Source organism: Erithacus rubecula, assembly GCF_903797595.1.
Source record: "Erithacus rubecula genome assembly, chromosome: 8".
In the NCBI taxonomy this organism is placed as follows: Eukaryota; Metazoa; Chordata; class Aves; order Passeriformes; family Muscicapidae; genus Erithacus; species Erithacus rubecula.
The window spans coordinates 36,097,232-36,169,320 of NC_136659.1; the positions used below are offsets into that span (position 1 = coordinate 36,097,232).

Below are 72,089 nucleotides of genomic sequence, written 5' to 3' on the forward strand. Positions count from 1 at the left end.
TGCCAAACAAGCCCCAGCTCCAGGGGTTTGCAGAACACATCAGGACATGGGTTCCTCCCTCCTTCTCCAAAAATCCCCACCCAACCAAACCCAGCAGTGAGGGAAAGCACAAGGAATTAAATTAGGGATTTTTTTTTTGCTGAGCTGGGCTCTGCCCAGGCAGCCCAGGGTTATTCCCTGGGGAAAAGTGCTTGGGGACATTGCTGCCACCTCTGTGTCCCCACCCTGCCCCCACAGCTCCAGGCCCTCAGAATTCCACGGATTTTTCTACTTTTGACTGGACTGAAGTGGTAAAAAACTAAAAGCCACCCTTGTTGTGGCCATGGGCCACCAGCCACGGGCCCCAGGGCCTCACCCACACAAGGCTGGGTTTTATTTTGCCACCTGTAAACATTTTTGGTATCAAGGATCTCCTCACTGGTCTTCATCCAGCTGCTCCAGGAGAGTTCTCCTCTGCTTCTCCAGCTCCCCCTCGCTCAGCTCGCTGCCAGAGGTGTCCCAGTTCCCCTGTGGGCACAGGGGACAGTGGCCAGTGTGGCATTTTCCAGGGAGGTTCACTCAGAAACCCCCCAAAATCCCAGTTTGGGATTGGCAAGAGCCCCAGGATGATCCAGCCCAGCCCTGGCCAGAGCCCAGGAGAAGGGACAGAGCTTACAGAATCCTTCCCAGGCCGTTTCTTGGTGGGGGATTTGTGCTTGGACTCAGATCTCTGTCGGGCTCTCTCCTTCTCACTGTCCCTCTCTCTTTCTTTCTTGTCCTTCTCTCGTTCCACATCAGATTCTGGTGAGTCCTGAAGGGGAAAAAATGGCAATGTTAATGTTGAGTATTTTAAAGTCCAACTTTGATTGAAAGAATTGGAGACTCATGGAATGATTTGGGTTGGAAGGATCTTAAATCTCATCCCATTCCAGCCCTGTAGGGCAGGGACACCTTCCCTGTCCCAGGGATCCTTCCCAGGGGAACTCTTGGATTTGCAGGATAAACAGCAAATCCCAGGTTACTCATGGAGTCCAACCCCCCAAATTCAGCAGGTTTAAGTGGTTGAATATTAAGAATATAGAACAGAAAGTTGTTGTTTTGGCAGTACCCTCCTCCAGCTTGATTCCAGTTTTTCCCCAGGAAAATCCAGCTGGGATTACCAGGGTGCCCACACCCCAATTTAAAACAGCTCCACTTACAGACTTGTGCCTCCTCTTCTTGCTCTTCTTCTTGTGTTTTTTGGACTTCTTGTAGCTCCTCTCTGCAGCCACAGGGGAAGGAAAAACCCCAGGAATGAAAGGATAAATCCCAAAGGATAAAAGCACTGCTGCTTTCAATCCCATCCCATGGATCCTGTTCTATTGATCACATGGACCCCATCCCATGGATCCCATTGATCCAATTGGTCTCATTGATCCCATGGATCCTGTCCCATCCCATAGATCCCATGGATCCCACTGATTCAATCCCATTGATCCAACTGACCTCATTGATCCTATCCCATCCCACAGATCCCACGGATCCCATCCCATGCCATCCCACTGATTCTATTCCATTGATCCCATGGATCCAACTAATCTAATTGATCCCATCCCATGGATCCTCTCCCATGGATTTAATGGATTCTGTCCCATGGACCCCACAGATCCCATCCCATCCCATGGATCCCACTGATTCCATCCCATGGATCCCATCTCATTCCATTCCATCCTATGGATCCCACTGATCCCATCCCATGGATCCCACTGATTCCATTCCACTGATCCCATCCCACGGATCCCATGTACCTACAGCTCCCATTGATCCCATCCCATGGATCCCATGGCCCCACAGCTCCCATTGATCCCATCCCATGGATCCCATGGCCCCACAGCTCCCATTGATCCCATCCCATGGATCCCATGGCCCCACACCTCCCATTGATCCCATCCCATGGATCCCATGGCCCCACAGCTCCCATTGATCCCATCCCATGGATCCCATGGATCCCATGGCCCCACAGCTCCCATTGATCCCATCCCATGGATCCCATGGCCCCACAGCTCCCATTGATCCCATCCCATGGATCCCATGGCCCCACAGCTCCCACTGATCCCATCCCATGGATCCCATGGCCCCACAGCTCCCATTGATCCCATCCCATGGATCCCATGGCCCCACAGCTCCCATTGATCCCATCCCATGGATCCCATGGCCCCACAGCTCCCATTGATCCCATCCCATGGATCCCATGGCCCCACAGCTCCCATTGATCCCATCCCATGGATCCCATGGCCCCACAGCTCCCATTGATCCCATCCCATGGATCCCATGGATCCCATGGCCCCACAGCTCCCGTTGATCCCATCCCATGGATCCCATGGCCCCACAGCTCCCATTGATCCCATCCCATGGATCCCATGGATCCCATGGCCCCACAGCTCCCATTGATCCCATCCCATGGATCCCATGGCCCCACACCTCCCATTGATCCCATCCCATGGATCTCATGGCCCCACAGCTCCCGTTGATCCCATCCCATGGATCCCATGGATCCCATGGCCCCACAGCTCCCGTTGATCCCATCCCATGGATCCCATGGATCCCATGGCCCCATAGCTCCCATTGATCCCAGCCCATGGATCCCATGGCCCCACAGCTCCCATCCCATGGATCCCATGGATCCCATGGCCCCACAGCTCCCATTGATCCCATCCCATGGATCCCATGGCCCCACAGCTCCCATTGATCCCATCCCATGGATCCCATGGCCCCACAGCTCCCATCCCATGGATCCCATGGCCCCACAGCTCCCACTGATCCCATCCCATGGATCCCATGGATCCCATGGCCCCACAGCTCCCACTGATCCCATCCCATGGCCCCACAGCTCCCACTGATCCCATCCCATGGATCCCATGGCCCCACAGCTCCCACTGATCCCATCCCATGGATCCCATGGCCCCATAGCTCCCATTGATCCCATCCCATGGATCCCATGGCCCCACAGCTCCCATTGATCCCATCCCATGGATCCCATGGATCCCATGGCCCCACAGCTCCTATTGATCCCATCCCATGGATCCCATGGCCCCACAGCTCCCACTGATCCCATCCCATGGATCCCATTGATCCCATCCCATGGATCCCATGGATCCCATGGCCCCACAGCTCCCGTTGATCCCATCCCATGGATCCCATGGATCCCATGGCCCCACAGCTCCCGTTGATCCCACCCCATGGATCCCATGGCCCCACAGCTCCCATTGACCCCATCCCATGGATCCCATGGCCCCACAGCTCCCGTTGATCCCATCCCATGGATCCCATGGATCCCATGGATCCCATGGCCCCACAGCTCCCATCCCATGGATCCCATGGCCCCACAGCTCCTATTGATCCCATCCCATGGATCCCATGGCCCCACAGCTCCCGTTGATCCCATCCCATGGATCCCATGGCCCCACAGCTCCCACTGATCCCATCCCATGGATCCCATGGCCCCACAGCTCCCATTGATCCCATCCCATGGATCCCATGGATCCCATGGCCCCACAGCTCCCATTGATCCCATCCCATGGATCCCATGGCCCCACAGCTCCCATTGATCCCATCCCATGGCCCCACAGCTCCCATTGATCCCATTCCATGGCCCCACAGCTCCCACTGATCCCATCCCATGGATCCCATGGCCCCACAGCTCCCATTGATCCCATCCCATGGCCCCACAGCTCCCATTGATCCCATCCCATGGATCCCATGGCCCCACAGCTCCCGTTGATCCCATCCCATGGATCCCATGGCCCCACAGCTCCCACTGATCCCATCCCATGGATCCCATGGCCCCACAGCTCCCATTGATCCCATCCCATGGATCCCATGGCCCCACAGCTCCCATTGATCCCATCCCATGGATCCCATGGCCCCACAGCTCCCATTGATCCCATCCCATGGATCCCATGGCCCCACAGCTCCCATTGATCCCATCCCATGGATCTCATGGCCCCACAGCTCCCGTTGATCCCATCCCATGGATCCCATGGATCCCATGGCCCCACAGCTCCCATTGATCCCATCCCATGGATCCCATGGCCCCACAGCTCCCATTGATCCCATCCCATGGATCCCATGGATCCCATGGCCCCACAGCTCCCATTGATCCCATCCCATGGATCCCATGGATCCCATGGCCCCACAGCTCCCACTGATCCCATCCCATGGATCCCATGGCCCCACAGCTCCCATTGATCCCATCCCATGGATCCCATGGATCCCATGGCCCCACAGCTCCCATTGATCCCATCCCATGGATCCCATGGATCCCATGGCCCCATAGCTCCCACTGATCCCATCCCATGGATCCCATGGCCCCATAGCTCCCATTGATCCCATCCCATGGATCCCATGGCCCCACAGCTCCCATTGATCCCATCCCATGGATCCCATGGATCCCATGGCCCCACAGCTCCCGTTGATCCCATCCCATGGATCCCATGGCCCCACAGCTCCCGTTGATCCCACCCCATGGATCCCATGGCCCCACAGCTCCCGTTGATCCCACCCCATGGATCCCATGGCCCCACAGCTCCCATTGATCCCATCCCATGGATCCCATGGATCTCATGGCCCCACAGCTCCCATTGATCCCATCCCATGGATCCCATGGCCCCACAGCTCCCGTTGATCCCATCCCATGGATCCCATGGATCCCATGGCCCCACAGCTCCCATCCCATGGATCCCATGGCCCCACAGCTCCTATTGATCCCATCCCATGGATCCCATGGCCCCACAGCTCCCGTTGATCCCATCCCATGGATCCCATGGCCCCACAGCTCCCGTTGATCCCATCCCATGGATCCCATGGCCCCACAGCTCCCATTGATCCCATCCCATGGATCCCATGGATCCCATGGCCCCACAGCTCCCATTGATCCCATCCCATGGATCCCATGGCCCCACAGCTCCCGTTGATCCCATCCCATGGATCCCATGGCCCCACAGCTCCCACTGATCCCATCCCATGGATCCCATGGCCCCACAGCTCCCATCCCATGGATCCCATGGCCCCACAGCTCCCATTGATCCCATCCCATGGATCCCATGGCCCCACAGCTCCCATTGATCCCATCCCATGGATCCCATGGCCCCACAGCTCCCATCCCATGGATCCCATGGCCCCACAGCTCCCGTTGATCCCATCCCATGGATCCCATGGCCCCACAGCTCCCGTTGATCCCATCCCATGGATCCCATGGATCCCATGGCCCCACAGCTCCCATCCCATGGATCCCATGGCCCCACAGCTCCCATTGATCCCATCCCATGGATCCCATGGCCCCACAGCTCCCATTGATCCCATCCCATGGATCCCATGGATCCCATGGCCCCACAGCTCCCATTGATCCCATCCCATGGCCCCACAGCTCCCATTGATCCCATCCCATGGATCCCATGGATTCCATGGCCCCACAGCTCCCGTTGATCCCATCCCATGGATCCCATGGCCCCACAGCTCCCGTTGATCCCAGCCCTGCCCGTACCCGACTCGGCGCTGGACGATCGCTCCGAGGCCGAGCGCGACTCCGAGCGCTGCCGCTTCTTCTTGGAGTGGCTGTCATCATCCTCTGACTCTGAGCCCTGCACACACAGGGACACTCAGGGGACACTCAGGGACACCCAGGGGACACACAGGGACACCCAGGGACACCCAGGGGACACTCAGGGCACAGTCAGGGACACTCAGGGACACTCAGGGACACTCACGGAGCGCGAGCGCGAGCGTTTCCGGTGATGCTTCTTGGATTTCTTCGAATGCTTCTTGGTTTTGGAGTGGTGGTGCTGGCACTCGTGCTGTGGGCAAGGCAAGGGGGGACAGATGGGAATTCCAGCAGGGAATGACCCTGGAAAAGCCCTAAAATGCCACCATGGGGCAGGACAACCTCCCTGCAGCAGGGAGCTCCAAGCTGGAATTGGAGAATTCCAGGGACGGGGCAGTGAAACCTCATCAGCTCCTACAGACACCCCAAAAACTGCTGGGACCTTTAGCAAAGCTGGGAAAGGTTCCAAATTCCATAAAATCATCCCAAAAACTGCTGGGACCTTTAGCAAAGCTGGGAAAACTCCAAAATTCCATAAAATCATCCCAAAAACTGCTGGGACCTTTAGCAAAGCAGGGAAAGGCTCCAAATTCCATAAAATCATCCCAAAAACTGCTGGGATCTTTACCAAAGCTGGGAAAACTCCAAAATTCCATAAAATCATCCCAAAAACTGCTGGGACCTTTAGCAAAGCTGGGAAAACTCCAAAATTCCATAAAATCATCCCAAAAACTGCTGGGACCTTTAGCAAAGCTGGGAAAACTCCAAAATTCCATAAAATCATCCCAAAAACTGCTGGGACCTTTAGCAAAGCTGGGAAAACTCCAAAATTCCATAAAATCATCCCAAAAACTGCTGGGACCTTTAGCAAAGCTGGGAAAGGTTCCAAATTCCATAAAACCATCCCAAAAACTGCTGGGATCTTTATCTACCACAGCTGGGAAAGGTTCAAAATTCCATAAAGTCATCTCCAAAAATTTATGGGATATTTATCTGTCAAAGCTGGGAAAACTTCAAAATTCCCTAAAACCATCCTAAAAAACTGGTGGGATCTTTTTCTACAAAAGCTGGGAAAGGTTCAAAATTCCATAAAATCAGATTTAATGGGAGAACCACATCATCTCCTACAGGACATCCCAAAAAAACCTGATGGGATGTTTTTTCCCTGACAGCCAGGAAAAACCTGGATTGCCATGGATCTGCTCTTGGATCTAAGTTAAGCCTGGCTTAAACCCAGCCCTGGCTCTGCCTAATTGGAAATGATCAAATTAAAGCAAAATTGAAAATTAAAATTCCTCCAAACTGCAGGAAATGGAGGAAAACCCCAAAGTGTGATAGTGAAAAATCTAATTAGTTAATTAAAAATAATAAATTTATGGAAAAAATTCCATTAAATGCTTTCTCTTCTCACTCAGTTTAAAAGGGATTTTTCTTCTCTGTTGGCTAATGATTAAAAAAAAAAAAAAAAAAAAGGAATAATTACCTCAAGTACATGAAGGAAATCCTTAAATATTCTTTTCCTTTCAGATTCCAGGGTGATGTCTTCAAATGCTGGTTCCTTCACAAATCTGTCTCTGATCTATCAGGAAAATTAATTCTATTAATAATATTCAAAGTAATTAAATTATAAATTCAAATATTAGGATACAATAAATCAAAGAAAAGAATAAAAAATAATATGGTCACGATAATGGTAATAAAAATGATAAAAGCAGTAAATAGGAATAAAAATGATAAAAATCACAATGAATATTAAAAAGGAAAAATAAAAATAATGAGGCAGAAGACAAATAATAAGGCATAAAAAAATTGTAAGTAAAATAAGAAGGAAAATAAGAAAATTAAAAACCTGAAGGTATAAAAATAAGAAAAATAAAAGTACATAACAGAAATATGAAGAAATAATATAAATAATGTAAGAATTAAATAATAAAAAATAAGAGATAATAAGAATAGAAAAAAATAATAAGGACAATGAAAAAATAAAGATGATAATTTTAAAAAAAATTAAAATAATAATAAAAAATATATTTAATTTCAGATTAAAAAGCCCCTGAAGCTGTGCAAGGTCAATCCCAGATTTCCAAGCAAATCCCAAATTTCCAGGGTTCAGGGAAGCTCTAACTCCTGGAAACCTGGGGAATCTCACTGCTTCACCTGCAGATTCCATCTCACCTTAAAACCCCAAATTTTCATAGAAATGATCCCTGGAAAAGAAAACTTTTCCAGGGTATTTTACAGAATTTATATTTTTACATCAATTCCATTAATTCTGAGGGGATTTTTTGGGGGAGGTTATTTTTGGGATTTTTTTTCCCCATTTCTTTTAGGATTTTTCCATTTCTCAAATCTCAGCATGAAACTCCCAATTTTCCTGAGGAAATCCCAGATTTTATCATTTGCTGGGATTCCAGGTCCCAGCGGCAGAACCACGACGAGCTCGGCGCGCGCGGGGATTTTTCGGGATTAACGGGGTTGGGAATTTGGGAATTTTGGAATTTTTGGGATTTCTCCCCAAGGACTCTCATCCTTACATCCTCCCAGACTGCATCCAGCTCGATGGGAGGGGTGGCCTGTTTCAGCATGCTCTTGAAGGCAGATTCCTTCCTCTTCATCTTCCGCGCCTCCTCCTTCTCCCGCTCGCGCTCCCGCGCCTCCGCCTTCTCCAGCAGCTGGGGGGGAAAAATCCCAGAGCTGGGGGTTAGTAACTCCAATAACAGTTATAGAATTAATGATTCCATTAATTGGGAGTTAATAATTCCATTAACTGAGATTTCCCAATTTCATTAACTGGGATTTCCCAATTCCTCCTTCTCCCGCTCGCGCTCCCGCGCCTCCGCCTTCTCCAGCAGCTGGGGGGGAAAAATCCCAGAGCTGGGGGTTAGTAACTCCAATAACAGTTATAGAATTAATAATTCCATTAATTGGGAGTTAATAATTCCATTAACTGAGATTTCCCAATTCCATTTATTGGGATTTTCTAATTTCTCCTTCTCCCGCGCCTCCGCCTTCTCCAGCAGCTGGGGAGGAAAAATCCCAGAGCTGGGGGTTAGTAACTCCAATAACAGTTATAGAATTAATAATTCCATTATTGGGAGTTAATAATTCCATTAATTGATATTTCTTAATTCCATTAACTGAGATTTCCCAATTCCATTTATTGGAATTTCCTCATTCCATTAACTGGGATTTCATAATTCCGTTTCTTTGGAATTTAACAATTCCATTGCTTGGGATTTGTTAATTTAGTTTCTTGGGATTTTTGGACAGCTCACTCTTGTGTCAGAGTCATTTGGAAATGAAAAGGAAATTAATTATTTTTTCTGTATTTAATTAATAGATTTAATGAAATTATATAATGTATTATAAAATCATATTCTATAAAATTAAAATGATACAATATTATACTACATTAATATTTGATCACTATTAATATATATCAATATGATATTGTTATATGTTGTAACATAAAAAAATATATATCATTATACAGCAAATATAATACATATTAAGTCAGAAAATAAATCCAAATTCCTGTTTGGAGAAGGGATTTGCCATCCTAATTATCCAGATATCCCAATGAATCAATGAAGGTATCGATTAAAGAATGCATCAATTAAAGAATTAATGATTAATGAATGTAACAATTAAAGTCTGTATCAACGAATGAATTTATCAATTAATGACTGCATCAATTAAGGCATTTATCAATTAATGAATGTATTAATTAAACTTACACTGTTGAAAGCCAGCTTGATATTCCCAGCATCCAAGGTGGTGGCTCTTTTGGTGGAGCTGATGACAGTGACAAAATCCTCAAAGGAAGTGTTCACCTCCACCACGAACCCTTTATCCTGGAACAAACAGAACCCTTTATCCTGGAACAAACAGAACCCTTTATCCTGGAACAAACAGAACCCTTTATCCTGGAACAAACAGAACCCTTTATCCTGGAACAAACAGAACCCTTTATCCTGGAACAAACAGAACCCTTTATCCTGGAACAAACCTTTATCTGGAATCCTTTGGCACCAGGGAAATGAGCAATTCCCTCCATCCCCAAGCAATCCCAGCTCCCCTGGATGGGAAATTGTCTTGGGGTGCAGCACAGGATGTGGCCAGCAATGTGAATTCTGTCCCCATCTGTTAACCCAGCTGGGGCAGTGCCCCTGATCTCCTGGCACACATTCTCTGCTAATGGGATCTTTAAACCAGCTGGGCAATCATCTTTACCTTTCCCATGACCCACCCTTCATCCAGGAGGTGTCACCTGTTAATGGGCCATTGTTAAAAACTGGGTGTGGCAGCGATTCTTATCCCTGTGGGAGATATCTCCTGTTAATGGGCCATTGTTACAAACTGGGTGTGGCAGTGCCCCTGATCTCCTGGCACATATTCTCTGCTCATGGGCATCTTTAAACCAGCTGGGCAATCATCTTTATCTTCCCACAGCCCATCCTCCCTCCAGGAGATATCTCCTGTTCATGGCCACTGAGTCCCAGGGCATGGCTGATAAAATTCCATCATCCCACTGGGAGATGCTCCAGCCAGGGCAGGAGCCAAGCCTTTCCTACCCTGAGAAAAACTGAGATTTGGAACACCAGAGCACCTTTCCACTGGATCCCAGAGGAAAACCAGACCCTCCCACATCATCCCTGGAGCTTCAGAGGAAACTGCACCTTCTCCAGGAGCACTGCTCCAGCTGAGCCACATCTGCCCCTGCAGGAGGATGCAGCACCATGGAATGGGACTGTGCCACCACTCTGACTGACTGACTGTGCCAGCTTGGATTCTGACTCTGGCAGGGTTGGGATTGTTCTGTGTAATACTGCATTGCTATTTTAATTTTCTTAGTAAAGAACTGTTATTCCTAATTCCTATGTCTTTGCCTGAGAGCTCCTTAATTTCAAAATCATTATAATAATTTGGAGGAAGAGGGTTTTCACTCTCCACTTCAAAAAGAAGCTTCTGTCTTTATTGGCAGACACCTGTCCTTCAAGCCAGGACAGAAATGAAGTTCCAGGAGCAATCCTCACCTTTAGGATGTCTTTAATTATCTTCTTCTCATCGTGGTAACGAGCTTTTAAATCCTCCACGTAGAACTTGAACAGGTCAAGAGCAGTTGATCCTGAGGGAGGGTTTGGTTAAGCCACAGGTCAGGTTTATCCCAAGATATGTTACAAACTAGGATAATGGTTGTGGCCTGCCCTAAATGACAGGATTAACCCTTACCAGGCTGGCCCAGCATGCTGGTGAATCTGATGTCAGAGCTGATGGCTGGGTACAATTCCATCCAGGAGGACATGGAGTGCAACTGCCCGTGCTCGTGCAGCTCATCCAGAAACAGCTGCCAGAAACAAGGGAATTAATTACATTAATTAATTAATTAATTAAACTATTCCAACCTCCCTTCCACCAGCAGGGACATCTTCAAAATCATCAGATGGGAAACCTCAGTTTCCACAAACCCAAGTCCCAAAGGTGACTGTATTTTTTCAGCACAGTCTAATGATTAAGACAAAATTAATTGCAGCAGAACTTATCAGAACTAAATAAAAGGAGTTACAGCAACATTTAGAAATACCAACAGCTGTTAGGTCCTGGGACAAATCACATGGTTACACTTCTGGGTACCAAAATTTGCGAATCTGGTGTCATTCCTCAAGCTTCTCCTGGTTACCAGCTGGGATGGATTGGAATTCCATTTTTGTTCCAACAGCATTGAAAAAAATCACTTTTTATGTTTTTCCTTCTGCTTTTCTGAATCTCATAATCTGAGTGCAATCCTCACACAGGGCACCACTACATTACTTTTATTTATTTTGTTTTTTTTAGTCAGAGTTAGGATTAAAGGATGAGAGACAAAATTTGTGTTCAGACTTAGTTGCTAATTAATTTTTATTTATAGTATAATATATATTAATAAATATATGTTTGTAAGTAAGTATATATGTACAAGCATATACCTACATATAAGCATATATAGTATATATTTATAGTGAGTGCTACAGTACTTTCAGCTAATAAATTAAAAACAAAGAAATGGTGATGTATTTTGCACATTACAAGGTTAAGGCTTAACCGTCTAATTAAAAACTGATACTTAAATTATTTTTATTTCTGACTTAATGACTACACACTCATGTTTTGCAGTGTAGCATTTTTAATTGAATTAAAATGTACTCCTCAGACTCAAGAAGAAGGTGAAGAAAGAAACCTCTGCTTTAAAATCTTCATTTTGCTTTATGTTTATCATTTTATTTTAAAGCTTCAAATTTTAATTATTTTATTGCAGGACATCACATGTTTCTATTTAAGCTACACACCAGTGACTTTAGCTCTATTATTGAATTTTGGAAGCTTTCTCCATGGCCTCAGGTCAAAGGAAGTGATTTTTTGGGGGTCAGTGCCTGACAGCACAGAAAGTTCAAAATTCTCTGGTTTTAGGTTTCCAATAATCTACAAAGTTCCAACTGCATCTCTTTCCCATTCAGGCCTATTCCCTTGGATTTTTCCCTTTTTTTTTCCAGCTTTCTGGCCTAACACAGCAGAGAAAATACCACAAACAACCCCTTGAATCAACCCTCAGAAATAAATAAAACCCCACATGGAATATCCCATGATACTTTTAGGAACCCCAAATTCCACCAACCTGGAAAGATTCTCTGTTTTTCCGCTGCCTCCTCCTTTCCCTCAGCAAACTCTTCTGCTTCTCTTCCTCCTCCTCTTTCTCCAAAGCCCTGATATGTTCCTCAAAACAGATCAGGGCATCCTCCTTATCCATATCTGACAAGAAAGCAGATTAAAAAAAAAACAAAAAATAAAATCAGATGATTCCTTCCAAGGGGAGCAGAATCCTCGTTGCCAAGGAATTGCAGACGCACTCTGGAGCTCCTCATCCTCAGCAAAGGTGGGGTTGTCCATCAGGTACTGCTGTGCCTCTGACCATGTGGTGCAGTAGGTGACATTGGCCATGTTGTCCAAAATGTTCTTCAGAGCTTCCCAGTTCCTCTTCCTCAGCTGCTTGGCTTGTTCCTGAGGGGAAATGTTTTGATTTCGGGCTTAGTTTGGTTAGAAATGGGAGGAAATGTGGGATTCATCTCTAATTTATATCAAATCGTGGGATTCTGGAGTGGTTTGGGCTCATCCCATCCCAAGCTTCTGGCTGGACAGGGACCAAGCCCCATCCACCCTGGCCTAGCACATAAAACACAATTTTCCCATATTATTATTATTATTAATATTTCACAGATTCAGAATAAAATCCATCACGTGATTGTTGAAAATCCTCCAAAAACTCAACACAAGATAAAAACCAAGCAGAAATAAACCCCAAAAAACCCAAAACCCTTCCCTAAAATCTGCTGTAGATCTGCCACAAAGCCTGAAGCAGAGGTTGGAAGTGGTTTAGGAAGAAGTGAGGAGATGCTGGAGGATCTGGAGGGAATTTACCTTTTCCTTCTTGGACAGGAAGAACAGAACATCCTCGTAGATCTCCAGGCGGTCCCGCTCGGATATGGCATTCCACACCTCCATCTCCCCAAACATCTGCTCAGCTTTTCTGCCCAAAACACATCCCAAACACACCATTACTGATTGATTAATTGCTGACTCAATGATCCATCAATCCCCCAGAGCTCTGGTTCCAGCAGGAGTATTTTTATAGGAATCCTCCTTGATTTTTCTCTCTTGGGAATTAATTTTTTAAAAATAATTTTTATAAAAAAAAGGAAAAAGCTTAAACTGGAAATGGATTTCACTCCAGCAGGATTTTTATCCCAGATTCCAATCCCAAGTCTCCTCACTTGTATCTGGTGGTGGATGTCATCTTCTCATGGTTTTCCAGGAAACGTTGGAAGGATTCCTTGGCTTCCTTGTACTTGGATCTGGCTTCTTCCTTCTCCTCCTTCTCTGTCTGAACTTTGTAAGCATTGAAAGCTTGTTTCTTTTCACTCAGTTTTGCTAAAGCACTTCCCAGGAAAAAAAAAGAAAGAATGATTTATTTATAAATAAAATATAAAAAAAAATCAGAAAGAGAAAACGAAGAAAATCAGAAAAACCAGAAAAGGAAAATGAGGGGGAAAAAAGAAAATAAAGAAAAGGAAAAGAGAATCAGAGAAAAAAGAATAAAGAAAGAAAGGAAGAGAAGATCAAGAAAATGAGGAGAATATAAAGGAAATCAGAAAAGAAGAAAAGGAAAATCAGATGGAAAATGAAAATCGGAAGGGAAAAGAAAAAAGTCAGAAAAAAGAAAGAACATCAGGAAAAAAGAAAAAAAGAAAACCAGGAAATCAAAACCAGAAAGCAAAATATGACAAGTTTGAATAATCCAGATTTGAGATAAAACTTAACTGAACATTTTAATGCCCAAATCAGCATAAAATACCAATTCCCACACTTCTTCCCAATGAAAACTCAGCTGTTGGAAGCATTTCCTCCAGGAGGAAAGGAAGAAAATTCCCTGCAATTGCACAAGGGCAGGAATATCTGTTGCTGGCAGAACTTTGGATTTTTTGGAGGTAAATTCCTTAAAAAAATAATATAAATATTTGTGTGGAATGCTCAGTACCTGTATCTGGGGTCATTAATGATCATTTTCATGGCCTGCTCCCAGGAAGCATTGGATGGAACTCGCTGTGAAAAGAGGGAATTATGGATTAATCAGACCTGGAATTAACATCAAACAAGGAATAATTCATTAAAAACTTTAACATAATTCCTTAAAATTATAGGGAGACAAAAAAAACCAAAATTTATTTTCAAGTTAAAGTAACATTTCACTGCAATGTTTTCCTTCATTTCCTCAAGAGTGAGGAATTCTGCTCCAAAATAGCAATTAAAACCTGGCAAATAAAATAGAAATAAAACCAGGTTTTGTACTTTAATAAAACATTAATAATTAGTTAAAAAAATTATTAATATTGGCTTTAATACCTTTTCTTTTAATAGCTCTTTAAATGCTTGTTTGGCCTCTTCCTTTGTGTTCCATGTGTAGGTTTTTTTCACTGGTTGGGCATCCTCATCCTCCTTCTTTGCAGCAGCACTAAAAAAAAAAATAATTCCAGTAATTCACATTTTTTTCTAAGTTAGAGGCACTGAAGAGTCAAAAACCACCACAAAAATTAGTTTATTTAGTACCAACTCAAAGTAAAAAAAAAAAATTCTACTAATTCATACAAGAGAAATTCCTAATTAAGGAGAAGAAGCTCATTTTTATGTTTTGCTGTCTAAAATCCCCCACAGTCTTTAAATTTTTTTTTTGAATGACAAAAATCCTAAATTATCATTTTCTACATAACAGATTTTTAATTTTTTATAAAAAAGGGGAATTATGGCTGGAACAGATAAAAACCCCTTTAGTGTTTTATTTTCTTGCAGTGATAGCCAATGGCACAGATCCATGGAAAGGAGAATAAATATAGAAGTGTTTTATGGCACCCTGGGAAATTCTTATAGATGTTGGAAATTGTTATAGATATTGGAAATTCTTACAGATATTGGAAATTCTTACAGATATTGGAAATTGTTACAGATATTAGAATTTCTTACAGATATTGGAAATTGTTACAGATATTGGAAATTCTTACAGATATTGGAAATTGTTACAGATATTGGGAAATCCATGGAATGTTCTTGTCACTGATGCTGCTGAGGGATGGAAAATGGCAGCAAGGCCACGAGGCTTCAGAAATTATCATGGAATTATGGAATGGGCTGGGTGGGGAGGGAACTTAAATCCCATCCAATTACATGGCAGGGACACCTTCTTCCATTTCTTCATCCATCATCCATCCACCCATCCATCATCCATCCAACCACCATTCGTCCACCATCCACCTATGCATCCATCATCCATCCACTATCCATCATCCATTCATCATCTATCCAATCGTCATCCATCCACCATTCAACCATCATCCACCATCCATCCATCCATCCACCCAACCATCATCCATCCAACCATCATCCATCCATCCACCATTCGTCCACCATCCACCTATCCATCCATCATTCATCCACTATCCATCATCCATCCATCATCTATCCATTCGTCATCCATCCACCATTCAACCATCATCCGTCCACCATCCATCATCCTCCATCTGTCCATCCATCCATCATCCATCCATCCAATCATCATCCATCCATCCATCATCCATCCATCCATCATCCATCCATCATTCATCCACCATCCATCTGTCCAACAACCATCCCTCTATCCAACCATCATCTACTATCCACCATCCACCCAACCATCCATCATCCATCATCCGTCCATCATTCACCATCTGTTTGTCTATCCATCCATCATCTATCCAATCATCCATCCATCCATCCATCATTCATCCAACCATCATCCACCATCCAAACATCCATCATTCATCCACCATCCGTCCAACAACCATCCCTCCATCCAACCATCATCTGTTCATCATCCATCCAACCAACCAACCATCATCTACCATCCACCATCCACCCAACCATCCATCATCCATCATCCATCCACCCATCCATCCACCCAACCATCCACCATCCCTCCATCCACCATCCCTCCATCCCACCCACCCTCCATCCCTGCCCCACTCACTCTGCAGTCCCCTCCTGCTTGCCCGTCTCCTCCCCGGCTCCCGCGGCGCTGTCGGTGCCGCCGTCCTGTGCGCCGCTGCCGGCGCTGGGCTGGCCCTGCTCCTCACCGGTGCCGGTGCCGGCGCTCTCGGTGTCCCCGGTGGTGCCACCAGCAGCAGCAGCAGCAGCAGCAGCAGCAGCAGGAGCAGCAGGGTCCCCCTCAGCCCCCGCCGTGGCCGTGCCGCTCTCGGTGCCCGGTGCCGCGCTCGCCCCCTCGGTGGTCGCGGCCGGGGCGGCGCCGGCCTCGTCCGGCTTGGAGCTGGGGACAGAAACACAACTGTCACCTGCAGGGAGCAGAGGGACAGGCAGGGAAAGGGGGGAAAGACCTGGAGAAGGTTTGTGGGTAACTCAGGGAAACAGGGGTTGAAGAACCTCAGGAAAAGAAGGGTTGGAGAACCTTGGGGAAAATGTTTGTTAGAAGTTCGGGGAAAAAAGGGTTTGAAAAAAAGGGATGGAAAACCTGAGGAAAAAAGGGATGAAAAACCTCAGGAAAAAAGGGATGGAAAACCTGAGGAAAAAGGGATGGAAAACCTCAGGAAAAAAGGGATGGAAAACCTCAGGAAAAAAGGGATGGAAAACCTGAGGAAAAAAGGGATGAAAAAGCTCAGAAAAAAGGGATGGAAAACCTCAGGAAAAAGGGATGGAAAACCTGAGGAAAAAAGGGATGAAAAAGCTCAGAAAAAAGGGATGGAAAACCTCAGGAAAAAGGGATGAAAAACTTCAGGAAAAAGGGATGGAAAACCTCAGGAAAAAAAGGGATGGAAAACCTCAGGAAAAAGGGATGAAAAAGCTCAGGAAAAAGGGATGGAAAACCTCAGGAAAAAAGGGTTGAAAAAACTCAGGAAAAAAGGGATGGAAAACCTCAGGAAAAAAGGGATGGAAAACCTCAGGAAAAAAGGGAAAAGAGTTTGAAGAGATTCAGGAAAAAAGATCAAAAGGCTCTCAGAAAAAAAGAAGAACCTCAGGAAAAAAATAAAGGTTGAAGGTTCCCAGGAAAAAAGGTTTAAAGAGCTTCAGGAAAAAAAAAAAAAAATTGGAATAATCTCAGGTAAAAGGGTGGAAGAACATCAGGGAAAAGGGTTTGAAGATGCCCAGGAAAGGCTTGAAGGATCCCAGGAAAAAATCAGCATAATATTAAAAAAGTACCTGGTTTCTTCAGCTTTTATCATTGCTAGAGGAAAAAAGAGAAAAACAATTTAAATATAGATTTAAAATAGTTCATGTACACAGGGAATTCCAATAATTTTTGATTTAATATGAGGAAAGCTTTAAATATTTTTGTTACTATCAAAAATTTTCATGTTTGTGCACTCCAAAGACTGAAACCAATCAAGATTAAAATAAAATTTAGAAATGACACTACAGGAAGAAAAAAATGACTTTTCAGTTTAAAATAATTAATTTTAATTTGCAAAAAAAAAATATTTCAAAGACCCAGAAAGAATTATTAAACAGAATTTAAAGAAAACATATTTAAATTATTGTTGCCTACTCCTTTTTATTTTTACACTTATTATTTTTGCTCAGTGGTTTTTGCTGATTAAATGATGTCATTAATTAATATATATTTATAAAAATTAAAAGTCCAGGAGTTTTTTACCTTCAAGATCCTCCAGCTCTTTGGGTTTTGCCCAACGGGATTCCTTGGTTTGGGAATTGTAATAATAAGGTTTCCCAGAATCTGATTTATATTCCTTCCAGGGACACTTGGATAACAATTGCTGATGGAGAAAAATACAATTATTACCAAGTAATTAATGAAATCAAAATTCCTGTGCCTTAAATAATTAATTAGCAACATCATTAAGTGGGGTAATTATAGAGCAAAAAGGTTTTGGGTGTATTAAAGTTGAATTTCTGAAGTTTTTGCTAATTAAGGAAAAAATAAATCATCAAAATTCCAAGTTTTTCCAATTTTTTTTTTTTTTTCCATGGGGATTTAGATTTGTTTAAGGTTTGAGTTCTCAGCTACAAATTTCAAATATTCCTCAAGAAAAAAAAGAAAAATGGGTTAAAAAGTGAAAATAAATTACATTGGATCAGTTTGATTTGATATTATCCAACAGGAATAAACCAGGAAATTCTCAGGAATTTGTATTTTCAGAGCAATAATTTGAGCCAACTAGTTTAATTTGATATAAATAATTAATTTCAACAAAATTTTTAGATTTTTTTTTTCTTCTCTAGATATTTCCCTAAATTATTTCCTCTATTATTTGTCTCAATAATAAAAAAGGCACATTTTTAATAAAAAAAAAAAAACTATAAAATGAGGGAATGGAGGAATTTTGGCCACTTTGCACCCTCATAAGGAGAATAATCCAAATATTTCAGGAATATTTCTTACTGGAAGAATTTGCTGCTAATGCAAAATAAATAATAATAAAAATACATTCTAAATAAAAATAATTAACTGAAAATTAGGGAAATGGAGGAATTTTGGCCACTTTGCATCCTCATCAGGAGAATAATCCAAATATTTCAGGAATATTTCTTACTGGAAGAGTTTGCTGCCATTGCAAGATAAATAATAATAAAAATACATTCTAAATAAAAATAATTAACTGAAAATGAGGGAAATGGAGGAATTTTGGCCACTTTACAGCCTCAGGCTCTCCCAAGACAAGGAGAATAATCCAAATATTTCAGGATAATTTCTCATTGGAAGAGTTTGTTGTCATTGCAAGATAATTAAAAATACATTTTTAATAAAAATAATTAACTAAAAATGAGGGAAATGGAGGAATTTTGGCCACTTTGCACCCTCAGATTCTCCCAATATTAAGAGAATAATCCAAATATTTCAGGATAATTTCTCATTGGAAGAGTTTGCTGCCATTGCAAGATAAATAATAATAAAAATACATTTTTAATAAAAATATTTAACTGAAAATGAGGGAAATGGAGGAATTTTGGCCACTTTGCACCCTCAGATTCTCCCAATATTAAGAGAATAATCCAAATATTTCAGGATAATTTCTCATTGGAAGAGTTTGTTGTCATTGCAAGATAATTAAAAATATATTTTTAATAAAAATAATTAACTAAAAACGAGGGAAATGGAGGAATTTTGGCCACTTTGCACCCTCATAAGGAGAATAATCCAAATATTTCAGGATAATTTCTCATTGGAAAAGTTTGCTGCCATTGCAAGATAAATAATAATAAAAATACATTTTTAATAAAAATAACTAACTATAAATGAGGGATATGGAGGAATTTTGGCCACTTTACACCCTCAGGCTCTCCCAACACAAGGAGAATAATCCAAATATTTCAGGAATATTTCTCACAGGAACAGTTTGCTGCCATTTTTTGCAGCAATACTCTCCCTGCTGCAGGTGTAAGGCATGGAAATATTGATTATCCCAGAATTAATTAGGGATTTAATTACCTCAGCAGGAGTTTTGAGGTCATCTGGCTTCTCCCAGGTGGATTGCTTGGTCTCAGTGTTGTAGTAATAAGTTCTTCCATCTGGGGATTTGTGCTCTGTCCAGGTGGATTTCTGGGGAAATTCCCAAAGGGTTGATGATGGAATGGATTAATTAATTGAAGGGAAATTAATGAAGGGATTAAAAAATTCCAGATCCAAACCTGTTTGGAGTGGTCCTCAGTGGCAGAGCTGCTGCTGCTGGAGCTTGGCTGGACTGTGGAGACAACAGGGTGGCTTGGCTGAGGAGAGAAAAAACAGGAAAATTCTCACTTTTTGGTGGTTTTCAGCTGAATTCTTCAGAGTTAATAATTATTTATAATGATTATAATCATATATATATAATTTATAATAACTTATAATGGTTACAATAAAATATATATATGATATATCTAATTTATAATAATTTATAATGATTACAATAATATATATCATATATAATATATGTAATTTATAATAATTTATAATGATTACAATAAAATATATATCATATATATGTAATTTATAATAATTTATAATGATTACAATAATATATATCATATATAATATATGTAATTTATAATAATTTATAATGATTACAATAATATATATATCATATTATATATGTAATTTATAATAATTTATAATGATTACAATAATATATATATCATATATAATATATGTAATTTATAATAAATTATAATTATTACAATAATATATGTATCATATATGATAGATGTAATTTATAATAATTTATAATGATTACAATAATATATATATCATATATGATATATATAACTTAAAATGATTTACAATAATTTATAATAATGGTGATAATAATAATGATGATGATAGTAATTGATAATAATAATAATAAAATAATAATAATAATAAAAATAATAATAAAAAAAAATAATAATAAATAAACCAAGGAGGTAAAATCACACCTGAAATTAATAATAATAATAGTAGTAATGATAATAATAATACTAATGATGATAATAATAATAATAATAAATAATCCAAGGAGGTAAAATCACACCTGAAATCAATATTTTCCCCCAAAAAAACTTTTTATTTTATTTATTCAATATTTGAGGGTCCAATACCCATAATAATAATAATAATAATAATAATAATAATAATAATAATAATAATAGTAATGAATCCAGGGAGGTAAAATCACACCTGAAATCAATTTTTTTCCCCCAAAAAACTTTTTATTTATTCAATATTTGAGGGTCCAATACCAATAATAATAATAATAATAATAATAATAATAAATCCAGGGAGGTAAAATCTCACCTGAAATCAATTTTTTTCCCCAAAAAACCTTTTTATTTATTCAATATTTGAGGGTCCAATACCAATAATAATAGTAATAATAATAATAGTAATAATAATAATAAATAATCCAGGGAGGTAAAATCACACCTGAAATCAATATTTTCCCCCAAAAAAACTTTTTATTTTATTTATTCAGTATTTAAGGGTCCAATACCAATAATAATAATAATAATAATAATAATAATAATAAATAATCCAGGGAGGTAAAATCTCACCTGAAATCAATATTTTCCCAAAAAAAAACTTTTTTATTTTATTAATTCCATATCTGAGGGTCCAATACCAATAATAATAATAATAATAATATAATCCAGGGAGGTAAAATCACACCTGAAATCAATATTTTGCCTCTCAAAAAAACCTTTTTATTTTATTTATTCCATATCTGAGGGTCTAATACCCATAATGATAATAATAATAATAATAACAACAATAACAATAATAATAATAAAGAGTCCAGAGTCCAGGGAGGTAAAATCACACCTGAAATCAATATTTTCCCCCCAAAAATACCTTTTTATTTTATTTATTCCACATTTGAGGGTCCAACTCCCATAATAATGATAAAAATAATAATAATAGTAGTAGTAATAATAACAATAATAATAATAAACAATCCAGAGAGGTAAAATCACACCTGAAATCAATATTTTCCCTCTCAAAAAAACCTTTTTATTTTATTTATTCCACATTTGAGGGTCCAATTCCCACCAGGAATTGAAGGGGTCAGACCACAACAACCCCAAGTTAAAATTCCAGCAGCACTCCCTTGTTCCTAAAATTGGAGGAGTTTGGAACAAATTCCCCAAATTTTTTCAGGAAAATTTTGAGTTTGTCCCAATTCCTGCTGCTTTCCATGGAGTTTTCCCAAGAATTCCCTGGAATCAGGAATTCAGCTCCTGTGGAGCAGAGATTGGATATGGCCAAAAAAAATTGGATTTTTTTGCCAGTTCAGGATGGAAATCATGTGGATAATCATTTATATTTATTAATTAAATTGGGAAAAAACATAAGAGATTTTAAGGAATAACAAAAAAAAAAAAAATTGGAGAAAAGAGGGGAGTAAATAAATAGAATTAATGTTTTTGTTTGAATCAAGTTTGTCCCACACTGGAATTGTGTTTTCCACATACCTGAGTACCAGGAGGGGTCACACCTGTAAAAAAAAATTAATTAAAAATTAATAAATGATATGATGGATTAATTATTCTAAAAATTCCTCCATGTGTGCAAGAAAAAAAAAAAAAAATCCAAGGTACCAATGGAGATTCCAGGACTGGAATGCTCAATTCAGTTTTAGGGAAAAGTGGAATTTTTTAATGTTTCAGCTGGTTTTGGTTAATTATTTTGAAATTATAACAAGTTGTTGACTCACCTACTTGTGCATCCATGCTGTTCACTCCTGGCTGTAAAAATAATCAAATTCAAACAATTAAACTTTTAAATAATTGCATTGAAATGATTAATTATAGAGGAATTAAATAAAAAAAAAAAAAATCTAAACAAGATCTTTCTGCCACAAAATACTTTAATTTTAATAAAGAAAGATTTCTGTTTCCTTCTTAATTATTCCTGCTCTTTAAATAAGTAATTAGCAACATCATTAAGTGGGATAATTATGGGGTAAAAGATTTTGGGAGCATTAAAGTTGAATTTCTGAAATTTCTTCCAATTAAGGGAAAAAATCAACAAAATTCCAAGTTTTCCCATTTTTTTTTTTCCATGAGGATTGAGATTTGCTTAAGGTTTATTTTCAGTTCTCAGCTGTAAACTTCAAATATTCCTCAAGAAAAAAGAGAAAAATTGGTTAAAAAAGTGAAAATAAATCACATTGGATTAATTTGATTTGATATTATCCAACAGGAATAAACCAGGGGAATTTTCAGGAATTTCTTGTGTATTTTCAGAGCAATAATTTGACCAAAATAATAATTTTTTAGGATTTTTTTTAATGTATTTTAAGAGCATTTATCTGACCAGAGGAATTTAGGGATTTAAATCTGAATGGGAAGAAAAATAAAAATAAAATTAAAATTTAAAAAAAAAAAAAAAATTATTTCTACACTGCAATGTTTTAAGTGGATTTCTTAGGCTTGGATTACATTTATTTAATTCAAATTTTTTCCTCTCAGAGATTTCATCTGTATTTTAACTTTTTTCTCTCCATTTCCACCCAAAGAATTCTTCATTCTTTGAGTTATTCCAGCAATTTTTATATTCAACTGAATTTCAGGAGGTTTTAATAAAAAAAGCTGTTTGTAATGGATTAAAATATCTTTAATATTGAATTAAAACTCTTTAAAAAAATTACAATTTAAGAGAGAATTAAGAATCCCTTGGTCAGATAATTTAATAATTGAAGGTCACAAACTCCAGGAAGTGAAGAAAGAATAAAAAGAAAACTAAAAGGAATTTAAAGAGTGATAAAAATCCCCCAAAATCTTATTTTTCTAATCACTCAAGAGCCACATAAAACTGCACTGCAATGCAAAACACATTGGAAATTGAAATATTTATTTTCTAATGAAAGGAAAGACAGAGTAAACAACAAGAAGTGCTAAAAAGAGGTTTTAAAAAATGAAAAGAAATGGAATTAAAACTCACAGGAACTGTGGGTTGCATGGCAGCCTGGGACATGTGGGACATCATCATCCCAGGCATCACTGACTGCATCATTCCTGGCATCTGAAATCCAACAATATTTGTATTTATTTCATAAATAAATACAGTATTTTTATTGAAAAGTCTTTAGCTGATACTCCTTTTTAAATAAAAAATAAAAATAAGCAACTCCAACATCCCTCTCAAGTAAGGATAAATTAAATTGATTGGTGGGATTGTGATTTTCTTTATAAATTCCCAATAAATAAATACAGTATTTTTATTGAAAAGTCTTTAGCTGATACTCCTTTTTAAATAAAAAATATAAAATAAGCAACTCCAACATCCCTCTCAAGTAAGGATAAATTAAATTGATTGGTGGGATTGTGATTTTCTTTATAAATTCCCAATAAATTGGGATAATCCTATTAGGAATGAGAATTCCAGATTCCAAAGTTGGATAGGAAATAAGAAAAAAAAACCAAAATAAAATCAATTTAAACTCCAAAGGAACAATATCAAATACTGAGGGATCTGATAATTCAAATTACAGGTATATTAATAAACCCCAAATTATGGCTTTAAAGTCAGAGACATATTTTATTTTAAATTAATTACCTGTTCTCATTCCAAAAAACTTGAATAAATCCCAAATTATGGATTGACAATTCAAATTAGAGGTGCATTATATAAATCTCAAATTATTAATTGATAATTCAGGTTAGAGGTGCATTAATAAATTCCAAATTATGAATTTCATTAATGAATCCCAGATTCAGGATTTATAATTAGAGACATTAATTACCTGTTCTCACCCCAATTTTAATTAAAAGTATTTGTCCTTTTCCCAGGGAGCTGGCAATAAAATAATCCTGGAATAAAAGAATTGCTGCAATCAAATAATCCTGGAATAAAAGAATTGCTGCAATCAAATAATTCTGGAATAAAAGAATTGCTGGCAATCAAACAATCCTGGAATAAAAGAATTGCTGCAATCAAATAATTCTGGAATAAAAGAATTGCTGGTAATGAAATAATCCTGGAATAAAAGAATTGCTGCCATCAAATAATCCTGGAATAAAAGAATTTCTGGCAATGAAATAATCCTGGAATAAAAGAATTGCTGGCAATGAAATAATCCTGGAATAAAAGAATTTCTGGGAATGAAATAATCCTGGAATAAAAGAATTGCTGCAATCAAATAATCCTGGAATAAAAGAATTGCTGCCATCAAATAATACTGGAATAAAAGAATTTCTGGGAATGAAATAATCCTGGAATAAAAGAATTGCTGGCAATGAAATAATCCTGGAATAAAAGAATTGCTGGCAATGAAATAATCCTGGAATAAAAGAATTTCTGGCAATCAAATAATCCTGGAATAAAAGAATTGCTGCCATCAAATAATCCTGGAATAAAAGAATTTCTGGCAATGAAATAATCCTGGAATAAAAGAATTGCTGGCAATGAAATAATCCTGGAATAAAAGAATTTCTGGCAATCAAATAATCCTGGAATAAAAGAATTGCTGCAATCAAATAATCCTGGAATAAAATAATTGCTGCAATCAAATAATCCTGGAATAAAATAATTGCTGCCATCAAACAATCCTGGAATAAAATAATTTCTGGCAATGAAATAATCCTGGAATAAAAGAATTTCTGGCAATGAAATAATCCTGGAATAAAAGAATTGCTGGCAATGAAATAATCCTGGAATAAAAGAATTGCTGGCAATGAAATAATCCTGGAATAAAAGAATTTCTGGCAATGAAATAATCCTGGAATAAAAGAATTTTTGGCAAGAAATGAATTTTGGGATTCCTTACCTGCCCCATGGGGGGTCCTCCCATGGGGGGCATCATCTGGGGCATCATCCCGTGGGGCACTGGGGGCATGTTGGGGGGTCTCTGCCCCATGGGGTGCATGCCCATGGGGGGGTAGTGGGGCATTCCTGGGTGTCCCATCTGCAAAACAACAACAAAAAAATCAAAATAAAAATCACCAAACATTCATCAAAGGCAATAATAATTCCTTTCCTGGCTTTTTTATTATTTGAATTATTCGACCACTTTAAGAATTTGTTGTTCCTGTGAGAAGTAAGATAAACTTTGGTAGAATTTTCCTTTGGAAAAGAGGAAAAAAAATGCAATTAATGATCACAGAATCCCAGAGTGGTTTGGGTAGGAAGGATCTTAAATCTCCTTCAGTTCCACTCCCTGGGACACCTTCCCTACCCTGAGCTGGGCACTCCCAGGAATTCCATCCCACCCTCCCACAGCAGCATTTCTCCCAAACTTCCCCTACTTTCAGTCCAAAAGGATTTTTCCAATGATTTTTCTTGTCCCAGAAAACTCCCAGGGCTGGGGGGTCACACAAAGAAACCAAGAGCAATCAAAGGTTTGGATCTCCAGGATGGGACATTTGGCTTTTCTCAGTCACATCCTCTCACAGCCCAGGCAGTGACAGCTCCTGTTTCCCAAATCCCAAATCCCAAATTCCTCACCTGAGCCTTTCTGCAGGGTTTTCTTTACTTTCAGAGGGACCTGCCACCTGCTGCTGTCACTTGTGCAGAGTGACAAGGTCCCACTGAGCCCCTTTGCCACCCCCTGAGCCTCCCCTGCTGCTGCAGCCCCGGGAGCTGGTCCTGTCCCCCTGATGCACATCTGGGGTGTCCCTGTCCCTCTGAGGCACATCTGGAGTGATCCTGTCCCTCTGAGGCACATCTGCAATGATCCTGTCCCTCTGAGGCACATCTGGAATGATCCTGTCCCTCTGAGGCACATCTGGAATGATCCTGTCCCTCTGAGGCACATCTGGAGTGACCCTGTCCCTCTGACATCTGGGGTGATCCTGTCCCCCTGAGGCACATCTGGGGTGATCCTGTCCTTCTGCAATGATCCTGTCCCCCTGAGGCACATCTGGGGTGATCCTGTCCCTCTGAGCACATCTGGAATGATCCTGTCCCTCTGAGGCACATCTGGAGTGACCCTGTCCCGCTGAGGCACATCTGGAACGATCCTGTCCCTCTGAGGCACATCTGGAGTGACCCTGTCCCTCTGAGGCACATCTGGAATGACCCTGCTCCTCTGAGGCACATCTGGAATGACCCTGTCCCTCTGAGCACATCTGGAGTGACCCTGTCCCTCTGAGGCACATCTGGAGTGTCCCTGTCCCTCTGAGGCACATCTGGAGTGTCCCTGTCCCTCTGAGGCACATCTGGAGAGACCCTGTCCCTCTGAGGCACATCTGGAGTGACCCTGCCCCTCTGAGGCACATCTGGAGTGACCCTGCTCCTCTGAGGCACATCTGGAATGACCCTGCCCCTCTGAGGCACATCTGGAATGACCCTGCCCCTCTGAGGCACATCTGGAGTGACCCTGTCCCTCTGAGGCACATCTGGAGTGTCCCTGCCCCTCTGAGCACATCTGGCTGCTGTGCCCAGCCCTGGCTCCCCAGCCCAGCAGGGCCAGGAGCTCCTGGAGCATCTCAGTGCCCAGGGGAGGCTGAGGGAGCTGGGGGGGCTCAGCCTGGAGAGGAGCCCCAGAGAGAGAGAGGGGCACGGCCCTGGTGACACTGGGTGTCCCTGTGTGTCCCTGGGTGACACTGGGTGTCCCTGGGTGACACTGGGTGTCCCTGTGTGTCCCTGGGTGACACTGGGTGTCCCTGGGTGACACTGGGTGTCCCTGTGTGTTCCTTTCTGTATCTCTCTGTCCCAGTGTGTCCCTATCTGCTCCTGGGTGTCACTGCGTGTCTTGTGTGTCCCCGTCTGTCTCTGCCTGTCCCTGTTTGCAGAGCCAGACTCAGCAATGGCACCAGAGGAACAGGCAGGGACTGACCCAGGAAGTTCCAGGCGGACAAGAGACAGAACTTCCCGGCGCGGCTGCCCGGTGCCCAGATGGATTCCGGCCCGTCCCTCACCCAGCCCCGTCCCGCGGGACGCCCACCCCATCCCACCCCGGAGCGGGCCAGGCCGGGAGCCCGCGCACTCACCATGAGCGAGCCGCGGTCCACGGCGCCGGGCCGCATGGCGGGGCTGAGCAGCGAGCCCCCGCAGCGGCCCAGGAGGCGGCCGCGCAGCGGCGGCCGCGGCGCGGCGGGCCCGAAGGGCAGCAGCGGCTCGGGCTCGCCGCGGGGCGGGAGCAGCGGCGCCAGCAGGCTGACGGGCTTCCCCGCCGGCCAATCGGGCCGCGCCGCCAGCCGCGCGCTCTTCGGCGATTGGTCGGCGCCCGAGCCCACCGGCCGCACGGCGTCGCCCGGCGTCAGCTGCATGAGGGGCGGCGGCTTGGGCAGAGAGAAAGGCAGCGGCTGCGGGGAGGCGGCGGCGGCCGCGGCCGTGGAGTCGCCGCCGGACATGATGGCGGCGGGCGGGCGGCGCGGCGCCGCCGCGCGGGGATGGCGGAGCGGCTTCCCGGGAGCGTTCGGGCGCGGAGCGCGGCGGCGGCTGCGGCGGACGGCGCGGGGCACGCCGGGAAAGCGCTCACGTGGGAGCGGGGGCGGTGCGCGGTGCGCCGGGCGGTACCAAGATCGCCGGAAGGAAGGGAGGATTTCCCGCTCCGCCCGGTTCGGCTCGGCGTTCGAGCGCTGCAGATCTCCCCTCAGCCGCGCCGCGGGTGGTACGCGCTGGGTCCGTGCTCCCCCCGTGGCCGTGCGGTGGTACGGGCCGAGCGCGGCGGGGGCGGTGCCCGGCTCCCCCCGCCCCGCGCGCTGTGGTTGGGGCCGCTGAGGGAGCGGCCGCCATGGCGGGCGGGGGGTCCCGGTGATAACGGGAATGTCCCGGTGATAACGGGGAATATCCCGGTGATAACGGGAATATCCCGCTGGGAAGCACCCGCAGGATCAGCCCGTGCCGCTGCTGCGCCTGCCGCAGCTCTGCAGCCTTCAGGCCTTGGGCACTGCCGGGGATCCCGGGGCCGCCTCAGCTCCTGTGGGAATCCCGTCCCAAAGCCCTGGCGGGAATTCCCTCCAAAATCCCAAATCCCAACTCCATCCATCTTGGTTTAATATCAAAAATTCACCCGGATAAAGTGGGAAAAGGGCTGGGAAAGTTGGGGGGAAAATTTGCCAAGAATTTAAAATTGGGTTTTGAACCATTTCACACCAAATTTAGTCAATCCCACACAGCACAGGCTGGAATTTTGTGGGATAAATTGAATTTCGGTGGGAATTCCAAAGGGAGATGCTGTGTTTATTTATTATGATTCTCTTCCTGTCGCTGGAAATGCAAAATTTGGAATATTTTTCTGTGCCCAGAATCTTGTCCTGTACTTGAGGAGAGAGAATCTTCCGGGATGTGGAATTTATTTTTTATATTTATATATAATTCCTTTTTTTTATTTTTATATTTATTTTTATTTTTTTATTCTTATTTTTATTTTTGCTTTATTTCTTTATTTTATTTATAATATATTTTACATATTGAGAAATTATATTCAGATATTTTGAGAATTTTGAAATAAAATTCTGAAACACAAATTCTGAAGGGTGGATTGTGAAATAAAAGTTCTGAAATAAAAAATTCCGAGTTGAAAATTCCAAAATAGAGCATTTTGAAACGCAAATTTAAAAATAAAACCACGAGACACAAATTCTGGAATGCAAATTCAGGAATAGAAATTCTGAAATAAAACCACTGAGAAAAAAAAAAATCTCAAATACAAATTCTGTCATAAAAATTTGGAAATATTAATTTTTCTGGAATGCCAATTCTGAAATGTGCAATTTTGGAACACAGATATTTAGAAGAATAAATAGGAAAATATTTGGAATTCCTTTTCCATGGGATTTTAACTTTTAGCTGGGATACATTGAACATTCTTGTTTCTTTTAGAAAAACTCTTTTATTTCGTAGAAACTCGCAATAAAATCGCTCTCGGGTCTTTCCCGGGCACGGGGGAGATTTTGGGAACTCGGAATTCCAGGAAAATTCCTGGAGCGGCCACCAGGGAGAGACCTTGAACATGGAATGGGACACGGGAGATCCCAGTTAGCTCGGGATTAATGGAACTGGGAGAACTGGGAATGACAAAGGGATTTGGGATTGAAATCCAGAGATGGGAATGACAAAGGGATTTGGGATTGAAATCCAGAACTGGGAATGACAAAGGGATTTGGGATTGAAATCCAGGGATGAGGGGGACAAAGGGATTTGGGATTGAAATCCAGAACTGGGAATGACAAAGGGATTTGGGATTGAAATCCAGGGATGAGGGGGACAAAGGGATTTGGGATTGAAATCCAGAGATGGGAATGACAAAGGGATTTGGGATTGAAATCCAGAGATGGGGACAAAGGGATTTGGGATTGAAATCCAGGGATGGGGACAAAGGGATTTGGGATTGAAATCCAGGGATGGGGACAAAGGGATTTGGGATTGAAATCCAGGGATGGAAAAGACAAAGGGATTTGGGATTGAAATCCAGAACTGGGAATGACAAAGGGATTTGGGATTGAAATCCAGAGATGGGAATGACAAAGGGATTTGGGATTGAAATCCAGGGATGGAAAAGACAAAGGGATTTGGGATTGAAATCCAGGGATGGGAATGACAAAGGGATTTGGGATTGAAATCTAGGGATGGGAATGACAAAGGGATTTGGGATTGTAATCCAGGGATGGGGACAAAGGGATTTGGGATTGAAATCCAGGGATGGGGGGGACAAAGGGATTTGGGATTGAAATCCAGAGATGGGAATGACAAAGGGATTTGGGATTGAAATCCAGGGATGGGAATGACAAAGGGATTTGGGATTGCAATCCAGAGATGGGAATGACAAAGGGATTTGGGATTGAAATCCAGGGATGGGAATGACAAAGGGATTCTGGATTTCCAATCCAGAGCTGGGTAAGGATAAAGAGATTTTGAGTTTTCTATCCAGAGCTGGGTAAGTTCAAAAAGCTTTTGGATTTCCGATCCAAAGCTGGGTAAGGACAAAGAGATTTTGAATTTTCAATCCAGAAGTGGGGAAGGACAAACCTTTCAAAAAGATTTTGAGTTTTCAATCCAGAGCTGAGCAAGGACAAACCTTTCAAAAAGATTTTGAATTTTCAAAAAAATCTTATCCAATCCATTTTCTTATTTAATTTAAGGCATATTCTTACTTACAACTACAGAAACACAATTATTCTGCTTGATATCTGTGTACTTCTGCTTTTATATCAATTCAAGCATTTTCCAATGCTGCAAATCAAACCCTTCAGTATCTGTGGAAGTTTTTTATCTCTCTGTTTGCCCCTGAAGACAGTTCAACTTGCCAAGTGCAAGGATCCTTTAAACCAGCCCAGACGATGGGCTGGCACAAAGAGAAGGAGCAGGAGGGGATTGTTGCACACCCTGGAACTGCATGCAGTCACAAGGTCATGAAATGTTTAATTTATAAGGAAATTTCAAATTAATTAGCAAAATTCAGTGCTGGAAAAAATTGATTTTTATGGGCTAAAGAATGAAAAAGGTATTTGTCAAAGGAAGAAATGAGGGGAAAAGGGGTAAGGGAAAACTGCCTGCAGCTGTTTTCCAAAGAGGGATTCAGCAAGCAGAGCCCCACCCTCCCCACAGCCCCAGATAAAACCCCAAATCACTGCAATTCTTAAATAAATTATGAGCTCTAATGGAAAAAAAACCAACAACAAAAAAAAAAACAAACCACCCAGCTAAATCTGCTGGGGTGGAGCTGCCAGGAAAAACCATGCAAGGAAAGGCAGCCCCAGGTTCCTGCTGGATCCCTTTGGAGTCAGTCTCATTCCTGGGATTGGGAATGCCCAGAGTCACCCCACAAAACATCAGGCCACAGCTGGATTTTCAAACAGGGTCTGTAGGAAACACAGAGTTTTTTAAAAAAAAAAAAAAAAAAAAAAAAGGGAAATAAAAATTCTGAAGTAGAGAATTTTGAAATAAGAATTCTGAAGTGTGAATTCTGAAATAAAAGTTCTGGATTGTCACCAGGTCAGTGTAGGGAAAGGTTAAAAGATTAAATCCAACTTATTTTTTTTTCCTGGAAAAAACAGTCTGAATCTGAGGGTTAATAATTCCTAGGGAATGTTTCATGGGATGGAAATTGTGGGAATTCTTCTGGAAATGGGGTGTCACCTCTGGAGTGTCCCTGGAGCAGCTTGAGCATGGAGGTGTCCATTTCCTGAGATCCATTTGAGGGAATTTGGGAACTTGGAAAACTCAGGATCTGGGGAATTCCTATTTTTTAACAGCTCAGGAAGGTGGGAATTGGAGGGATGGGCACCATCCCAAATCCAGCACCAGAGCAAGGATGGCAATTCCAAAAACCACTTGCCACTCCCCTTGGATCCCTCCTGCCTTCCAGGAATCCTCACTCCAAGAGGGATAATTTGGATTTTGTATGCTAAATGTCAGACTTTTCCCACCTGATTTGCCCTCCAGGAGAATCCCAGTTAAATCCTGCTGCACCTCACCTGCCTAATCCCAGATTTTGCTGGTTAACAAGGGATTTGATCCTAAAGAATTGCAGCTCCCACCTTATTGTTTCCATCTGCTTGTTGTTTTCCATAAAAATCACAGCCTGGAGCAGAGATCAGTCATATTTCTGCCTTGATCCTGCTGCTGCATAGCTGATGGATTCATGGATTTAGGACAAATAATCCTGATTTCATTACCAGCAAATGCTAGAAATAAAAACAGGCTCTGGACTATTGGTGGAAAAACAAATCCCGGAGTCGTAAGAGAGGATTAAAATTGGAAAGATAAAACAATCTCTCCAGAGAAAAATGTTCAAAAGGCAGGAGAGTGCTGACAGCTGCTTCCCAGAATCCAGCTCTCCAGAGGCACTCTGGATACAGGAAAAAAAAAGTGGGGAAGAGGTGGGGTGGAGAAATCCTGATAAAACAGCTCTGGATGGGCTGGAATTGTTGTTTTCCCAGTTTGGAGCTTCTGGGATGTGCCTGAGGAGCCTCGTGGGGCTGAAGGTGAAAGGGTGGGGATAAAGCTGAAAGGAAGAGAAATGGGATAATGGCCATTCCCTGCTCCTGGGAATGGGATAATTCCCAGAAGGAGGGGAAACAAAGGTGAATCTCCAGAGCAGTGGGATAATGGCCATTCCCTGCTCCTGAGAATGGGATCAGTTCCAGCAGGAATGAAAAACAAAGGTGATTTTTCCAGGGAATCTCCAGAGGAGTGGGATAATGGCCATTCCCTGCTCTTGGGAATGGGATAATTCCCAGAAGGAGGGGAAACTAAGGTGATTTTTCTAGGGAATCTCCAGAGGAGTGGAATAATGACCATTCCCTGCTCCTGGGAATGGGATCACTCCCAGCAGAAAGGAAAACACAAATGGCCTCTCCAGGGAATATCAAGTGGGATGGAAGAGTTGGGATGAACACCCTGAGGATATTTGGGAACAGCTGTGGGCAGCAGATCCAGGTCCATCCAGATCCAGGTGTGGCCTCTCCCTCAGGAAGGCAAATCCTTAGTGAATAATCCTCTGGAATGCTTTTTTCCCTGTATTTGTTCTTATTTTCTTTTCCTTTCCCCTTTCCTTTCCCCTTTCCTTTTCCCCTTTCCTTTCCCCTTTCCTTTCCCCTTTCCTTTCCCCTTTCCTTTCCCCTTTCCTTTCCCCTTTCCTTTCCCCTTTCCTTTCCCCTTTCCTTTCCCCTTTCCTTTCCCCTTTCCTTTCCCCTTTCCTTTCCTTCTAATAAATCTCATGTACCTTATCCCAGTTCTGGAGTTCATTCCACAGAATCCCAGACTGGTTTGTGTTGGATGAGACCCTAAATCCATCCCAATGCACCCTCCCACCATCCCAGGCTGCTCCAGCCTGGACACTTGGACATTCCAGGGATCCAGGGGCAGCCACAGCTGCTCTGGGAATTCCCAAATTCCCAATTTCCATCCCATTCCTCTGGCAGTGGAGCCTTTCCCTGTGTCCTGTCCCTCCATCCTTTACCCAAAGTCAGCTCACGGGCACAGGCACTGCCAGGATAGAAACACAAGGTGCAGTAATTGCATTTTGCATCCAAATTAAAAAATCCAATTATATCCAATGCCTTTAAACATGGTTAATGAATTGAAAACTTCCTCAGGAACTCGGGCTGGAGGAGAGGAGCTTGGAGGTGACTTAAATGTGACCTGCCAGGACCTGAAGGGGCTCCAGGAGAGCTGGAGAGGGGACAGGGATGGAGGGACAGGACCCAGGGAATGGGGGATGAAAATTGGGAATTGGGAATTCCCAGAGCAGCTGTGGCTGCCCCTGGATCCCTGCGAGTGTCCCAGACCAGGCTGGAATAACCTGGGACAATGTTTTGTCTAAACACAAAACTGGAATATTTATCTTCCCCACAATCCCAACAAACCCTTGGGGTATTTTCTGATTTTCTTGATATTGTTTTCATGCTGCTTTGGAGATGCAGGGAAAAGCAGACAAAACCAATTTGCAATTAAAACATGATGAAATCCAGTAATTTTTTCCTCACTTCTCCTGTTTAACTTCCACCTGATACAAATCAGCAATTTTGGGTTCCTATATTCAAATCCTTGGGCTCAGTGATATTTGTACAGCACTGTTTTATTTTCTAACCCCTCAGGGACTGAGTTATTTAAGAATTTTTATTGGATTCAGTGAAAACAGGATTGCTCTTCTATCTGATTTTAGGAGTTTCTCTTCCCTGTGGTTTTTATAAATCCTGGAGCTGTAATTCCATGCCAGGAGTAAATTCCAAAATTAATTGCACCAAGGATACAAAATGTCTCTTTGGACAAACAGACAAAGGCTAAAATTGCTGCTGTGTTATTGTACATTTAAATTTTATGCATTTTAGCATTGTTTAGAATTTAGTTGCAGATTTAAAGACTAGATAATTGCAGAAGGAATTATTAGGGGAGGTTTTGTCTTTACTAATGATACAATCCCACTTTTCCTGCAGATTTTTTTACAGGAAAATCAAGCTTCTAGTCAAGTGTGGAATTTCATTTAATTTCACTTAATTTCCTTCCTATAAATCATGAGGGGAAAAAAATGTGGCTTTGAGAAATAGAAACCAGTTGTGTGTCAGGATTAAATGGTGGAGGAGCATTCCCTGTAAGAAATGCAGGATTTTAAGGAATTCTTTATCCAGGGAGGTCCAGGAACGAGCTGTTCTCTTAGAAACCACAGCAGGTGTTTGTGTGACTGGCAGCCCCTATTAAAAATGTATAAAAATACATTTTGATTCGTCTAAAAATGCATTTTATTCAGGCAGGAGGAGATCTCTGCTCAAACCAGGCCTGTCCCCTTCCTCCTCCAGCTGTTGGTGTCAAAACAGCAGGAAAACAAATTCCTGCTCTCCCTTCAAGGCTCTTCACTATCAGGATTTGGGGAATTCCAAATAAATGGATTTAAAAGTCAAGGGGAGTCTGCAGAGCTTGGTTTGGGTATTGGAATAATATAATAAATAATGAAATTATTCAATAAAATATTTGGATTTGCAGTTCAGGTGTTGCCACCCAGCAGAGCAGAGTGAGGATGGAGCAGAGTGAGGATGCAGCTGGAATTTCTGAACTGGGATGGAGCTGGAATTTCTGCACTGGGATGCAGCTGGAATTTCTGTACTGGGATGGAGATGGAATTTCTGCACTGGGATGGAGCTGGAATTTCTGCACTGGGATGGAGCTGGAATTTCTGCACTGGGATGGAGCTGGAATTTCCCCCTGTGTGCCAGGGATAGGATGGAATTCCAGCTCTGCATTGCTGGAAGTGCAGGGTTGGAGCTTCCCAGCACAGAATTCCAGGATCCCTGAGGCTGGAAAAGCATTCCAAGGTCATCAAATCCCAGCTGTGCCCCATCCCCACCTCATTCCACAGGAATTCCTGGGACACTCCAGGGATGGGGATCCAAACCTCCCTGGGCAGTTCCACCCCTGAGCTCCCTTTCCATGGGGAAATTCCTGTCCCTGTCCCCAAATCCACCCTGCCCTCCCCTGGGGCTGTTCCCTCTCCTCCTGTCCCTGTCCCTGTTCCCAGATCCCAAATCCCCCCGGCTGTGCCCTCCTGGCAGGGAATTCCAGAGAGGGAAAAGATCCCTCAGGATCCTCCTTTGCTGCAGCCTGAGCCCCTTCCCATTTCCCTCGGGAATTCTCCATCCTTTCCCATTTCCCTCAGGGATTCTCCATCCCTTCCCATTTCCCTCAGGGGTTCTCCATCCTTTCCCATTTCCCTCAGGAATTCTCCATCCTTTCCCATTTCCCTCAGGGGTTCTCCATCCTTTCCCATTTCCCTCAGGAATTCTCCATCCCTTCCCATTTCCCTCAGGAATTCTCCATTCCCTTCCCATTTCCCTCAGGATTTCTCCATCCTTTCCCATTTCCCTCAGGAATTCTCCATCCCTTCCCATTTCCCTCAGGAATTCTCCATTCCCTTCCCATTTCCCTCAGGAATTCTCTATCCCTTCCCATTTCCCTCAGGAATTCTCCATCCTTTCCCATTTCCCTCAGGAATTCTCCATCCTTTCCCATTTCCCTCAGGAATTCTCCATCCCTTCCCATTTCCCTCAGGTATTCTCCATCCTTTCCCATTTCCCTCAGGGATTCTCCATCCCTTCCCATTTCCCTCAGGGATTCTCCATCCTTTCCCATTTCCCTCAGGGATTCTCCATCCTTTCCCATTCCCCTCAGGAATTCTCCATCCTTTCCCATTTCCCTCAGGAATTCTCCATCCTTTCCCATTTCCCTCAGGAATTCTCCATCCCTTCCCATTTCCCTCAGGGATTCTCCATCCTTTCCCATTTCCCTCAGGGATTCTCCATCCTTTCCCATTTCCCTCAGGAATTCTCCATCCTTTCCCATTTTCCTCAGGGATTCTCCATCCTTTCCCATTTCCCTCAGGGATTCTCCAGCCCCTCAGGGTCCTTCTTGTCCTGAGTGTCCAGAACTGGACACAGCCCTGGAGAAACCTCCCAGGGGTCAGATCCTGGCCTGTTCCTGATGCACAAACCCATCCCTGACCCAGCCTTGCACCTTTTCCAGGAGCAGGATCAGATTTTCCCGGGTGTTTTCCGATTTCTCTCACCACTGGCTGGGAGCGCAGGGCAGGATCCAATTCCAGGGCACTGAGTGAGTGTTGAGAGTTGCCACAGTTGTGCTCAGCTGCCTCATCCCTTCTCCTCCTTTTTTTCCTGCTGTGTGGATTGAAACCTGACCTTCCATTCCTCACCATCCCCCTGGATGCCTCCCAAAAATCCTCACCCTCACCATTCTCAATTTCTTTATTGCAGCCTGTGAATCCCAGGGCACACCCAGCAACCCCCGGGGGGGAGCATTCTCTTTGAAAGTTTATTTTTAGCTTTCCCAAATAATTCCTGGATTTGGATTAAATTCCTCTCTGTGGAGCAATTTCAGGCCGTGGGTTTGTGCTCCACGTCTGCCGCCGGTGACCTACAAAAGGCGGGTGATGACATCCCAAGGATGAATTATTCAGCTGCTCTCACGCTCTGGACACCCAGGAGAGGCTCTGGAAATCCACCCTGAGCCTTTGATCCCATCCTTCCTCCCCTTCTGCCACTTGGCCTCAGCTGCCTTTGGGGAAAGAGCTGCTGGAGGGGGAGGGAAACCGTGGAGAAGGGGCAGAGGTGAAATGGTGAATTAAGGAATGATGGTTAGGGATAAAATCGTGGAATGGTTGGAAAAGTTCTCTGAGATCTTTGAGTCCAACCATTCCCAGCACTGTCCCTGTCCCCAGTGTCACATCCCCAGGGTTTTACATCCCTGCAGGGATGGGATTCCACCTGAGCACCTTTTCCATGAAGGAATTGTCCCCAAATCCACCCTGCCCTCCCCTGGGGCTGTTCCCTCTCCTCCTGTCCCTGTCCCTGTTCCCAGATCCCAAATCCCCCCGGCTGTGCCCTCCTGGCAGGGAATTCCAGAGAGGGAAAAGATCCCTCGGGATCCTCCTTTGCTGCAGCCTCAGCCCCTTCCCATTCCCCTCAGGAATTCTCCATCCTTTCCCATTTCCCTCAGGAATTCTCCATCCTTTCCCATTTCCCTCAGGAATTCTCCATCCCTTCCCATTTCCCTCAGGAATTCTCCATTCCCATCCCATTTCCCTCAGGAATCCTCCAGCCCCTTCCCATTTCCCTCGGATTCTCCAGCCCTTTCCCATTTCCCTCAGGAATTCTCCATTCCTTTCCCATTTCCCTCAGGAATTCTCCATCCTTTCCCATTTCCCTCAGGAATTCTCCATCCTTTCCCATTTCCCTCAGGAATTCTCCAGCCCTTTCCCAGCTCTGTTTCTGCTCACTCCCAGGGTTATACTGGATCTCATATAAAAAGGTTTTTGGAAAGAAATAAAAGGTCAATGGGAAAAAGGAAAAGAGCAGCAACATTGTTACCTGCAGGTTTGCATAAATCCTAAAATCTAAATTCCATAAAAAACTGCTGCCATAAATCCATGGACTGGGATCAAGCTTGATGCTTTGTTGTCAGTCACTGATGGACCCAGTGGAAAGAACCAAGTGTGGGAGCAAAACAAAGGATTTCCCAAGAAAATATTTATTTTACTCTGTTATCTGTAATGTACAATTCCTTTAGCTCTTGTAGCATTCCTAAAACTCACCTGGTTTTGGGTTTTTTTTTTTGTTTTTTTTTTTTTTCCTTTTGGATACAGAGCCTGTGGCCTGTTTTAACTCCCTTATTTGGGGTTAATTTCTGACAGCAAACAAATTGTCCTGGAAAGCTGCAGTTTATGCAAAGGGTGCTATTTTAGTTAATTTATTCATCAACACAACTCTGCAAACGAGCTGAGAATTCTGTGAATTCAGAATTCTGGGTTCCTTCAGCTTTTCCAAGGGCTGGACCCTGGTCCCACTTTCAGCCCTGAAATGTTGTGGGGTTTATTTAGAGACACTCACCGAGTCATTTTTTAGGCAATAAAGGAAATGCCAATTCAAAACCCTCAATAAAAGCAGGGAACTGGGAAAGGCAATGGGATATATTGGGATATTGGGGTATTGGGATATTGAGATATTGGGATATTGGGAATTGGAATATTGAGATAATGGGATATTGGGATACTGGGATACTGGGATTTTGGGATATTGGGAAGTGGGACATTGGGATATTGGGAATTGGGACATTGGGATATTGGGATATTGGGAATTGGGATATTGGGAATTGGGACATTGGGATATTGGGACATTGGGATATTGGGATATTGAGATGTTGAGATATTGGGAAGTGGGATATTTGGATATTGAGATATTGGGATATTGGGATGTTGGGAATTGGGATATTGAGATATTGGGAATTGGGATATTGAGATATTGGGATATTGAGATATTGGGATATTTGGATATTGGAAATTGGGATATTGGGATGTTGGGATACTGGGATATTTGGATATCGAGATATTGGAAATTGGGATATTGGGAAGGAATTCCTGGCTGGGAGGGTGAGATGGAATTCCCAGACAAGTTCTGGATCCCTGGAAATGTCCAAGGCAAGGTGGGAGCACCCTGGATAATGGAAGGTGTTGGGGTGAGATTTATGTCCCTTCCCACCCCAAAATCCAGGATTCTGGGGTGATTGAAGGAACTAATGAGCAAAAAGCAGCCAAAAAACCCCATTAAAATCCTTCTTTCTTATCTCTTTAATGCCAGCTCGGCCTGAGTTCCATTGTGAGGCTGAAATTACCAAAAACCCCTTTTCCTCACCAGCTGAAACACAATTTGCTGAGTCTTTTGTGCTTTTGGTCTAAATAAATAGAAACTTCTCTTGTTCTGGCCTTTCATCTGCATAAATTACCATAATTAATGTGCAAAGTGATTCGTTTGGGCCACAGGCATTTCATAAATGGGACTCCTGATGTTTTACACCAGCTCTGCTTTCTGTTGGAATTATTTGTAGGGAATAAAGGATGTCCTGAGAGCTGGGAATATCTCCCTGGGAATGGGGTGGAATAGATGGAACAACAAGAAATCAAGAGATGATTTCTTCTCCTGCTTTTGTTGGGAAATAACAAAGGGAAATGTTTGGGTTTGTTTTCATTTGGTGCCCCACAAAAATCCCTTTCTTTGCCAAAGAATTCTGGGAATTCCATCCCAGCCCCTCCTCACCCTCCCAGCCAGGAATTCCTTCCCTATATCCCACCTAACCCTGCTTCAACTGGGTGTAAACAAAGCCCAGCTCTGAGCTCAGCTTTACAAAGCCCTGCTGGGGAGATGGAGCAGGAAAAGGCTGAGCTGCCTCATTTCCAGCAGGAATTTTAATTATCCCTGCAGCTAATTGGAGGGATCATCGCTGCGGGCTTTGATGGCTCTCTGCAGGGAGGAGCAGCCCTGAGGATGCAATTCCATCCCCGGGATGAGTCCCAGCCTGCAGGGAGCAGGGGGAGATGAGCCCTCACAAACTGCTCCTGAAAAAACATCCCGGGATGAGGTCCCAGGGGGTTGGATGGAATGAGAGTCCTGGCATCCAGAAAAAAGATAAAAAAACAACAATGACAACAAAATAAATAAATAAAATCAACCAGGATATTGGGATTGTCAGCCTGGAGAAAAGAAAATTCAGGGGGACTGCACTGTGACCTTCCAGGACCTGGGGAGAGAATATGGGACAGGGGAGGGAGGGACAGGACACAGGGAATTGGGAATTCCACTGCCAGAGGAATGGGATGGATATTGGGATATTGGGAATTGGGATATTGGGATATTGGGATATTGGGAATTGGGATATTGGGATATTGGGAATTGGGATATTGGGATATTGGGAATTGGGAATTCCTGGCTGGGATGGAATTCCCAGAGAATTTGTGGCTGCCCCTGGATCCCTGGAAATGTCCAAGGCCAGGCTGGAATAACCTGGGACCATGGAAGGTGTCCCTGCCTTTACATTCATTTTATATTTATATTTATATTTATATTTATATTTATATTTATATTTATATTTATATTTATATTTATATTTATATTTATACTGATATAGTTATATTTTAATGAATTTACATTCATTTTACATTTATATTCATATTGATACTACAAACTTTTTGTAAGAAAAGTTGGGAATTTTCTGGAGCAGATGCTGCTGGTTTTGTTGGTGGCTCAGTGACAGTCACCTGCTGGGATCCAGTTGTCCCAAAAATCCATTTTTTGTTAATTTTCTAATGGAAATTAATCACTTTAAATTGGGAATGGATTGCAGAGTTCCTCATGGATTTGTTCTCCAGCAGATCCAGTATGAGTTGTTGCAGTTATTAAGGCATAAAGGTGATTCCATCCCATAAAATCCTAAAATCCAGGAATTATTGAGGTTGGAAAAGCCCTCCAAGGTCATGGAGTCCAACCTGAGACTGATCCCAACCCAGAGCACTGGGAGCCACATCCAGGAATTCCCAAATTTCCTGGGATCCAGGTGCTCTTGGGCTGTGTGTGCAGGGCTTTGGGGCAGGATGGGGAATTTGGGGATTCTGGGGATCTCCAGCCATGGGAGCTGAGCATGGATCCCTCCCCATGGGGAGATCCAGAGCTGGAAGCACCCAAAATTCCCAAATCTCAAGGATTTGAGATTCCCAAATCCAGATTTGTGGTAGATGGGAAGGAGGAATTCTCATATCCCAGAGAGTTCGGGGGCAGGGTGAGAGGGTTTTTTCTGGGATTGTTGTGTCTGATTTCATTCAGAAAGAGGAATTTACACCTTGGAGAACACTGGGATTCAATCTCCAGGGAATTTTGATTTCCATGGGCTGCAGCTGTGGGAGAAGGAGCTTGGAGAAGGTTCCCAGGTTCCTCCACATTCTGTTCAGGATGTTCAGGCTCAGTTGACATCCCTGCAGAGTTGTGGGATTCTCTGGAGCAGGGATCCAGCTCCGTGTTTCCCTGGAATTCTCATCCTTGGAGCAGCTCCAGGTGGGAAAGGATTGGGATGTTGGCTCCTGGCAGAACCCATCCCATTCTTCACTTTTCCTGGAGAGATTTCACCCCCTCTTCTCCCACTCTTATTTCCCACCTGAGTTCTCAGGAAAGCTCTGAGTGTGGAAAAGGTGGATGGGGATCAACATTCCCAGGAATGGGCTTTGAGCTCCCACTGCTCTGAAACCTGTTGGGGATTCATGCAGAGCTGCCAAAGGAGCAGGGATAATCCTGGTGCTGATGAATATCCAGGAATATCCCTCCCAAAGTGCTTTAGCCACAAATTAGGAGCCTCTGCTACCGAGTGAGAGCAGTCCCAGCCAAATCTGGGCTTTATTGGAAGATTATCCAAAGAATCAAAGGGATTCTGCCTGGCCTGTGGTGAGCAGCTCGTGTCTGGAGCAGCTGAGTCACCCAGAGAGCAGGGCTGGGACTGGAGCATCCCTCTCTGGGCAGCATTTCTTTGGGATACCCTGAAGGAATCCCTGATTTCAGCCTGGAGCAGCAATTCCAAGCAGCTCCAAGGATGGTGGGAGATTCTGGGGTTCCTTTTTTCCATGGAGCAGCTCAAGCAGCAGCAGATCTGTGGATGCCCCTGCTGCTTCTTCAGCTCCACCCTCAGCTGGCACAAAGGAGCATTTGGAGCCTTTGCCCAAGTTTTCCTTGACTTGAGGAGCAGGGAATGAATGGAATTCCGGGCAGGCAGGAGGATTTGTGCATCTCAGGGAGATGAAGGTGGGATCTGCACAGCTCTGGGATCTGCACAGCCCTGGGATCTGCACATTCCTGGGATCTGCACAGCCCTGGGATCTGCACATTCCTGGGATCTGCACATTCCTGGGATCTGCACAGCTCTGGGATCTGCACAGCTCTGGGATCTGCACAGCCCTGGGATCTGCACAGCTCTGGGCTCTGCACATTCCTGGGATCTGCACATTCCTGGGATCTGCACAACTCTGGGATCTGCACAGCTCTGGGATCTGCACAGCCCTGGGATCTGCACAGCTCTGGGATCTGCAAAGCTCTGGGATCTGCACATTCCTGGGATCTGCACAACTCTGGGATCTGCACAGCCCTGGGATCTGCACATTCCTGGGATCTGCACAGCCCTGGGATCTGCAAAGCTCTGGGATCTGCACAGCTCTGGAATCTGCACATTCCTGGGATCTGCACAGCCCTGGGATCTGCACATTCCTGGGATCTGCACATTCCTGGGATCTGCACAACTCTGGGATCTGCACAGCTCTGGGATCTGCACAGCCCTGGGATCTGCACATTCCTCTGCACATTCCTGGGATCTGCACATTCCTCTGCACATTGCCATTGCCATTTTGTGCTTGAAGAGAATTCCCTGGAATTCCTTGAAATTCCCATCCCCATTCCCATTCCCATTCCCATCCTCATCCCCAAACTGTCCCCAGCCAGGGGAGGGACATTCCGTTTGGGAACAGGCTCCTCCAGGCAGTTCCCGTGGCCTGCAGAGTTTGGGATCCTGCTCAGTGGGGTTGGGATTTGGGGCACTGGGTCACCCCAGATTCCACAGATCAAACAAGGATTTGGGGCCACTCTCTGTTGGGTGGTTCATGGGATTAATAATTCATGGAATGGCAGAATCCCCCATGGGTGGGGTCATTCCCATGTATGGGATCACCCCCAATATATGGGATCATTCCCCATGTATGGGATCACCCCCAATATATGGGATCATTCCCATGTATGGGATCACCCCCAATATATGGGATCATCCCCCATGGGTGGGGTCATTCCCATGGGTGGGATCATTTCCCATGTATGGGATCACCCCGCCCCCCCATGTATGGGATCATCCCCAATGTGTGGGATCATTCCCATGTTTGGGATCACCCCCAATATATGGGATCATCCCCCACGGGTGGGATCATTCCCAGTGTGTGGGAGCACCCCCAATTTATGGGATCATCCCATCTGTGGGATCACCCCAATGTGTGGGATCACCCCAATGTGTGGGATCACCCCAATTTATGGGATCACCCCAATGTGTGGGATCACCCCCAGTGTATGGGAACACCCCCAATGTGTGGGATCACCCCCAGTGTATGGGATCACCCCCAGTGTATGGGAACACCCCCAATGAGTGGGATCACCCCAATGTGCAGGTTCACCCCCATGGGCAGGATCTGTGGGATCATTCCCAATCTCTGGGATCCCCCCCCAATGTGCAGGATCCCCCCATTTATGGGATCACCCCCATTTATGGGATGACCCCACAGATTCCCTGCGGGGCAGGTGTTTCCCCTCTCCCAGCAGCTCCTGCAGTGTGGGGTTTCCTGGCTCTGTGGGATTTCTGGGATTCCCTGAGGCCAGGCAGATCCTGGTGTTGGGGTCAGTGGGGTCAGTGGGGTCAGTGGGGTCAGTGGGATCAGTGGGGTCAGTGGGGTCAGTGGGTCAGTGGGGTCAGTGGGATCAGTGGGGTCAGTGGGGTCAGTGGGGTCATTGGGGTCAGTGGGGGTCAGTGGGGTCAGTGGGGTCAGTGGGGTCATTGGGGTCAGTGGGGTCAGTGGGATCAGTGAGATCAGTGGGATCAGTGGGGTCAGTGGGGTCAGTGGGGTCAGTGGGGTCAGTGGGATCAGTGGGGTCAGTGGGGTCATTGGGGTCAGTGGGGTCAGTGGGATCAGTGGGGTCAGTGGGTCAGTGGGGTCAGTGGGGTCAGTGGGATCAGTGAGATCAGTGGGTCAGTGGATCAGTGGGGTCAGTGGGGTCAGTGGGGTCAGTGGGATCAGTGGGGTCAGTGGGGTCAGTGGTGTCAGTGGGGTCAGTGGGGTCAGTGGGATCAGTGAGATCAGTGGGGTCAGTGGGATCAATGGGGTCAGTGGGGTCAGTGGGGTCAGTGGGGTCAGTGGGATCAGTGGGGTCAGTGGGGTCAGTGGGGTCAGTGGGATCAGTGGGTCAGTGGGGTCATTGGGGTCATTGGGGTCAGTGGGATCAGTGGGATCAGTGGGGTCAGTGGGATCAGTGGGGTCAGTGGGGTCAGTGGGGTCAGTGGGATCAGTGGGGTCAGTGGGGTCAGTGGGTCAGTGGGGTCAGTGGGATCAGTGGGGTCAGTGGGGTCAGTAGGATCAGTGGGATCAGTGGGGTCAGTGGGATCAGTGGGGTCAGTGGGATCAGTGGGGTCAGTGGGGTCAGGCTCAGTTCCCATCTCTGCCTTTCCCTGTGGGGTTTTAGGAGCTCTTGGGGCTGTTCCTGTTCCAGAAACCCGGAATGGGCTGGGAGCAGCCTGGGACAGAGGAGGTGAGTGGTGAAAATATATCTAATAAAAGGAATAAAAATAATAAATAGTAATGAAAAAATATAGAAGAGAAATAAATGTAAATATAAATATAAATGTAAATGTAAGTGTAAATGTAAATATAAATGTAAATGTAAATGTAAGTGTAAATGTGAATGTAAATGTAAGTGTAAATGTAAATATAAATATAAATATAAATATAAATATAAATATAAATATAAATATAAATATAAATATAAATATATATTTTATATAAATATATAAAATATATATAAATAGATACGTATATATAGAATAACTATATATAAGTATAAGTATATAAGTGTATATAAAGTATATATAAGTATATATACTTATATATAGTATATATATACTATATATATATATAATATATATATAAGTATATATACGTATATACTTAGATTAAATATATAAAGTATAAGTTAGAATATAAGTATATATTAAATATATAAATATATATCAATATATATCAATATATATCAATAAAAATATGGCAAATACGAAAAATAAAATAAAATTAAAATTAAAAAATAAAAATAAAAATAAAATAAAAATAAAATAAAAAAGAAATAAAATAAAAATAAAAATAAAAAAGAAATAAAATAAAAATAAAAATAAAAATAAAATGAAATTTAAAAAATACAAATGAATAGAAAGTGGAGGCGGGTTTGTGCCGTGGTCGCAGCAGCAGCAGCAGGAGCGCTCCCTGTTTGTCCTTCTGCAGAGTCAAACACACCCATCGATCCCGTGGCCTTAATGAGCCCTTAATGAAGCGCCTGCTAACGAGCGACAGGCTGGGACAGCTCGGGGTGAGGAGCGGGAGAGTGGGGATCCTGCAGGGGAGAGATGGGAAACAGGAATAAAATGGTAAAATGGGTAAAAAGGGAATAAAACGGTAAAATGGGTAAAAAGGGAATAAAACGGTAAAATGGATAAAATGGGTAAAGTGGGTAAAATGGATTAAATGGGTAAAACGGGTAAAATGGAAAAAGTGGGTAAAGTGGGTAAAATGGAAAAAATGGGTAAAATGGATTAAATGGGTAAAAATGGTAAAACGGGTAAAATGGATTAAATGGGTGCAACGGGTAAAATGGGTAAAAATGGTAAAACGGGTAAAATGGAAAAAATGGGTAAAACGGGTAAAATGGATAAGGTGGGTAAAATGGAAAAAATGGGTAAAATGGGTAAAATGGAAAAAATTGATAAAACGGGTAAAATGGAAAAAAATGGGTAAAATGGATAAAATGGGTAAAATGGGTAAAGTGGAAAAAAAGGGTAAAATGGGTAAAATGGATTAAATGGATAAAATGGGTAAAATGGAAAAAATTGGTAAAATGGGGGTGATGCTTTGGGAAGGAAAAAAAAAAGAGAAATGGGGAAAATGGGGGTGATGCTTTGGGAATGGAGATGGAAAATGAGAAATGGGTTAAATGGGAGTGATCTTATGGGAATAAAGATGGAAAATGGATTAAATGGGGATAATCCTTTGGGAAGGTAGAGAAAAATGAGAAATTGATAAAATTGATAAAATGGGGGTGATGCTTTGGGAAAGGAAAGAAAAATGAGAAGTGGGAAAAATGGATAAAATGGGGATGATGCTTTGGGAATAAAGATGGAAAATGAGAAATGGGTAAAATGGGGATGGATCCTTTGGGAAGGGAGAGAAAAATAGATAAAATGGGGATGGATCCTTTAGAAGGGGAAAGAAAAATAAGAAATGGGTAAAATAGGGATGGATCCTATGGGAAAAGGATAAAATGGGGATGGATTCTATGGGAAATGGATAAAATGGGGATGGATTCTATGGGAAAAGGATAAAATGGGGATGGATCCTATGGGAAATGGATAAAATGGGGATGGATTCTATGGGAAAAGGATAAAATGGGGATGGATTCTATGGGAAAATGATAAAATGGGGATGATTCCTAAGGGAAAGGAGATGAAAAATGGGAAAATCTTTATCTCCCACCTGCTGGAGCTGAATTTTGGGAGCTTTGGATTCCAAAGGTTCAGCTCTGCTGAATCCCATCTGTGCTGTCACTCACACCCTTAATTAGCTCCCAATTAAAATGACTCAGAGCTTTCAGGGTCCAGAGCCTTTTCCTGTGCAAATTCTGAGCCTGAACAGCTCTGGGGAGATGTGGGGTTTGGTTTGGGGCTGGATTTGGGGATCTTGGGGCTGTTTTCCAACTCTGATCCTATAAAAATGAAGATTTGGGATTAATTTTTCACGCTGTTTGGAGTGTCAGAGCTGGAGTGGATATTTTCCTTCAGCTTGCTCAGGAAAAGTGCAATTCCAGGAGCTCACAGATTTAAAATGAGGCTCTGGGATTATCCCAGAAAATCTTATCCAAATTCTTATCCTGCCCACTGGGAATGGCCAGAATATCCCAAGATCCAGGTGCAAGCAGAAGGATTTGACCACTTTGAGCCTCAGATCATTAAAAGGATTTGTCTTTTTCATCTCCTCTGCAGGAGCCAGGAGCTGGAAAAACTGGAGGAATTTAGGCAGGAAAATGATCTTTTCTTCCTTAAAATTTGCCTCCAGAGGGAGATTTCCAAATGTTTTCAACACCAGGCATGGGGAGAGACAAATCTGTCCTGTCTGGGATGAAATTGGGATTTGGTTGAGTGGCCAAAAACACCCTGAGCTGGGGAAATCCCAGAGGGAACAGCTCCAGTGGGAAGAGCAGGAATGGTTTTTATTATCCCATAAATCCCCCCCAGCCTCTGCTCTGAGTATTTTGGCTGCTGCTGAATAAATGATTTGGGAATATTGGAGGCAGGAGGGGGAAGGCATTAGTTTTTCTTTGGAAAGATGGATGGGAGGTTTTTAAGGAGCTGTGGCTGCATCCCGGGATCTTTGCAGCTGCTGCAGCAATTCCTGTGAGGTGATGAGGGAATGACAGCCTGGCTGGGGTTTGGCTTGGGAGGAGGCCAAAAACAAGGAGAAAATTGGGGCTTCAGGCATCAAATCCATCACTGGGGTGGAGGGAAGGCAGCACAGCTCAGAGCTGTGTTCAGGGAGCAGCAGGAGAAATCCTGGCCCAAAAAAAAGGGAATTATCCAGGGATGCAGGGCTGCTCACAGCCTTAAAGATTTCTTAAAGATTCCTTAAAGATTCCTTAAAGATTCCTTAAAGATTTCTTTAAGATTCCTTTAAGATTCCTTTAAGAATCCTTTAAGAAAAATTCCTTAAAGATTCCATAAAAATTCCTTAAAGATTCCATAAAGATTCCTTAAAGATTCCATAAAGATTCCTGAAAGATTCCATAAAAATTCCTTAAAGATTCCTTAAAGATTCAGTAAAGATTCCTTAAAGATTCTTTTAAGAATCCTTTAAGAAAAATTCCTTAAAAATTCCTTAAAGATAGATTCCTTAAAGAATCCTTTAAGAAAGATTCATTTAAGGTTCCTTTAAGAAGGATTCCTTAAAGATTTCTTCAAGATTCCTTCAAGAAAAATTCCTTAAAGATTCCTTAAAGATTCTTTAAGAAAGATTCCTTAAAGATTGATTCCTTTAAGATTCCTTAAAGAAAGATTCATTTAAGATTCCTTTAAGAAAAATTCCTTAAAGATTCCTTAAAGAAAGATTCTTTTAAGATTTTTTTAAGATTCCCTGTTTGGGATGTCTCATTCCCATCAGAACCTGTTCCAACAAATCCCATTTTTTTTTCCCAGCCTGTTTTCCCCAAACCCTGGAGCAGCAGCTCCCTGTTTTGGGGTGGAGTGGAGGGAGGGATTTTCCCTCTCTCATCCTTCCCATCCCATGGGTGCCCCTCACTCAGCACAAGGCCCAAAAACTTCCTGCTCCTGAAGAAAATAAATTATTTTTTTGTTGTTTTTTTTCTCCCACCTGGAGTGGAAGAAACAGAGCACAAAATATCCCTCAGCAGGTGGCAATGGTGAAATGAGACAAAACACAAAATAACCACGGAGCTGCTGCTTGTTCTCTTTTTTTTTTTTTTTTCTTTTTTTTTTTTTCTTTGCCAGAAGGAGAAAATGATTCACGAGGTAATTTGGGATGGATGCCTGGAGCATCAGTGGTGTCGATTTTTCAGGGCTGGAGGGATGTGGATCTGAATCCACCCCCTCAGTGGGGAGCCAGCAGCTCTTATTCAGAGATTTTTGATTTTAATGAGCACATGGAAATCAGCCAGAGGAACTGGAATCAGGATATTCCCAGAAGATTTTCCCTCTCAACCCTGCTCAGAAACTGGAAAAATCTGGGTGGAGTTGTCTGCTCAGGGAATTCCTGAGTGGGAAAGAAGCACTGGGAGCTGTTGGATATTGATAATTACTGATAATTAATTCTTGATAATTAAATCAATCTTGGAATTTTTAGTGGTCAACGTCCTTTTCCCAATATTCCTGCTGGGATTTGTTTTCCCCTCTCCTTGAGGAGCCCTGGGAGCAGGTGAGGAAATGAGATTCCTCCTTTCCCAATAAAAACTCCCAGGATGGAATAAAAATGTTGGGAATTGAGTTGATCCCTGCATGAATTAATCCCCAAAATTTAAGCTCTGCATGGTGTCCTTTGGATTTCAGGCTGAATTTTTTTTGGACCAACAGAATCCTGATGGATTTTTCCTGCTGGAATTCCAGGAATGTTTGGACACCTCTGGCAGGCAGGGAATGGGATTGTTGTGCCAGCAGTTGGAAAATGATCCTGGAAAAACTCAGGGTATTCCATGATTTTAAAATTTGGGTAATTTGAGATGATTTCTTTAGGATTTCTCCAGAATCCTGGAATTAAAGTCTCTAAGGGAGTTTGTTGGTGAGAAATTGTTGCTTTTATTCACCTGCTATTGCACAAAACTTGGATTGTTACAGAAATTGGGAATATTTTGTCTTAATTAAACCATCCTTGGTGTCTGCTGGAGAATTTTCACCTGGAAATTCCCAGGGGCTAAACAAACCATGGAAATAAAGGATTGTTCCCAAATTTCCTGAGTGCAGCTTCCTCTGCAAAACCCTGGAGGGAATGGGAATTCCCCAATTCCCTCTGCCTGCTCCTGCAGCTTCCCAGGAATCCTTTTTGGCACTTTTTTGGGAGCAATAAAGCAGGATTTGAATCCAAGGAACAAGAAAAGGGACAGGAACAACCTTGGGATGGAGGAGCAGAGCTGCCCTAGGAATTCTGGCTGGGATGGGATTTTATTGGGATTTTTATTTGATATAAAAGAATGAGGCAGGGGATGTCCCTGCTGGGAAATTCCTTCTGGAAAATCCCACCTGGATGTGGGTCTGGCCAGGGAGAATTTGGTGGGATTGGGGGTGCAAGGAGCAGAGAAAACACTCTGGAAAAATTCCAGGAGCAAGGTGATGGATTTTGTGCTCCCTGCACTCAGAGGAGCTTTTGCCACTCCAGCTGCTTTTATTCCCATTTTTCACTTCCATCATCTCCAGTGACAGGAAGTTTCCCAATTTAATTGGATTCTTCAGCAGGTTTTTGGGTATTTTTCCCCAGGGGAAAAAAAAAAGGAAACGAAAAAAAAGAGCAAACTGATCTCCCCTCGTTGCCCTGAAGATGCAAATCTTGAAAATGAATCCGAGGTGGAATTTATTTTATGACAAAACAGGAGATGAAAAACAAATACCAGGAATAAGCCATGAATTTTTCATTGGGAGTGGGAGAGCAGTGGAATATTCCTGATAATCCCGTGGAGCAGCTCATGGGGGGATGGGAGGGCTAGAACATCCCTGAATCCCAGGGATTGGTGCTGGAATCCAGGAGCTGTGTCCTAAATTCTCCTAAATGTGGGGATGAGCCCCAGCCCCCAGAATTCCACACTTAAATCCAGATTATTGTGCCAAGGCCAGCTTGGAGCAGCCTGGGATAGTGGAAGGTGTTAATTTCCCAACCATCCCAGAATTCCATGATCAATAACTCCCCCCACCCCTCTCTCTAAAGAAATGAATCCTAAATAAAACACTGGGAATGCTGGAAGGTTTCTGGATCTTTAATTCTCTAATTAAAAGTCTGTTTGGCTGAGATAACGGTAATTAATCCAATTAATATTCTGGAATAGAATCTTTTCAGAGATAAGGAAGTTCAAATGTAAGAAAAAGTTTTTCCACAGAGGGAGGGGAGAATCCCAGAGAAGCTGAGGCTGCTCCTGGATCCTTGGAAGGGTCCAGGGCTGGGTTGGAGCACTGGGATAGTGGGAGGGGTGGAATTAATGATCAGAATCATTTCACTCCCATTTTTCTGTCCCTAATTCCAGTTTTATTCCCAGGTGTCTGAAGGGAGGGATGGAGCAGCTCCCTGGGATCAACTGCTGAGCTCTGTTTGTCCTCTTCTTCCCCTGGGGATCCTGCTGGGTCTGATCCCTCTGAACCCCCTGGAAAAATGAAATATTTGGGATTTGGGGTCATCCCACTGCAGGGCAGCCCCAGCTGTTCTGGAACAGCATTTCTGCCTTTCCCAGGATTTTTGAAGCTGCCAGGAACCACAGGGAGTGTCTGCTGAAGGTGGCAGAGGAAGGGAACAGTGCCAGGGAGGTTTAAAAATTCGGGAGTGACAGGAAGGCAGGAGCAGCTGGAGGCCAGGCAGGTCTCAAATCATCCCTTGCCAGCTCCAATTTGTGTCCAAAGGCAGCTCTGGAATTGTTATCCTGGAATCAAGCTGCCTCCTCAGTCCTGGGGTTTTTGGGAGTGTCTGAGCCCTCAGCAAGAGGCTGCACAGGAATTTTTGGGGTCTGCACCTCAATTATTGGGGTCTGTAGCACAAACTCATCCCTGCCTCCTTCCCTGCCCTTCCCTGCTCTCTGGGAATGCTGCATTCCCAAAAAGCCTCCCCAGCCCCGGAGGGATTTCCAGGCTGTGGGAATGTGGCTCTGGGGGACATGGGGCAATGGTTGGGCTCCATCCTGGGGGGTTTTCCAGCCTTGATTTCACATTTGATTCTGTGGATGCCAGGGAATTTCCATTCCTTGTCCATGGAATTCCATTCCATGTCTTGGATTCCATGTCCTGTTTTTTCTGGCATTCCATGAAATTCCATTCCTTGACCATGGAATTCCACTCCTTGTCCATGGAATTCCATTCCATGTCCTGGATTCAATGTCCTGTTTTTGCTGGCACCATGGAATTCCATTCCTTGTCCCTTGAATTCCATTCCTTGTCCATGGAATTCCATCCCATGTCCTGGATTCCATGTCCTGGTTTTTTTGGCATTCCATGAAATTCCATTCCTTGTCCATGGAATTCCATTCCTAGCCCTGGAATTCCATCCCATGTCCTGGATTCCATGTCCTGGTTTTGCTGGCACCATGAAATTCCACTCCTTGTCCCTGGATTCCATGTCCTGTTTTTTCTGGCATTCCATGAAATTCCATTCCATGTCCATGAAATTCCACTCCTTGTCCATGGAATTCCATGTCCTGGTTTTTCTGGCATTCCATGGAATTCCATTCCTTGCCCTGGATGTTTTTCCTCCCTTTTCCCTGTTTTCTCCACTGTCCCTGAGGTTTCTCCTGGCCCAGGTTCCTCCTGGCCTGGAGAGCAAACCCCCGAGGCAAACCCACTTCCCTGAGCTGAAAATGCCAAATAATTCTTGGGAATCCTTCCCTGAGCCAATGCTCAGTGGTTTGGAAGGGCTGAGGAAATTCTGGCAGGGAGGAAAAATCCCTGAAGGCTTTGAAGGTGTCAGAGGAGTCAAACCAGGCTTGGATTTGGTTTTGAAGATGTTAAGGTGCCCAAAAATGCTGAAAATTTGGGGAATGAATACTCAGTAGAATCTCAGGGAGGATTTTAGTGACATTTCACTGCTGGATCTGCTGGTTTGGGGTGATTTGTTGGATTTGAGGAGCTCAAGGATCACCTCACAGGACAGGGTGAACATTCCATGAGGAGAATGCTTGGGAATGCCATTAAAAGGCAAATCCCTCCAGGGAGGGAAAGGTTCTAAGGTGCATGGAGTGGTTTGAAATAAATCAAATTTTAGCAATAAAAAGTCAAATTACAATCCAGAAAACAATCCCTTGTTCTGTTTATTCCCTCCTAAAGCAATAAAGCAGTCAGGATAAAAAGCTGCTTTATCACAGCACCTCCAACCCTGCCCTTTCTGCTCCCAGATGCAAATCCTGGAGTGCCAGGAATAAATCTCCATCCCCAGGTCTCTCCCAGTGGGGCAATTCCAAAGGAGCTGTGGCTCTCACAGCACGCTGGGGGAGCTGCTGCTCACTGCAATTTACACATTTTTCTCTATTTTCTCAGCAATGGAAGTGCTGAAGCTCCACAATAAATCAAATCCTGGGGGTGCAGTGAGAGCTGCCTGTTCTGCTGCTGGTTTTATTCCCAGGATCCTATTCCAGAGGATGTGAAGGAAAATTCATTTCAAATCCAAGTTGTGCTTGCTCTGCCTCAGCCTCATTTGAGAGAGATGGGAAGGAAAGGTGGATTTATCCAAAATAAATCTCTTTTTGTGCTCTGTTTTCTCTTTTTGTGCTCTGATTTCTCTCTGTTTTCTGCAGATCTCCTGAAAAACTCTCCTGGCTCAACTGCGGGTTTGGCTTTGCTGGAAGTGGGAATTCAGGGCAGGAATTCATCTCTCAGCTGGGGAAAGAGGAGGGATGGGAACCACCAGTGACTCAAGGCTGGGCTGGTTTGGGTAAAAGACCAGTTCAGGACAGGAGTGGGACTGGTCAGACTGGTGGGGTCTGGTGTGGGCACAAAGCTTTTGTAAATCCCAGAATCCCAAATCCCATCTGGTGGCACCCCTGCCATGAGGAAAAGGTTGGGAATGCTGGCAGTGTTTGTGCAAAGAGTGCAGAGAGTGTCTCCCCTGGAACCTGGATTTTCCTGGGCCACAAACCCACAGGGAGGGAGAAAAATGTGGATTTGGAGCTGCTGGAATGCCAGGAGAAGTGGGTTGGAAGGTTAAGGATGATCCCATTCCACTATCCCAGCCTGGCCTTGGACACTTCCAGGGACCCAGGGTCATCCACAGCTTGTCTGGGACAACATCTGTGAATATTTAATTAAATACTCCTTCTCTGGATATTGAAGCTGTAACAATTCCCTTGGTCTGGCTCTTCAGCTGCTCTGACTGGAAAACATGGAAAAGTCTGTTCAAGGAGAAGTTTGTGTTTCAAAGCCCTGCTGCCCTCGAGGTGTCATTTCCTTCTTCAGAGACAGCTTCAATATGGCAAATTTTTCATGTTATCATCTCCTCCTCCTTCCCCTGTCTGCCCTTTGTGCCTCAGCTGACAGTTTTTAAAGGATTTATTCCAACCTCTGGGAGTGCTGCCAGGTCTGAGCTGCTTTTTGTGGGCAGATGCTTCACCTGTCTGTGTTTTTGGGCAACCTCCTGCTGCTGATCCCAGATTTTCCCCTGGATTGTAGAATTACAGTGGGAGGGAAGATATTAGAAGTTTTTTTTTCAAAGTACATCCCAATCCTTTCTCCACATAAACCTAAGGTGGTGTGATTCCTATTTTAGTCCTGGTTTAATGCCCTTCTTCCTCATAAAGCCAGGCTGGATCTTTTATCCCTGAAATCTGATTTGTGCCGTGGGCTGGAAGGCAGGAAAAGCATTTTCCAGAGTTGATTGTGTTTTATGAGGCTGTGGAGCTGTGTAACCCCCAGGCCAATAAAGCCATGGATGAGAGATGGACACAAATCCCTTTTCCATAGCAAGCCCCAGAACTGGGATGAAATGAAGCAGGAATGGGGGGAAATGTGGGATTGAAGCACATTCCAACACCTTTGGGGCTCCTGTCCTGGTTTGAAGGACAGGTGCCTGCCAATAAAGGCAAAAGCTTTTATTTATTTTATTTTATTTTATTGAAATGGACAATGTAAACCCCCTCCCTCCAAATTATTGTAGTTTTGAAATTAAGGAGGCAAAGAGATGGGAATTAGGAATGACAGTTCTTTGCTAGGAAAATTAAAATAGAAATGCAGCATTACACAGAACAATCCCACCCCTGCCAGAGTCAGAATCCAAGCTGGCACAGTCAGTCAGTCAGGGTGGTGGCACAGTCCCATTCCATGGTGCTGCATCCTCCTGCAGGGGCAGATGTGGCTCAGCTGGAGCAGTGCTCCTGGAGAAGGTGCAGTTTCCTCTGAAGCTCCAGGGATGATGTGGGAGGGTCTGGTTTTCCTCTGGGATCCAGTGGGAAAGGTGCTCTGGTGTTCCAAATCTCAGTTTTTCTCTGGGCAGGAAAGGCTTGGCTCCTGCCCTGGCTGGAGCATCTCCCAGTGGGATGATGGAATTTTATCAGCCATGCACTGGGACTCAGTGGCCATGAACAGGAGATATCTGCTGGAGGGAGGATGGGCTGTGGGAAGATAAAGATGATTGCCCAGCTGGTTTAAAGATGGCCATGAGCAGATAATGTGTGCCAGGAGATCAGGGGCACTGCCACACCCAGTTTGTAACAATGGCCCATTAACAGGAGATATCTCCCACAGGGATAAGAATCGCTGCCACACCCAGTTTTTAACAATGGCCCATTAACAGGAGATATCTCCCACAGGGATAAGAATCGCTGCCACACCCAGTTTTTAACAATGGCCCATTAACAGGAGATATCTCCCACAGGGATAAGAATCGCTGCCACACCCAGTTTTTAACAATGGCCCATTAACAGGTGACACCTCCTGGATGGAGGGTGGGTCATGGGAAAGGTAAAGATGATTGCCCAGCTGGTTTAAAGATCCCATTAGCAGGGAATGTGTGCAGGAGATCAGGGTCACTGCCCCAGCTGGGTCAGCAGATGGGGACAGAATCCACATTGCTGGCCACATCCTGTGCTGCACCCCAAGACACTCCACAACTCCAAGCCTCCCAAACTGAGTGGATTTGGGGCTTTTAGATCCTACTGCCCCTTTTCAGCTCAGCACTGAGGATGGAAAAGAAATTAAGGCTCATCCCAAAGCAGGAGCTGTGGGTGGAGGGGGAAGTTGGGATTTTGACAAATTTCCCATCCCAAAGGAAATTAAAATTTGGAATGTGAGGAGAGGCTCTTCCGGCTCTGGGGTTGGGGTTTTCCTGGGCCACAAACCCACAGAGAGAGAGGAAAATGTGGGTTTGGTCTTGATGGAATCCCAGGAGAGCTGGGGTTGGAAAAGATGTCGAGGATGATCCCGTTCCACTGTCCCAGGCTGCTCCACATCCCACTGAATATGGGGAGGGTGACTTCAGCCACGGTGCTTCTTCTTCCCTAAAAATAAACCAGGGAAAATTCACTGCAAATTAAACACTTAAAGGATGGTTTTGTGAAAAACAAGGATTTCTCTTCCACCCAAAGATTTTTCTCCAGCACAAAAATTTCCCTTCCAAACATTTCTCTTCCAGTCAGAGGGAGATTGGGGTCTGCCAAAAATTCCTGGAAGAAAACAGGGATGGGGAACCCATAATTTTCCCTCTCTCCTGTTCATTTCCATCAGGACATGAAGGGATGGCTCAATAAAACCCGGAGTGGAGCTGCTCAAACGAGATCCCAGCTGGAAAATTTGGCACTGGGAGGAAAATTTGTCCCATTTTGGCTGCAAACATTAAATCCAAGAGGAGCTGGGATGTTCCCATGGAATATTTGCAACTCTGTGCTCACAGTTCCCTTGGGTACAGCTCTGGCTGCCATTCCCAAATCTGCTCAATCCCATTTTCCTGCTTTTTGGAGCTCTGTTAAAACCCACAGGTGGCTGCTCCCAAAAAATCTGGAGGTCACCCTTTGTGCCAAAATCCTCTTTTCCCAAAAACCTTTTGTCCCACATCAGGTGCTTTAATGAAGATTTTAAACAACTGGGATTGTTTTTAGGGAAACATCCACTTCCTCCTGGAGAAATGCATCCAGTTTCCTCCTGGAATTATGTTTTCCATTGCTGAGAATTTCACTTCAGTCATGGGATTAAATTGAAATTAATCCAAGATAGAATTGAAGCAGCTCCCTTTATTCCAACAGATATTGGGATGATTTAAAGGAGAAAAGAAGGATTTTGGAAAGCTTCTCCTACAGAAAAATGTTGGCCAGATAAACAGGAGCAATTAGTGCTTAATGAGGACACTGAGTCCCAACAGTTTAAGTCTAAACTCCCACGTTTATTTTTCCAACAAAATGCATCCAGAACAAATTAAAAAAAAAAAATTCCAAAATTCATCTGTGCGGGGATTTTTGGTGCTCCTAAACCGAGTGAATAATTTGCATTTATTTTGTTCCTAATTAATTGCAATACTAATTATCCCCCTAATACCTTGTTATTTTTATTATTTAAGTTTTATAGAGATGTTTGCTGGATTTTTTTTGGGCTGTTGGACAAGTGGGATCTGAGGCAGTGAGATAAAATCAGAGATTTCTGGCTGTTCCCAGCAGTTTTTGCTGTGGGATCCTCCCACAGTTTGGATGTGCAGTTCCAGCTCGGATATTGCTGCTTGTTATGACAATTGAAATTAAGCCTTCAAAAGAAATTGGCAGGAATTAGATTAAAAATTGGGAAAGTCATCCAAATATTTCTCCAATTATGATAAGAATTTGGCTTTATTATAAAATGAAATTAGGCTTGAGCTGCAGCACAAAAGCTGAGCTTAAAATAACCCCATTTGTTTTCTCCAGCTGCTAAACTCCTGCTCAGGCCTCAATTATTTCCATTAAAGAAATATTCATGGAGCTGTGTTGTGCTTTAAATAGGAATTTTTCTTGAGGAGAAATTCCAGTAAAATGAGGAAATAGTGATGGGGAAAAGGGGAATAGATGGAGAGTGAAAAATCAGTGAACAGTGGGAATATTGAGAGGGCAAATAATGAATTTTCCCCATGTCCAGCAACTGGGGAACTTCCTGGGTTTACATGATAAACCTCTCCCAAATTCTAAATAGAAACAAGCAGAGCCAAGGTTAAATCCTGGTTTATTTTTTATTTCTGGGAATGTTGGAGCTGGAGGCAACCACCCCTGGAATTCCTTCAGCAACGGCTTTAGTGTTGTACTGTGTAAATGTAAAAAAAATAATAAAAATTCAATTTATTTATGGGTTGGCTTAAATGTAGGAGAAATAAAAATAATTTCATACAAATGGGGAATTAAAGGAATGGGAATCCAGCTCATTCCAGGATTCCTGGTGGGGATTTTTGCTGACCACGAGACCCTGACACACAGAGGGGTGTCCAAGGCAGCTGCAATTCCCAGGTTTTAATGGGAAAAATGTGGATTTTACATCTGCTGGGATTAAACTGAGATTTTCCCCCCTCGTTTTTTCCTCAGATCAGGAGCAAGCAAAGACCTTGACCCACCTTGGTGACATTATTTTTATTCCTTTTAAAACAAAACTCCAGCAGTACCAACAAAAACCTTTCAGGGAATTGTTTTGTTTTCCCTGCAATGGGGAAATTCCTGAATTCTGAGTCTTTTATAAAATTATCTTTTATGGTTTTTCCATATGGTTTTATGAGATTTTTATTTTTTTTTTTTTTTAACAAGCTGTTCTTGTTAGTGGTTTTATTTGCTGCTCTTTGTTGCAGAGTTGGACTTTTAAAATTCCAAACCTGTCAAGGCATGAATCCATCCTGGAAAATTCAGCTTGGGAACAGCAGAGGGATGAATCCCACCAGGCAAAAAAAAGGGTGGGATGATGAAAAAAATGGGAAAAAACCCCAAACCAGGCTGTTCTGCTTTTCCCTGCCAGGTTGGAGCTTCTTCCCATCAATCTCCACATCTCAAATGCTACCAAAGGAGTAACTCAGGAGGAAGAGAGCCAGGGGTGCTCTCTGATCCTTAAATGCTTTGGAATTTGATGGATTCCAGGCCAGGAATGTTTTGTTTTCCCACAAATTCCCAGTTTGGGGGTCCAGGGAATACCCAAATCCACTGGAAGGTGATAATGGCCAAGAGTTGGAACATTTCCCACCCAAATCAGGGTGATTTCCATGGAATTTGGTCGCCTTTGGGGTTTCCCAGGATGCTGGAGTGGCTCTGAAATTCTAAATAAACTCCAGAGTTTTTAATTAAGGAAGGAGAAAGATGGAGAATTGGATGTGAGAGAATTGGGGGTGGTCTTCCAAATTCCTGGATTTGGGATCTAAGGGGAGAAATTGTGTTTTCCTCATGCTAATTCCCATCTCTGAGAGGAACAGGAGGTGTTGGGTGGGATGAGACTTCACAGGAGAAGAATAAAGACAATTTTAAGTAACCCTGACTGCTTAAAAATAAAATAGATTTAAGGGATTATCCATATTCCCAAAAGGAATTTCTTTCCCAAACCCAAATTCTGGAGGCAGCTGAGGAAATTTCCAAATTCCCAGCCTTGATGGGAGCTCAGGAGCAGAATTTCCTTGCATTCCATTTTTGGGGTTTTTTGGGACAAAGTGAGGTGGGTGGAGGGGCAGCGTTGGGTAATTAAATTTTTTTTTTTTTTTTTTTTTTTTTTTTTTTTAAATAAAATCAGCCAGTGAGCAAGAGAGGCAAGGATGTGACGGGAGAGTGGCCTGGAAAAAAAAAACAAAAATAAAAACAAACAAACAAACAAACAAGCTGCCCTGGGGCGATATTGGAAGCGATGGATTTTTGGTGTGGAGCTCCAAGGGGAGGAAAATCAGCTGAAACCCCCGGGCACAGCTCCCTGCTGGGACACTCCACAATTCCACCAAGCATCCCACGGGAGCAGGTTTTGGGTTTATTTGGGCTGAAATGAGGGTGGGGGGTTGGTGCAGCTGCACAAGGGCAGGTCCCCGCCCGCCCATCGATTGTCCCGGGAGGCGGCGCTGCCTGGGGACACCGCCAGCGCTTTGTCACACGGCATCAGCCACGCCTGGCTGCTCCCCGCCATCCCTGCCCTGGGACTGTGCCTGGGATCAGGGATCTGTGCCCTGGGATCTGGGATTGTGCCCTGGGATCGGGGATCTGCCCCTGGGATCAGGGATCTGTGCCCTGGGATCTGGGATTGTGCCCTGGGATCGGGGATCCACCCCTGGGATCTGGGATTGTGCTCTGGGATCTGGGATCCACCCTGGGATCAGGGATCTGTGCCCTGGGATCAGGGATCCACCCCTGGGATCAGGGATCCACCCCTGGGATCAGGAATCTGTGCCCTGGGATATGGGAACCACCCCCTGGGATCAGGGATCCACCCCCCGAGATCAGGGATCCACCCCCTGAGATCAGGGATCCACCCCCTGAGATCAGGGATCCACCCCTGGGATCAGGGATCCACCCCTGGGATCAGGGATCCACCCCTGGGATCAGGAATCTGTGCCCTGGGATATGGGAACCACCCCCTGGGATCTGGGATCCACCCCTGGGATCTGGGACCCACCCCAGGATCTGGGATCCACCCCTGGGATAGGGGATCCATCCTTGTGATATGGGATCCACCCCTGGGATCTGGGCTCCATCCTGGGATCCAGGATCCACCCCCTGGGATCTGGGATCCACCCTTGGGATATGGGATCAACCCCCTGGGATCAGGGATCAACCCACTGTGATCCATCCCTGGGAGCTGTGCCCTGGGATCAGGGATCCACCCCCTGGGATGTGGGATCCACCCCCTGAGATCAGGGATTCACCCACTGTGATCCATCCCTGGGAGCTGTGCCCTGGGATCAGGGATCCACCCCCGGGATCAGGGATCCACCCCCGGGATCAGGGATCTGCCCCCTGGGATGTGGGATCCACCCCCGGGATCAGGGATCTACCCCCTGGGATGTGGGATCCACCCCCGGGATCAGGGATCTACCCCCTGGGATGTGGGATCCACCCCCTGGGATCCATCATCCCCAGATCCATCCCCTGAGATCCACTGTGCCCTCCTGGGATCCATCCCCTGGATCCCCTCCCTGGGATCACTCCCTCTCCTGATCCTGAGAATGTGGGAATTGCAGCAGCACAGGGTGGGGGTAGGAAATTAAAGTGTGTTCAGGTGGAACTCAGCAGAATTTTGGGGGAATCACAGAATTCCAGAATTATTTAGGTGGGAAGGGACATTAGTGATTATCCCATTCCACAATCCCAGGCTGCTCCAGCCTAACTGGGACATTCTAGGAATCCAGAGGCAACCACAGCTGCTCTGAGAATTCCACCCCAGCCAGGAATTCCCAATTCCCAATATCCCAATTCCCAGTATCCCAATATCCCAATATCCCAATATCCCAGTATCCCAATATCCCAATATCCCAATATCCCAATATCCCAATATCCCAGTATCCCAATATCCCAATATCCCAATATCCCAATATCCCAATTCCCAATATCCCAATATCCCAATATCCCAGTATCCCAATATCCCAATATCCCAATATCCCAATATCCCAGTATCCCAATATCCCAATATCCCAATATCCCAGTATCCCAATATCCATCCCTGCCCTCTGGCAGTGGAGCCATTCCCTGTGTCCCTTCAGGCCCTACAAGGAGCTCCCTGGATAGTTTTGATCATTCCCAAAATTCTGAGCACATGAATTAAAATGAGATTTTCCCACCTCATTTTCCTAGGGTACAAAAATCCAGGCAAGCCCCTGTTTTGTCAGGACTGATTTAAGGTTATGCAGGAAAATTTCCCCCCAAAAAACGGGATTCCCACCCCAGGAACAGCTCCCAGAATCTTTCCTTCCCTTGGAATTCTGCACAGCCACTCCCATGCTCTTCCCTTTTCCTTTTGGATCAGAATTGTTCCAAATCCATTAAAAAAAATTAAATTTCAATATGCAAATCAATTGCTAAGAGGTAAATATTCCCTGAGCTGTTTTTCCCTGTGTGGCAGGACTGGGATATTTTTAAAGCAAAGGAAATATGGTTGGGAAAAGCTCCATATGTTAATGAGAGCTGATTGGTTCTGAACTTAATTAGGGATGGGAGCAGGGGAGCCTGAGTGACATCTGTTACTTCCTTCCCCAACTCCTGATATTTTCCATATTTTCTCACTCCAGGAGAAGTTCATTCCAGAGGTGTTTCTTCCCAGATAAATAGGAAGAAAATAAATCAAGAAAATTAAAGGAATTAGATTAAAGAAATTAAAAATTAACAGCAGGATTGGGTCTCTTGGGAAACGGAGCCAATATTGGAATATTTGACATTTTGCTGGGTTTATCTTCTTGTCCTTCCCTGTGTTCTGTTCATTTTCCTGGAGGATTTTCCTTTGAAACATCATTTTTCCCTCTCTCCTGTTCATTTCCATCAGGATACAAAGGGATGGCTCAATAAAACCCGGAGTGGAGCTGCTCAAACGAGATCCCAGCTGGAAAATTTGGCACTGGGAGGAAAATTTGTCCCATTTTTTCTGCAGACATTAAATCCAAGAGGAGCTGGGACGTTCCCATGGAATATTTACAACTCTGTGTTTACAACTCCCTGCAAAAATGAGCATCCCTTTCCTATCTGAGCCTTCCTAACTGGACAAAATAATTCCAAAAAGGGATTTATAGGAGTGTAGAGATAGAAATCTGCACCCAGAGATTCAGGGGTTCCCCAAATCCCTGTTTCATTCCAGGAATTTTTGGCAGAGTCCAACCTCCCTCAGATGGGAAGAGAAATCTTGGTTTGGAAGAGAAATTTTTGTGCAGGAGAAAAATCTTTGTGTTGAAGAGAAATCCTTGTTTTTCATGAAACCATCCTTTCAGAATGTTTAATTTGCAGGGAATTTTTCCTGGTTTATTTTTGGGGAAAGGGAAGCTCTGTGGTTCAAATCACCCTCCCTGTTATTGAGTGGGATTTTTATTTGGGGTAAAAACTTGTTTTACTCCAGGATTTCAAATCTAGTTTGAAGTTTTTGGAGCCATTAAAATCTGTGTTCAAAATCCAGCAGGAGCTGAATCCCCAAATATGAAAATGACACCTGAGTGGAAAAAAAAATGGATTTTTTTTTTCTTTTTTAAAATTTTGATGTTTTTTTCTGTCATTTTTTGTTAGTTTTAATCAAAAGCTGCTCACTCAGGCTCAGAGAAGGGAATCCAAGTCCTCCCCATGGTTACAATTGCCAAGGAAACCACTCTGGTGGTATCCAGGGCTGGAATTTCACTTTTCCAGTTGTTGGAGAATTGATTAAAGAAGGAAAAATTCCTCCAGCCTTCCTGGATTGCTCAAATTCCTCATAATTTTATATCCCTTCATCCCAGAGTTTCTCCTCCCATCCCTCTGGAGCTCCTTGGAGCTGCTGCTTTTCCCCAAAACTCAGCCAAATTTAAAATTATGGATGGAAAAGCAGGAATTCAGGAATTCTCAGCATCCCAAATGTTTTTTTCAGATTTTTCCTGCAAGAATCCTGTGTTTAAATGTTTTCTTGGAGTCTTTGTTTCAGAGTTGGTGGCTCCAAAGGATCTCCAGGTTTGATGAGATTGGAAAGATTGATGGAAAGATTTTTCCCAGGTCAAGGAGATTGTGGGAAATAATTGGAATCCGTGGAAAAATCAGATTTTTGTGGAAAAGCAGATTTGTGAGCCAGGGAAAATGTTGGAGTGTGGTGCAAAACTGCACAGAGCAAATTTCCAGTTGTCCCAGTAAACTTTGGCCTTTAGTGGATCCCTGTCATTTGAAAATCTTGAATTTCCCCAAATATATTTCATGAGGAAAAAACTTTCAGGCCCCAAATTTTGCTGACACAAGCACTTTTCAAAGGCAGGAGACGAGGGTTGGAATTGGAGAATCACAGGATGGTTTGGGTTGGGATAAAACCCCAAAATTCCCAGAACTTCCAAGGCCACGCCCCAATCCCTGCCCCAAATCCCCCTGGATTTGAAATCCCCCCAGGGATGGGATGGATTGGGGGAGCTGGATCCAGGGAATGCAGCCTCAGGGAAGGATTTTCCTGCTCCTTTTTGGTCCTTGTCCCTGTTTGGGCAAACATTCCAGAGCTGGAGGGGAGATCCTGATCTCCAGACTGGGGACAGGGATTGGGAATTCCATGGGATGGGATCAGGAGATTTGGTGCTTTGGCATTCCCTGAGTGCTGCAGGGAAAGGAGGGATCAGGAAAAGGAGTCAGGAAATCCCTGGGAGTGGAATTCCAGCTGAGGCTTGAAGGAGAGCAGGGAATTCCAGCTTGGATGGGAATGCAGAACTGTGATGGGAATTTGGAACTGGTGTGGGGAATTTGGAACTGGTGTGGGGAATCTGGAACTGGTGTGGGGAATTTGGAACTGGTGTGGGGAATTTGGAACTGGTGTGGGAATTCCAGTTTGGATGGGAATGCAGAACTGGTGATGGGAATCTGGAACTGGTGTGGGGAATTCCAGCTTGGATGGGAATTCAGAAATGGTGATGGGAATTCAGAATTGTGATGGGAATTCAGAATTGTGATGGGAATTCCAGTTTGGATGGGAATTCAGGACCAGTGAAAGGAATTCCAGCATGGATGGGAATTCAGAACTGTGATGGGAATTCAGAACCAGTGTGGGGAATTCCAGCCTGGGTGGGAATTCACAACCAGTTTAGAGGCTCCTAAAGTTAAACCTGAGTTTAGAATTAACTCTGTCTGCAGGTGTCCTTCTGCTTCCCAAAAAACTGGATTTGGGACTGGTTTCCTGGGAATTTCAGGTGTTTTTCCCAGCAGATTCCAGAGCAAAGTCCTAATCCAAGAGGAAGCTGCACTCCTGGTTTTTTGGGATCCCTGTTTTTTTGGGAACCAATCCCTTCCCAGAGGAGGCTGGGCTGGAGCTGGGGCAGTCAGGGAATTTGGGTTTGGAGAATTTTCCAAACAATTCCTTTACTATTCCCATGTCTGTCCACGAGCTCTGGATCTGGATCCAGGATTTTTAATGTTTTTTTTTTCAGTGGGTTTTTTATGGGAAAGGATAATTCTGGATAATCCTGGGGAAGTTTTCAGTGCTGGAGGCCACGATCCCATCTCCATCCTCCTCCCTTTCCCTTCCCTTTCAATGAGTTTTTTCCTGAGCACACGGAATTTTTCTGACACAAACACTTCATCCCTGCTTATCAGGCAGAAAATGCCAGAGAAATCACATTACACCCAGCAAAAAGCATGGATTGGCCCTTCTCTCCCTCAGAGATGGATTTTGGCTATTGTTCATTTTTCTCCTGTCATAAAATCTTCCATCCTTTATTTTCTCTTTTTATCCTGGACAGTTCCTAAGCCTCTGCTGGAGCGTGGATGAGAGGAGGTGATTTTCCAGTTTCAAATGAGATGGAAGTAAAGCCTCCAGCTCTGCAAACCTCCTGCTTTCCCTTTATTCCCATTTATTTTCCTGCTTTCCCTTCATTCCCATTTATTTTCCTCCATTTCAAGTGCAAGCCACTTTGTTTTCATTTTTCCCTTTATTTCAGGTGCTAACTTCCCAGTTTTCCTTTATTTTCCTTTTTTTTTATGGTGCAAATCTCCTGGTTTTCCTTTATTCACCATTATTAATTTCCCATTATTAATTCTTCATTATTAATTCCCAATTATTAATTCTTCATTATTAATTCTTCATTATTAATTCTTCATTATTAATTCCCATGAATTTCCCTTTATTTTCAGGTGCAAACATCCCCAGATTTTCTTTTATGGGATGAGCTTTAAAGCTTTAAATTCCAGCCTGGAATTCCATAATTCCATGATCCATTTCCAATCAAAAATTCCTATACATTGTCCTCATCATCCCAAGAACAATATTTGAAGGGAAAAAAAATCTTTTTTTTTTTTTTTTTTTTTTTTTTTTTAAGATATAGACACAGTGATCCCAACCCTGCTAATTCAAGGAATCTTGGACACCAAAAAATGAGTGGGAAAGTCTCAAAAGGGAAGGGAAACTCCAAAAAGAGGAGGAAAATCCCAAAAAAGGAGGAGGCAAACTCTTTTTACATTTTTTTACTTTTACATTTTTCCCTGCTGTAAAACCATCCCTAATTTCCTCTTAGGCCCAATTTCTGTGGGTGAATCCTCACATTTCTCATTTCAGCTCCTTGGATATTGCTGGAGACAGGGAAAAGTTCCCACTCCACCTCCTTCATCCCAACTCCATTTATTTAATCCTGATTCCCTCTCCTCCATCCCTGTTCCATCTCTTTCTTTTCCATCTCCTCCATCCCAGCTCCATTTATTTAATCCTGATTCCATCTCTTCCATCCCCATTCCATCTCCTTCATTTCCATCTCCTCTGTCCTCTCTCCATTCTCTTTATTTCCATCTCCTCCATCCCTGTTCCATCTCCTCCATCTCCTCCATCCCCACTTCATCTCCTCCATCCCTGTCCCATCTCCTTTATTTCCATATTCTCCCTCCTGTTTCCATCTCCTCCATCCCCTTTCCATCTCCTCCATTTCCATCTCCCTCATCTCCATCCTCCATCTCCATCCCCATCTCTTCCATCCCCATTCCATCTCCTTCATTTCCATCTCCTCTGTCCTCTCTCCATTCTCTTTATTTCCATCTCCTCCATCCCTGTTCCATCTCCTTTATTTCCATCTCCTCCCTCCTGTTTCCATCTCATGCATCCCCATCTCCTCCATCCCCTCTCCATCTCCTTCATTTCCATCATCCATTCCTGTTCCATTTCCTTCATTTCCATCTCCTCCATCTCTCTCCATTCTCTTTATTTCCATTTGCTCCATCCCTGTTCCATCTCCTCCATTCCTGTCCTATCTCATTTCCATCTCCTCCCTCCTGTTTCTATCTCATCCATCCCCATCTCCTCCCTCCCAGCCCCATCTCCCTCATTTCCATCTCCTTCATTTCCATCATCCATTCCTGTTCCATCTCCCTCATTTCCATCTCCTCCATCCCCCTTCCATCTCCTTCATTTCCATCTTCTCCATCCCCCTAATTTCCATCCTCCATCCCTGTTCCATCTCCTCCACCCTCTCTCCATTCTCTTCATTTCCATTTCCTCCATCCCTGTTCCATCTCCTCCATCTCCTTCATCCCCACTCCATTTATTTAAACCTGCTTCCCTCTTCTCCATCCCTGTTCCATCTCCTTCATTTCCATCCTCCATCCCTGTTCCATCTCCTCCACCCTCTCTCCATTCTCTTCATTTCCATCTCCTCCACCCCATTCCATCTCCCTCATTTCCATCTCCTCTACCCTCTCTCCATTCTCTTCATTTCCATTTCCTCCATCCCTGTTCCATCTCCTCCACCCTCTCTCCACTCTCTTTTTTCCATCTCCTCCATCCCATTTCCATCTCCCTCCCAGTTCCTCCCCCAGGCTCTCTGGAGACCTTCCCAAACAGCAGCCAGGAGTGGGGAATAAAGCCCTGCAGAGATTGTGATGGAATAAGGGCTGGGACAGTGATGGATTGCTTTGTGTGTTTGTCATATCAGCTGCTCCTGGCACTGTTTTTCCACGGGCTAAAAATACATCCCATAACTGTGGAATAGGTCCCAAGCTGCCCGTGGCTGAATTGATGGATCTGCCCAGCCCTGGAAAACTCTGAATTCCTTTGGTTTTCATCTTTGGAGGAAGTGGCTGGGCCCCAGTGATAAAAAATATCCGATTTTGGGTGTAAAATAATACAGGTGTCCATAAAAAAAAACCCAACAATATTCCTATAAATGAATCAGTGATCACTGGAGGACTCACGGAATTTTGGGATGAAAAAAAAACCAACCCTGAATTATTGAAAATAATTCCTGCACCAACCCTTTGACCCCAGAGTTTGGGAATTACAATTTGCAGGTCCAAAAATCTGATTTTGGGAGGGCAAACCCCAAGCTGAATTCTGGATTATTTTGCAGAGGAATGGGAAGAGTTGCTGTGCCCTGGAGCAGCTGTTCCTGCTGGGATCAATGGGATCTGATCCATCCATGGACACAAATGGCCTGGGAGCAGCAGCTCGTTAATGATCATTAATGGGCTGCTGTTAATGAGGGGGCACAGCTGAAAATTGGGATTTTTAAAGTGGGTTCACAGCTGAATATTGGGATTTTTATAGAGGGTTCCCAGCTGAATATTGGGATTTTTAAAGTGGGTTCACAGTTGAATATTGGGATTTTTATAGAGGGGATGCCAGCTTAATATTGCGATTTTTATAGAGGGGCCCCAGCTGAATATTGGGATTTTTATAGAAGGTTCCCAGCTGAATATTGGGATTTTTATAGAGGGTTCCCAGCTGAATATTGGGATATTTAGAGGGGCTTTCATCTGAATATTTGGATGTTTGGGAGAGGCTCTCAGCTGAGTATTGGGATTTTTAGAGGGATTCCCATCTGAATATTGGGATTTTTAGGAGAGGCTCTTAGCTGAATATTGGTATTTTTATAGAGGGTTCTCAGCTGAATATTGGGGTTTTTTTTGAGGGGTTCCCATCTGAATATTGAGATTTTTATAGAGGGTTCCCAGCTGAATATTGGGATATTTAGAGGGGCTTTCATCTGAATATTTGGATGTTTGGGAGAGGCTCTCAGCTGAATATTGAGATTTTAGAGGGGATCCCATCTGAATATTGGGATTTTTAGAAGGGACTTTCATCTGAATATTGGGATTTTTATACTGGGTTCTCAGCTGAATACTGGGATTTTTATAGAGGGTTCCTAGCTGAATATTGGGGTTTTTAAAGTTGGTTCCCAGCTGAATATTGGGGTTTTTAAAGTGGGTTCACAGTTGAATATTGGGATATTTAAAGGGTGAAAAGCTGAATATTGGAATTTTAAGGAGGGACTCCCAACTGAATACTGGGATTTTGAGAGACATTCCTATCTAAATAATGGGATTTTTAGAGGAATTCCCAACTGAATATTGGGATATTTAGGCGGGGCTCACAGCTGAATATTGGGATTTTTAGAGAGATTCCTATCTGAATATTAGGATTTTTCGAGGAATTCCCAGCTGAACATTGGGATTTTAAGAATTAGTTCCCATCTGAATATTGGGATTTTTAGGGAACATCCTCTCATTAACAGTTGCCAGCCCCAGCACTGCAGGATCCAGGGATGGATTCAATTGGAACAATAAATATTAAGGCAAACCAGGGAGCTGGAGCTGCTCTGCCCCTACAAAAATTTCCATTTTTAGCTCCAAATGAACTTGGGGTGCAGAATTCCCTCATTGGAGCCGAGCTGCCTTAAAAATCAATGGGAATTTGGCCTGGGCGTGGGATTGGAATTAACCCCGCACAGCCCGGGTGTGGCTGAGCTGCCAAAATGCTCCTTCCCCTCAGGATGATTCCCAAAAAGAGGTGAGAAGTGGACAATTAAAACAGAAAACAGACAAATAAAATCTCAGAGCCATTACCCAAAGCATTCCTGGAGTTATCCAGAGGTTCTGGGAGCTCCAGGAGTGTTTTTTATTAATTTCTCCTGGCTCAGATATCGACCCAGCCTCTCCAGAGGGACTGTGGGACCTCCAGAAGAATCTATTTTATTCCCAGGAGAAGGTTTTTCTTGGGATTTTCTGTTTTTTTTTTTTTTTTTTTTTTCCCTGGGATTTCACACACTGAGGGGTGTGTGGCTTCCAGCTCTGCCCTGGAGCTGCTGGCACTGGGTTGTAATCCCTAAAAATGATGTCATGGCTGTGGGGATGGGAATTAGGAATTCAGGAAGCTTGAGGTGAGACCATTCCTGACCCCAAGAAAGTCACATTGGAGTTTTGTATCGTTGTACTCAAGGAGAATTCCAAATATTCCATCTGCTTGGGGCTGCAGGGAATTTGTGGGTGTTGCTCACACCAAAACAGCCCTAAAACCCCCAAAACTTGTTGATCCTACAGATTCTTCCTGCAGCTTTCCTAAAAAATGATGTGAGCAGCTGGAAAATATGTTCCTCATGAGGTTCCTGCTTCTCCATCACCCCAAAAATGTGGGATTGAGGTGATCCCAGAGTCTAAAAGGCTCTTCCTCCCCTTCCCTCTCCCTGCCCATATAAATATCCCATTTGTTCTCCAATTCCCAAATCCCCACGGGACAGAGGGAGGCAGCCCCAAATCCCATGGATGTGTCCCCACATCTCCACAGCACCCAAGGAAAAAACCCTTCCCCCGACATCTCCCTGCCTAAAATGAGGGATATTTTTAGGGATTAGAGCCACAGACACTGGATTAGAGTGGAGGCACCGGGCAAGGAGGGATTTTGGATTGAGGCTGAAAATTGCACAGTTTTAGGTCAGAAGCAGGAGTTTGCCTTGGCTTGGAATTCCAGGGCTGGGAAAAGCTGTGGCTGCTGGCAAAGGTTAATTAAAATGTGTTCCACTCTAAGCATTGCCCGTAATTAATAAAGGATTCCTGATGAATCCACTCCCAAAAAGTGCCCAAGCATTCCAGGATTCGGGAATGCTCGTGTTCTCCACAACACCACCAAATATTCCAGTTGAACAGCTGGAATTGCTTTGGAATGACTGAAACCTCTCTGTTACCGTGTTATCCCAAAATTCCTCTTTCCCTAACGTTCCCCTGGCACTAGAGGGTAAAAAAGGGGGAAATTTGGATCAATTTCTCCAGCCGGGATGCCTGGGGAACATTTCTGCCCTGCCATTCCCGATGCAGGGTGTGTTTGTTCCCGGGAGAACAGGCAGATCTGTTCTTTGTCTTTCCCGAAACGTGGCTGGAAATGAGGGATCGCTGCCGAGATTCCTGCCGGGCTCAGGGAATTGATTCCATGGGGATGCTCTGCTTTGGCTCAGCCTCTCCCACCAGCGCCTCTGGCACCTCCGGCTTTTTCCACCCCCTTTCCAGCCCGACTCTAAATGGATTTCACCTTTTCCATCCCCAATTTAAACTCCTGATAATCTCCCCTAAGGGTGTCCATAAAATTTCGGGAGCTCGGCCATCTCCAGGAAGCTCCAAAAAAGCTTCCAGCGTTGAAAACATGGACAATCAATATTTCCCAGCAGGAATTGGGGTGTTGGGAGAGCGATTTTCCCGCAGGTTGTCGGAGCCTCGGTGTCCCCATCCCGCTGCTGGGATGCTCGGGGAGCTCCCGCTCCGATGTGGATGCACGGATTTATCCCAGCGGGAATGGGAAAAACAGCTCGGGAAGATCCCCAGGGAGGGGATGGACGGAAAAAAACCCTCAAAAATATCCCCCAAATCCCGTGGGAGCAGCGGCTTTTCCCTCCCTGGGATGTGCCCGCGCCAGGTCACCTGTTGGTCCGGCTTTTAGCTGGGGGAATAAAACCTGGATTTTGTGATTTCCCAGAGGCGAAATTCGCGCTGTTCCAGCGGGTTCCAGCCGGGCTGGGCTGGATTTTCCCTGGCCACAGCCGCGATCCAGGGGCAGGAACGCAATTCCCGCATCTCCCGGAGCGCAGGGATGCGGGTCCCGCGAGGGCTGGGAAAGAGCTGGGAAAGAAAGAGCTGGGAAAGAAAGAACTGGGAAAGGGACGTTTAAACGCGGCTGGACGGGAAATCCCTCCTGGATGGGCTGCGGGGGGACAGGGAAAGCTTCATCCCGGCCACTGCCCGCTCCCTCCGCCGCATCCCGGGACTACCGGGGGAAGGGAAGGGGAAGGGATGGAGTCGGACGGAATAAGGAGCCCAGACCTGTTGCCATCAGAGCACGCTTTACTTCGGCAGCCGCGGGCGGCCGGACCGGACCGGGATGGGCCGGGATGGGCCGGGATTGGCGGCTCCGGCCACCCCGAGCATCTCCCGCCCTCCGGCACGCCGGGTCCATTCTGCTGCTGTTTTTTCGGGAGGAAAAGCTCGGAGCCGAGCCCGGCAGGGCTGCGGGCGGCCGGCCCCGGGCTCAGCGCTGCGGTCAGTACGGCCCCACCACCACCGCCTCCACCTCCTTGGACGGGCGGCGGTCCTTGACCAGAAAGTTGATCATGCCCTCGGACTTGATGAGGAGGTTGCAGCCGAGGAAGAAGATGCCGAACACCACGGTGAGGGCCAGCACGCACATGACGGCGATCTGCACCACCCGCATGATGTACAGGCTGCGCTCGTCGCCCTCGGCGCCGCTGCCGTCGGTCACCACGGAGGCGGCGGTGCAGCAGCGCAGCGCCCGCTCCAGCTCCAGCGCCGCGCCCGCGGCCCCCGCCAGCAGCCCCGCGGCCGCCGAGGAGCCGTTCAGCGCTGCCGCCATCCCGTTCATCGCTCCCGGAGCCCCCAGCGAGCCGTTCATCCCTCCCGGAGCCCCCAGCGAGCCGTTCATCCCTCCCGGAGCCCCCAGCGAGCCGTTCATCCCCGCCGGGAGCCCCGCCGGCAGCCCCGCCGAGGAGCCGCTCGTCCCTCCCGGCAGCTCCGCCGCCGCCGCCGCCGCATGCAGGCGGCCCGAGCCGGGCCGGGCGGAGCCGTGCCGAGCCCAGGCGAGCCCAGCAGGGCCGGGCGGAGCCGTGCCGAGCCCAGCTGAGCTCAGCCTGGCCGCTCGGCGCTGCCCCGAACCCCGCGGAGCCGCCGTGCGGGCACCGCCCGCTCCGCTCCGCCCCGAGGGGCAGCGGGGAGGGAACGGGGAGGGGAGAGGGGAGGGGGGAGGGACGGGAAAGGGGCTGGGGATGGAGGGAGGGAAGGTGGGCATGGAGGGAGGGAGGGTGGGGATGGAGGGAGGGGAGAGGGGCTGGGGATGGAGGGAGGGAAGGTGGGCATGGAGGGAGGGAGGGTGGGCATGGAGGGAGGGAGGGAGGGGAGA

General features: G+C 44.6%; 2 protein-coding genes across 2 annotated transcripts; both read right to left on the reverse strand.

The window, feature by feature from the left end:
- Window positions 1–283: 283 nt before the first annotated feature.
- Window positions 284–28,018, reverse strand: PRPF40A (pre-mRNA processing factor 40 homolog A). Its single transcript, XM_079311296.1, has 26 exons — window positions 27,533–28,018; window positions 25,369–25,506; window positions 23,544–23,624; window positions 22,315–22,345; window positions 22,073–22,095; window positions 19,778–19,855; window positions 19,578–19,688; window positions 17,784–17,904; window positions 17,330–17,354; window positions 16,146–16,442; window positions 14,492–14,600; window positions 14,127–14,191; window positions 13,363–13,527; window positions 13,010–13,118; window positions 12,442–12,592; window positions 12,210–12,343; window positions 10,790–10,904; window positions 10,594–10,685; window positions 9,295–9,411; window positions 8,092–8,229; window positions 7,041–7,136; window positions 5,724–5,810; window positions 5,501–5,597; window positions 1,179–1,240; window positions 656–790; window positions 284–507 (listed from the first exon to the last, which is right to left on the reverse strand). Exons 1-26 carry the CDS (start codon window positions 27,893–27,895, stop codon window positions 415–417), a joined length of 3,033 nt encoding a protein of 1,010 aa, XP_079167422.1. The 5' UTR covers window positions 27,896–28,018; the 3' UTR covers window positions 284–414.
- A 42,984-nt stretch (window positions 28,019–71,002) lies between these two features.
- Window positions 71,003–71,781, reverse strand: RPRM (reprimo, TP53 dependent G2 arrest mediator homolog). Its single transcript, XM_079311392.1, has one exon. The coding sequence runs from the start codon at window positions 71,643–71,645 to the stop codon at window positions 71,217–71,219; it is 429 nt and encodes a 142-aa protein (XP_079167518.1). The 5' UTR covers window positions 71,646–71,781; the 3' UTR covers window positions 71,003–71,216.
- Between the last annotated feature and the right edge of the window lie 308 nt (window positions 71,782–72,089).

Coding starts and splice junctions, on each gene's coding strand:
- RPRM (XM_079311392.1), bottom strand. CDS start 71,645: ATGAACGGCTCGCTGGGGGCTCCGGGAGGGATGAACGGCTCGCTGGGG.
- PRPF40A (XM_079311296.1), bottom strand. CDS start 27,895: ATGTCCGGCGGCGACTCCACGGCCGCGGCCGCCGCCGCCTCCCCGCAG. Junction 9,412..10,593: donor TAATTAAAGACATCCTAAAG/GTGAGGATTGCT, acceptor TGTTTGTTCCAG/GATAAAGGGTTCGTGGTGGA. Junction 5,598..5,723: donor AACGCTCGCGCTCGCGCTCC/GTGAGTGTCCCT, acceptor CTGTGTGTGCAG/GGCTCAGAGTCAGAGGATGA.